The sequence below is a fragment of the Stegostoma tigrinum genome, chromosome 21 (genome assembly GCF_030684315.1).
Source record: "Stegostoma tigrinum isolate sSteTig4 chromosome 21, sSteTig4.hap1, whole genome shotgun sequence".
In the NCBI taxonomy this organism is placed as follows: domain Eukaryota; kingdom Metazoa; phylum Chordata; class Chondrichthyes; order Orectolobiformes; family Stegostomatidae; genus Stegostoma; species Stegostoma tigrinum.
Window position 1 is genome coordinate 12,093,612 of NC_081374.1, and position 54,281 is coordinate 12,147,892.

General features: G+C 42.6%; 2 protein-coding genes across 3 annotated transcripts; both read left to right on the top strand.

Annotated features, from left to right (window-relative positions):
• The first annotated feature begins 1,778 nt into the window (after nucleotides 1–1,778).
• Nucleotides 1,779–15,185, top strand: LOC125462728 (CMRF35-like molecule 2). Its single transcript, XM_048553008.2, has 5 exons — nucleotides 1,779–2,073; nucleotides 4,544–4,876; nucleotides 6,978–7,026; nucleotides 9,847–9,957; nucleotides 13,809–15,185. Exons 1-4 carry the CDS (start codon nucleotides 2,034–2,036, stop codon nucleotides 9,941–9,943), a joined length of 519 nt encoding a protein of 172 aa, XP_048408965.1. The 5' UTR covers nucleotides 1,779–2,033; the 3' UTR covers nucleotides 9,944–9,957; nucleotides 13,809–15,185.
• A 3,206-nt stretch (nucleotides 15,186–18,391) lies between these two features.
• On the top strand, nucleotides 18,392–39,576 carry LOC132210799 (CMRF35-like molecule 3). 2 transcript variants are annotated; one of them, XM_059653219.1, is made up of 5 exons: nucleotides 18,392–18,502; nucleotides 28,630–28,965; nucleotides 29,278–29,314; nucleotides 33,839–33,934; nucleotides 39,231–39,576. In XM_059653219.1, the coding sequence occupies exons 1-4, from the start codon at nucleotides 18,463–18,465 to the stop codon at nucleotides 33,918–33,920; spliced, it is 495 nt and encodes a 164-aa protein (XP_059509202.1). In that variant the 5' UTR covers nucleotides 18,392–18,462; the 3' UTR covers nucleotides 33,921–33,934; nucleotides 39,231–39,576. The 2 variants fall into 2 exon arrangements, with proteins under 2 accessions (XP_059509202.1, XP_059509203.1); XM_059653220.1 differs by lacking the exon at nucleotides 33,839–33,934 and having other exon boundaries at nucleotides 39,231–39,249.
• The last annotated feature ends 14,705 nt before the right edge of the window (nucleotides 39,577–54,281 follow it).

Sequence of the window (54,281 nt, forward strand, 5' to 3'; positions counted from 1 at the left end):
ACTGTGTTTATGTGGCAGAAACTCACGCAGACATGGGGAGAACGTGCAAACTCCACGCAGGCAGTCACCCGAGGTTTGAATTGTACCCGGGTGCCTGTTGCTCTGAGACAGCAGTGCTGACCACTGAGCCACTGTGCTGCCCGCTGCCACCATGCCACATTGTGTCACTGCTGGAAGCTTTGTGTTTGCCAGTCAGCATGCTGACAAATTGGCTTCTGCATGTGGAAATCGCTGCAGATTTTGGACCTGAGTGACCTGCGCAGCAGAAAAAGAAACCTCAGGGAAACATTGCTCCTCCCCACCCTCTGTCCCTATCTGACCAGGTGCCCATATCAGTTTGCCTGTTAGAGAGAGCAAACCTTTCTCAGCCCTCCTTCAGCTGAACAAATTACAGTCCAGTAGGAATGAAGACAATAAGTACGCATTCAGGACCTGAAATTGACAGCCATCCTTCCCATCCTGAGCGTACATTCTCAGAAGGCATCAAGGAATGGGTACTTCCAAGTTGCCAAAGTGCCTGATGATCAAGCAATCCCACTCCCTTCCCCATCACTCCTGAGGAAACAGATCCAAACTCTAACAATCTCATAAACTTCATTACTGCAACAGAACCAAGACAGAATAGACAAATGCTTTAAAAGTCACCCTTATTAGTGATGATTTGATGCATGAATGGAGAATTGAGAATGTCAACAGGAGCGATTTGCATTTGTATAGCACCTTCCACATACTACAAAGATCCCAGGTTATTTTTGATTGAAAAATATACTTTATTCATGACGAAATTGTACGTACGTACACAGGTACTGAAGCAATTCTGCACAGGCTTTACACCATCAAGAAAAACAAACTTTAGAATCTGACATTTGCTGCATCTGCAAAAGCCAAAGGTATTTCTTATTTATGCAGGACACAATTTACAAACGTTTGAGGCAACGAGAGGGTCTGACACCTGAACAAATCTTCATTGTATTTTGGCAGAAGAGACCTGAGACAGTCCCAAGATGATTCACAGAAGCATTATCAAGCCACATAAGGAGATATTAATGACAAGTCTGCTGATCATGAAATCAATCTCCAATTGAAACAATCTGCCATAAAGTCAAATAGACTGTTGCCAGCAATAGATTATTAAAATCGAATAGATGATTAAAGTTCATTTCCAAATTAGACTCTTCTGCAGTTGGGACAGAAAGGCAACAGATGGCAACAAATTCCTCACAGAATGATTTAGAAACCAAACAAAATGCACTGGAGTAGAAACTGGTTCATGTGATCTGCGTGAAGGATTTCACAATCCTTGCACCAGAGTACATGAGGCCAAACCCTGAGCAGATTTGGGTCTTGACGCTCATTTTAATAAGAGTGGAAAACTGCAGCAGCTAGTGCACATCTTTTGGTAATTCATTGGCAAAGGCTGTGAAAAACAATCATATTAGACTCAAAATATTAACTCTCATTCTGTCCACCAGATGCTGCCAGGCAAATGTGTTCAATAAATATCAGGCTGTGGGAACAGAGATGACCATCCTCCAGTAAGCCACAGGACAGTTGCATTGAAGAGAGTTGAGAAGATGGGGCAGCGATAGAGAGGTGTTACAGCCCCTTTCAAGACCCCTGCTCGTTTAAAAGTGCATTGTTTAATTTCATGTTTCATTCACAAGACAAGTGTTTTAAGTTAATGATGGGAGCAGCTGATTAGTACATTTGGCCGCCTCTTGGAAACAGGATATTGGCATTCCATTGATATTAATTTACTGCTTGTTTTGATTAAGCAGCCAAAAATCAGCGTTCCACTAATTAATTCCACTTTACCACACTTGCAAAAACAGTCAGAAAAAAAACCCACGTGTCAGACCAAAATAATTCATCTTGTCACCAGTTCCTCCTCATTCCTTAAAATATACTTCCTGTAAATTTAAACAGAAAGAAATTTCGAATCACAATTCTGCTTTCAGTCACATTCCTCAATAAAGCTGAGCAAAGTAATAACACAGGAACAATTCAATAATTTTCTTTGTGGCATTTAAAATATGGATTTCGCATTCCATCTCTTCATGATCTCCTTCTCAGGTAAGTGAAAAATTGCATTAAACTTCTCAGGGGGAACTTTAATTGTGTGCTGTAGTCTAAACTTTATAGAAACATGAATTGTTAGTGATATTTCTTCCGGAAATGTTGTCTAATTATGTTTGGAATCCTCACTATCCAATCAGCCCGTAGCAAGTCCAGTTTGCAGAACACCCATTAGTTCTGGCTCAGTTGAGGAACAGTCACCTTGGTATCCAAAACGTTAACTTCAGGAGACTTCAGCTCTGAATCCAAGGTTAACGCTCCGGTGTAGGACTGACGGCTGAGACACCTGTACCTCCATTCTCGAGAAGAGGTTTCATGTTGTTTACTTGAAGGAGATCAGAGGGATGATCTGGCCAATATTTCTTTCTATCACTTAAAAACAAGCCATTTAATTGTCAGCTGACAGTGTCCAAATTGGTCGAGGTATTTGTTTCTTACAACATGACAGTGTCTATACCTCCAGCATATTTTATAGGTTATAAAGCATTCTGAAGTCATTTAAGGTGCTATATAAATGCAGCCTTACCTTATCTTTTTATCATTAGCCCAACAGCTCTTGGCAGTCTCTTAGCATCCCAGGCAGTCTCATCTCCCCCTTTCAGCCCCAGAGGATGGTTTCAGGCTCTGTCACACAGTTCAACACGATGATCAAAGTGTATAAAATCAAGGGCTGACCATTGTCCTGTGAGCTCCTCTCTTCTGCAACAACTTCACTGGACCATTCTGTCCTCTTACCCACTCCTTATGTTTCAATATACTTTCAATTGCAATAATCTGATTTTAAAGAGTATTGAGGAGATGAAAGAGGTGTCACACTGTGTATTGTCCTCAGGTGATTTGATGTGCCTTGACCCACACGATAGATTATGAAGGTAACTTCTTTCATTTAGAGTGAAGCAAAGCAGACTAACATTGAGCATGTGCAGTAAAGAGGGATTTTTTAAAAAATCACACTCTTGTAAAAACCCAGATACAACCTGATTGAGTATGTTGTGTCAAACCAACTTTGAAACCATCAAAAGTTTTGCGGTTTTCTGGCAGAACTGATATGGTAGCAGACGAGAGCAGTAGTCCTTTAGATAACAGTAAGCCATATTCTTCAGACAGGATGAGTGCTCTGTCGTATCATTTTGATTTATGCTGCAGCTCCTTCTAACTCTTTTCTACAAATTGGAATGTTAGGGAAGTTTTTTTTTAACTTGTGGTCATCTGATTAGTACCTGATTAGCAGGATTAAGATTTCAGATTTTCTGGTGACGTCCTGAGTGGAAGCTTATTAGGGTCTGACTGATGTGGGCTATGGTCAAATCAGGTGTCATTTGCAGCATGAGCCACCTTAAAGTTCAGATCATCTCACTCCATGGACATCTGGGTGGCCAACAATTTGGTCTCAACAAAAGAAGAAGAAATCCATGGTGTTGTACAGTACAGGCCAATGTACCAAACCAAAATACATCTTATCAGATATTTGTAGGGACCTTTCTGATCAACATTTTATGTAACTCATTGAATGCGTGGTATGTAAGAATTTTGCCCCTTGTCACATTTTATGATTTTCTTTAAACATTAAGGACATGAGGCTGATCCCGTAAAAGTTGTGGTTTAGGATAGTTCTGAAGATCACGCTGAATTGATATTTCAAGCTGGCTATGGGTCAGTTCTACTCTTAATTTGTAAGGGCAACTCTTCGGACTTTGAATAGATGCACATGTGTCAAAGTGAGAAACAATTTCACAGAGATAACCAGGTGTAGAGCTGGATGAACACAGCAAGTCAGGCAGCATCAGAGGAGCAGGAAAGCTGACATTTTTGGTCTGGACCCTCCTTCAGAAATGTCTCGACCCGAAACATCAGCCTTTCTGCTCCTCTGATGCTGCTTACCCTGCTGTGTTCATCCAACTCTGCGCCTTGTTATCTCAGATTTTCCAGCATCGGCAGATCCTACTATCTCTGTAACAATTGCACAGAAGTTGATTTTTATGTGTTTTTCTAATGAATTTTCTTATCTGATCACTCTTATCTGCTCCTATGCTCTACGTTTCTATGTGCAGGGAATATTTTCCCTCATTTCACTCTGTAAAGGCTAATCCACATTGTGAAAAAAAATTACCATCCAGGAGAAATAGTTTCCCTTTACCAAATCCTTTTAAAATATTGACAAGTTGAAGGACCACAATGTCCCTATCTGCGCAATCCCAGCCTGTAATAAAGCCCCTGGGGCTGATAGTTCTAAGGGCAGCAAGGTTCCAATACAAAATGCTTTCTGCACAGCTTTGCAAGATGCACTGAGCACAGAAGAATGCCTGCACACCATTAGAATGATCAAAGTAGGAGATTAGATTGAAGAGTCTCAATGTACATTTTTAAACGTTAAATGTTCGAAATACACGCTCCATTGTTCATCTGTTGCAGTGACTTACTTCACTGAGTTTTAAAGCATATTGTGTCATAATTTCACACTGAACAGTTTCAGGTGCCATATTAACTGGACCAGCTGTCATAAATGGATCAGTGGGACAATCAATTACTATCAGGTGTAAATACAACAAATATTACAGAAATTATCCAAAGTACTGGTGCAAAGGTGACAACAGGGAAGACTGCGTAATTCTAATAGAAACCCAAGGCCCGAGGAAGACAAATCCTGGAGGAAGAATAACCATAACAGTTGACGATGACGCAGGAGAATTCTTTGTCACGATGGAACGCTTAACAAAAAATGACCAAGGCTTGTATTGGTGTGGAGTTGCAAGGTTTTTGTGGGACCTGTTACATCCTGTGGAACTTAATGTTGCTGAAGGTAGGATGTGAATAATTTCCAGTTTTCAGTGGGCAGTTGGAATCCTGAGTAGTCAGCAGCATAATGAAAGATAACATTGAGCTAAGTCCAATTGGACACCTCTATTCCCATGCAGGGTAGGATGGGAATCCCACGCAGCACAAAAACTGCTGTCTCACAGCAATCCAGTAGCTGATTGGCCATTAATTGGCTGAATCTGTGTTCCTAGCTTCTGATTGGCTGAATTTCTCTCAGGGAAAGCTTCCTGTCTCAGGGGCTTAGAAGTCCCATCTACAGGTTATAGAACATAGAACAGTACAGCACAGAACAGGCCCTTCAGCCCACAATGTTGTGCCGACCATTGATCCTCCTGTATGCGCCCTCAAATTTCTGTGACCATATGTATGTCCAGCAGTCCCTCAAATGACCCCAATGACCCTGCTTCCACAATCGCCGCTGGCAACGCACCCCATGCTCCCACAACCCCCTGTGCAAAAAACCCGCCCCCGACATCCCCTCCACACCATCCTCCAACCAGCCCAAAACCATGACCCCCCGTGGCAGCCCTTTCCGCCCCGGGAAACAGTCCCCGGCCACCAACTCCACCCACGCCTCTCACCATCCCGCACACCTCAACCAGGTCCCCCCTCCTTCCCCCCCCCCTCCTATGAAAAGAGACCGAGCCCAGTCAACCTCTCCCCACAAGACAAGCCCTCCAGCCCAGACAGCATCCTGGCAAACCCCCCCCGAACCCCCTCCAAAGCATCCACATCCCTCCCACAATAAGGCGACCAGAACTGGACGCAGCACCCCAAGTGCGGTCCAACCAAAGTCCTATAGAGCTGCAACAAGATCCCACAACTCCCAAACTCAATCCCCCCGCCAATGAAAGCCAAAACACCATATGCTCCCCCAACAACCCCGTCCACCTGGGTGGCCACCCCAAGGGATCCATGCATCCGCACACCAAGATCCCTCTGCTCCTCCACACCGCCAAGAATCCTATCCCCAATCTCGCACTCAGCCTTCAAATTCGACCCTCCAAAATGCATCACCCCACACCCATCCAGGTTGAACTCCACCTGCCACCCCTCAGCCCATCTCTGCATTTAAGTGCCCATTTAAGTGACTGCTGGACATGCACATGGACAGCAGTGAATCGAGGGTTTCTTACTTGGGCCAAGCCATCAGGCATAGGAGTGGGTGTTGGGTAATGGACTTTGAAAGATTATGCTAGGGTTGAGAGGTGAAATTGGAGCAGGGATTGGTGTCAGACTTAGAGAAGGAGCCCTCTGATAGGCACAGAGCACCAACAATGAGGCCATCCTCTCCACCTTGCAGCAGGTGGAGCAAGAAAATATGCCAGACTGAGCGTTTGACAAGACTCTACCCCAGTACAGGGTCAAATCCCAGCGGCTGCAGGATGGCACCCTTAAGGTTTGTTTTATATTCATTCATGGGATGAGAACGTCTCTAGCTGGGCCAGCATTTATTGGTCCCTAATTGTCCTGAGGGGAGTTAAGAGTCAACCACATTGCCGTGGGTCTGGAGTCACATGTCAGCTAGGCTAGGTAAAGGTGGTAGTATCCTTCCCTGAAGGACATTAATGAGTGAGATGGGTTTCTTCCTGAAAATCAGCAATATTTTAATGGTCATCCACTCTTAATTCCCAATATCTTTTATTGAATTCAAATTCCACCATCTGCCAGGGCAGGATTTTTACCCTGGTGTCCAGAACATTATCTGGGTCTCTGGGTTAATAGTCTAATATCTAAATAGCCTAATAGTCTAGCAATAATACCACTTGGCCACCAGTTCCCTGCAGGACATCAGTTGCCCACAACTCATGGGCATCGTTTGACTGAGCTGTGGGTCAGCAGGCTTCATAAAGATACAGGGAGCAGGGCAGCATAGGTGAGCAGCAGATGTTGGATTGATGTATCCTCTCACTTTTAAATATGTCAGCATTAAATTCAAGCCAAGATACCTCATATTCATATTAACTCTATCCCATCAAAGTTTCCTTCTTGTTTAGCTCCAAATCTCTGATAGCTTAGAGTGACATGTAAAACAATTTTATGGCAATATGATCTAATTTTAAAAATTACACCATTTTTAACAGGTACCAAGATACCTCTTGCAGGTTCGCCTTTAGAGGAGGAAATTCTGAGGTAAATCTCATACTTACCTGGTACTTTCTGAACATTTGTCTGCAGCTTTGTTATCATGCAAGAGGCAGGTGACATGGGCAATTTGTGAGCATTGTGCCATGGCTAAAATATATTCATAGCTAAAATATAAAATAATATATGCCAAAACATTAAAATATATTCTATGAGAATCATGGGGTGTCTATGGTCATTGCTTTGGAACCAAGAAGGCTGAATTGAGGCACAGAAAATTATGTGGGTCTTGAGCAGAGTCAATTGGACAGTCAAACTTTCTTTAGCAGAGTGATTGATAAGCAAGGGGCCATAGGGTACAGTATTTGGTAGAAGGTTAAAAGGGGAGATGGAGAATGCATGGTAAGGATTGGAAAGTCACTGCTCAAAGGCCGAGCTGAGCCAAAAACCCTCTCTGCTGTCTAAATAGTCAGAGATGGGAGATGGTTTGGGAGATGCATGCCAGGACTCTATTGGTAACTCATGCACAAATTGTTCAAGAATTTTACATTGGCAGACAGATTTTCACCTCCTGGGACCCTCCCTGAGCATTCCTGACGCTGAGCTCAAGGTGGAAACTTGGGCTGGATATATGAAGCCTGCCATTTTACTTTGGTTGAATGCCTGGCCAAACTGATCAGCAGTTAGTGACGCCCATCTGAGCATCACAACTGGACCCCCATAATCAGCTCCACCAAATGACTATAACCTCACTCCGTACCCAGCAACCCAACTACCCGCAGAGCTGACCAGCCCTCCAAAACTCTGAACCCCCTCAACTTTCACCTCAACCCATTACCCACTCACATGTCTCACAAACCAAATATACTCACAAATCCATTCAACCACTCAACCATTCATAAACTCATTCACTTACAGAAAGATTTTGACTTTTAAAAATTTAACTGAACAGGTCAGCTACTATTGTACAAGAAAGGGCCATGTGCTCCTGATTCCATCTCTTCTTGTACATTACAGTCTTCACTTTGGAGACTTCAATATCCCTTCAGAGTTACAACCGGGTTTTGAAGACACGGCTGATAAAACTATAAAACCTATAAAACTATAAAAGCGTCAGGCCACAGAGGCTTACTGGGTAGCGCCAATCTACTCAAAAACAACACTGACCAGATAGATCTGGATCATTGCATTAAATATACTAGAGTGTGCACTTGAGGTACTGCAATTCACAGAGCAACAAACCAGCAGAAGGAATTTGGGATTAGGCTGGAATATTCTTTCTTGGCTGGCAAAAGGATTCTGGGCTGAATGGACTCCTTCTGTCCCATTTCTGTCTGCTCCTAACTGTAAAAATGAACAAGGACCCATTGCAATAAAAACAGAAAATGCTGTTGAAACTCAGCAGTTCTGGCAGCATCTGTGGAGTGAGTAAAAGAGCTAACAATTTGAGTTCAATATGACTCCCCTTCAGAACTGCCACTAAGTTTTATTTCAGATTTCCAGCATCCACAGTACTTTGCTTTAACTTGAAAATCCTTTTGTAATATAAGAGATCTTCAATTGGCTATCTGGGAATGTGCAGGTCACTGACTGCACAAAAATGGGATCCCAGTGCTATGGAAGGGATTGTATTTTATACAGACATATTTGCGGTATTGAACTAGCAGCCAGCTTCAAATCTTTGCAGTTGGGAGGATCAGCAATATCAGTTGGTCACTTCATCCACTCAGATGCCTAATCAGCTCACAGATGCATTGTATCAATTACATATTCGTACTCCACTATCCTTTAGCTGTGCAAAATCATCAAATCAGGGCATTTGCAAAAATTTCCAGAGCACATAATGGATCTCTTGATTAGTTTTAGTTGAAGAGTTGCATGTGGATTCTCTTGAAATTCCCAATGTCTTGTCATAGCTTTGCTGGTAGTTGAGAAAAATCCCAACTGAAATGTTACAAGCAGCCAAGACAGTGGGAGATCAGCTTATCATGGAGTGCAATTTCACATCAGCATTTAGAATGATGGCGAGCAATGTAAATTTGACATGCCCAGCAGTCAGACGTTATCTGGTCTCGATGAAATGTTAATCCATTACATTTCTCAGAAAACTGACAGGTTCAAGTTCAATATTAGTTTCACAACCTCCACTGCCCCACTCACAACTCTAATCCTAATACTGGACAGGTATGAATGGCAGTGTTCCAGCCCATCCTGTGTGTTTCTTGCCCACAGACTAAGGGTAAAATTACCCCCACTGTATTTTCATTATAATTACATACTTCATTTAAAACCCACCAACTAACACCATTTATTTTTAGTATTGGTTGAGTACTTAAGTCAAAACATAAAAATACATTTTGTTAAGACCAAAAACCAAAACCCTGTATATAGCTGCATCTGTGGAGAAAACAGTTATTATCATCTCAGTTTATGCACCTATATCGGAAACATAGCTACTATTTTTGTTACTGCTGAGGGACATATTTCCTCAGTCTCTATCTCACTTTCAATTGTATCAAGTGTTTTTTTCAAGGTAAAAGTAGTCTGTTGAAGCTGACCCACGTGCAATGCTGTCATTGCATTATGATGATTATTGAAAAAGAAACAAAATTTGCTACTGTATTGCTCTTGGTACATGCAACTCGGGGAATCATGTCTTTCCAACTTGATACTTGCTGTTGCTCACTTTAATGGATAGAATGCTATGGGTCAAAGTGTGTAAAAATGCCAGGTGATCCAGGAGAACAGAAGCAGGAATGTTTGTGATTATCCACTGTATGTGTGGCCAAACAATTTATAAATCCAAGCTAACTCTGTGGGTTCTGAAACCTATTTTGATAGAAATAATTTTGACTTCTATCTATCTAGGCAAGATTCTCTGTACTATTTTATATGGAGCATTTTACGCTGGGCATTCTTTGCCATTCTCCTCATCTGGGCCATTTTAATCAAACTGAAAATATAGCTGACAAAATGTTGGTAAGTTGTTGACTTTAATAATTTCTATGTATCTTTGGTTAAACAAAAGATAATTGGAAGAATTCTCCATACACATTATAAGTATTTTGAAAGAGATAGCCATGAGAACATCATATTTCTGAAATCAGCATTCATCTTACTCAAAGAATATTATCAGAAAAGACATTTTATTGACCCAGTTTCCAAAGCTTAATCGTAGATACATTTATTTCATTAACCTCCTAAATGCAATGTGCTTTATTTTCAGAATATTAAATAGATGAATATTTTACAAAAGCAGAATGATAATTCCAGAACATACATTCCAAGATGTCCCAAAATACAATGGGGGAGTTCTTACGTTAATAGAAAGTATGCAGGCAGCTGGTTAAATGTCTAAAATTGTTGATGTATTATGAAAATGAGGGCAGCCCACAAACTTCTGAATTGACTTCAGCTCAATTTCCTCTGCACAGAAAACCCCCTGGGGATAGGGAGGGTGATAAGGTCTCATTCTACATGACTGCACTATTTACCCCCATAAACACCCCCCTTGCTAAGGAAACACTAACCTCGCTATGAGACAGTCCAGGGATATAGACACCTGGCAACACCAACACCATCAGCAAAGATTCCACGCTCAGATTACTGGATCTGTGCCTCACAAACCACTTCATCTTCAATGGTAGGGTATACGGACAAATCATCGGAATACCCATGGGATCACTGATATCAGGATTAATAGTGGAAGCGTAGTTCAAAGACTGGAATGGACAGCTCTTCCCACCGTCCAAACAAAACAATGGATCCGTTATACGGATGACACCTTTGTCATTATCGAACGCTCTAAACTGGAGGAAACTAATCTACTCATAAACAACATCGTCACCGACATAAAATTCATCCGGGAAGAGAAGAACAACAACACACTTACCTTCCTGAACATGATGCTCAACTATAAGGCCAACAGTGATCTCCCGAACTGCAAACACAGGAAGGTCACCCATATGGATCAGGTACTCAATGACAATAGCATTCATCCCAATACGCACAAACAGAGCTGCATCAAAACACTGTTCAAGCAAGCTGCAACACACTGTAGCACCCCGATGCTATGCAAAGCTGAGGAAGAACACCTAAACAGCACCTTTAGAAACATCGGTTACCCAAAAACCATCATCTGTCCATACCTACAAAACAGACCACAACAGGAAGACACAACACATCCAGAGACACTAGTCACCCTACTATACATTAACGACATATCTGAGATGACCACCAGATTACTCCGCCCTGAGGAATCATAGTATCCCACAAACTGACAGCTACACTTCAACAGCTACGGACAAGAATAACAAACCTAACAACCACAGCTAACAGAACCAAATTTATTTACAAGATACCACGCAAAGACTGTCAAAAACTCTACATAGGGCAGACCAGAAGGAAACCAGAGATTAAGATTCACGGACGCCAACTAGCTACCATGAGGCATGGCCAACTATCACTCATTTCAATACACATGGACAAAGAAGAGGAACACCAGTTCAAATGGGTCCTCGTAGACATCCTGGGACAAGCCATCCAAAGACACACATGAGAATTCCTGGATGCCTGGCACTCAAACCAGAATTCCATTAATAAACATGTAGAGCTGGACCCCATACACCAACCACAAAGAAACAAACACGGAAATGATGCCACCCACCCCAACAAATGGAGACACATAAATAACAAGCAGGACAGAACACAAACGCTTTACTGGAGGCGCACTGATGATGTCACCTGGTACAGTGACAAAACATCTGCCAACAATCTTACCAGCTGAGCGAGCAAGTTGCCATCCGCCGGGTGATAGCACTAATACACAAAGACCTCACTATCACTTTGTGATTTCTGAATGCCACTGCGTTTAGAAAGGTGTCCTGAGTTTTGTGAAACTTACCAAGGAAAGCAGGCTGTGATGACAGTGAAATTTGAGGGACTGAACATCTGATAGATTAGAAATTCTTAAAACGCTGAAATCTTACAACTATTTCCTTGCCCAAGTGAACACTTTTTATTCAAAGTCCCATTCTGGGAATGTGCTTGTACTGTAGAAGGGGGGCATGAAGGCAGCATGGACAAAGTGTGAAGAATCTGAGAGGTAGAGAGCCTTGAAGGGTTGGGTTGTAGGATTCTTTTATATATTTTATTGTTATGTTTGAAACTTCAGCACAGTGTCCACAGTGTCAGGACAAGCTGCAGGTCAGGATGTCCTATCTCCCTGTCCTCAATAGGTCATTAAACCACTTCCAGAAGGAGTGTTTCGCTTCTTCTGACAGCCTCAGTGACCTCCAACCAGCTCACTATTGCAGGCCTTTATCCAATGCCACTGGCAAAGTGCTCAATAACCTTAACATATCAAAGGGATGGACTAAAGTGGGAGGCCTTTCACAATCTCTCCACATTGCTCAACCATTGTCAACACTGGACACTGAAAAGAAAGTTTTATTTCTATAATCTGCCTTTGACCCAGTATAAAAAGAACAGAAACAAACAAAAACTGAAATTGCTGGAAGGAAGGAGAATGGGCTGAAATATTAACCCTGTTTCACTCTCCACATATGCTGTTCACATCTGCTGAGTTTCTCCAGCAATTTATGTTTTTGTTTGTTTCAGAATTCCGGCACTTACAATGCTTTATTTTACCTCAGAAGAGCAGAACCGAAATAAGATTGATTAATATGATTTTGAGAGAAGAAAAAGATTTGCATTCTCCAGCATGTTGATTCCGACAGCTCAGGGAAAGAAACAGCATTAAGTTTAAGGAGGGACCACTCTCTCCATGAGTCCCTTGTCCACTCCACACTCCCCACCAGCCCCACCACCCCCACCACTTTTCCCTGTAACTGCAGTAAGTGCTACACCTGCCCCTACACCTCCCCCCTCACCCTCATCCCAGGCCCCAAGAAAACCTTCCACATCAAGCAGATGTTCACCTGCACATCTGCTAATGTGGTATACTGTATCCGCTGATCCCGATGTGGCCCCTGAGCATCGCGGAAACCAAGCGGAAGCTTGGAGACCACTTTGTGGAACTCCTACACTCGGTTCGCAACAAATGACTGCACCTCCCAGTCATGAACCACTTCAACTTCCCTGCCCATTCCTCTGACAACATGTCTATCCTGGGCCTCGTGCAGTGCCACTATGATGCCACCCGAAGGTTGCAGGAACAGCACCTCATATTTCGCTTGGGAACCCTGCAGCCCAATGGTATCAATGTGGACTTCACAAGGTGCAAAATCTCCCCTCCCCCCACTGCATCCCAAAACCAGCCCAGCTCATCCCCGCCTCCCTAACCTGTCCTTCCTGCCACTTATCCACTCCTCCCACCTCAACCCCCATCCCCACCTCCTTGACCTGTCCGTCTTCCCTGGACTGACCTATCCCCTCCCTAACTCCTCACCTACACTCACCTTTCCTGGCCTCATCCCTGCCTCCTTTACCTGTCCATCTCTTCTTGACCTATCGGTTCCTTTATCCTTCTTCTACCCGCTTCCCCCTCTCTCCCTATTTATTTCAGAATCCCCTTCCCCTCCCCCATTTCTGAAGAAGGGTCCAGACCTGAACCATCAGCCTTCCTGCTCCTCTGATGCTGCTTGGCCTGCTGTGTTCATCCAGCTCTACATCTTGTTATCTCAGCATTAAGTTTGAATTGTGTTGCGTTCAAATTGACCTTTTCACTAAATGTATTTTCTTAATTCATATTTTCTCCTTTTAATTGATTGTGTTATAACTTTAATCTTTGCTAAGAACAAAATGACTTTGAATACAACGCTTGCTTTCTATGCAATGACATTTGAAATATCCTTTGATTTTGTTTCCAGGACAATAAGATCTGTGGCTTTAGCTGACCGTGTCGTCAGCGCCTTCAGTGCACTGTGGAATGTCCAGTCAATCAAACAGCAAAACCATCTCCATCATTCGCCATGTGTAGAGCATGGACTGACTGAGAAATATTATGTAATAATCCTGCAAAGTTCTTCAAAAGTCATTCATTCTCTTTAAGGAACAAGTGACCCAATGTAGGGTAAACACTGCAAATAGGTCCCTTGCCATATAATTTGAAACCACCAACGAGGTTAGGCTAACCCTCAGTGATAGAGGAGAGCTGAATAATTCCAATAAAGCCAGAAGATGGGATGTTGAAAAATATTTGATTTTATTCAATTTGAGGGGAATTTCTCTTTGCAGCTATTCAATGGCTGAGATTCATTTGAGTGATGCATATCTGCATCAGTGCCTGAGCCACAATTCCATGTTTCAATTTCTATTAATGGGTGGATGTGTGAGCTCTCACACTAACTGTGATTTTCAACTTATAAATTTAAATGGGGGCCACAATAGCTATTATTAGCTTGTACATAATAAAGTCTTTTGGATTAACAATAGATGTTTGCCAAAGCATCAGATCATTATTCCACAGTGTTGATAACTGAAATGCTTATTTTCCATTTAATACATTCGTACCTGCAATGTATAGTATGGACTGGAAATTTTTCTGGTGTTCTCTTAAGATTTTATCCCATTGTCCTGTCAAAGTTATGCCAAAAACTTGAGCGAACCACCATGGAATTCCATGAAATGTTTACCTGGCAACTTTTCTTTATTCATTCACAAGATGTGGGCATCGCTGGCTAAATCATAATTAATTGCCCGTCCCTAATTGCCTAGAGGCAGTTCAGAGCCAACCGCGTTGCTGTGATTCTGGATTCACATGTTGGTCAGACCAAGTAAGAATGGATAGTTTCCCCTCCGAAAGGACACGAGTGTACCAGATGGGCTTTTTTTCTGACAATTGATTCATGATTATTGTTAGACTCTTTACTCCATATTATTACTGAATTCAAATTCCTGTGATGGGGATCGAACCTGGGTCCCCAGAGCATTACCTGGATCTCTAGATTCAGTGTCTAGCAGTAATACTGCTCGGCCATTGCCTTCACTCTGAGTTTCTGAGTTTGTGCTTTCTTCAGAGAGCCTCAATAAGTGGGTGGGGTGGAGAGACTCCCAGGGAATTCAGGCATGATTCCCCATTCATTCTATATAATGGTAAGGAATTTGCCTGATTGCCCAAAATATATGCATGTGATGCACTCTCCAGGTAAGAGAGGTTCTCGGCCAAGAATTTGTTTCATAGCTTGAACTGATTTCTTATTTGTGCTTCATAATGACTGATGTTGCAGTTTCTAGCTCCTACCAATTATGGACAACCTTTCAATAAACTAGAATCTACTTACTACTGCTAATCTTTGTAAAGCATTCCCATTTTTCATCACCTTCCACTGCAACACATTCACAGTATTGAATATCACCCTTGCCATCAAGGTCACACAATTATCTGATCACTCAAAGAAATTCAATGTTACACCCTCCACAATTTCTGCCCAAACCAATCCATCCAGAGGTAGAACATAGAACATAGAACAGTACAGCACAGAACAGGCCCTTCAGCCCACAATGTTGTGCCGACCATTGATCCTCATGTATGCACCCTCAAATCTCTGTGACCATATGCATGTCCAGCAGTATCTTAAATGTCCCCAATGACCTTGCTTCCACAACTGCTGCTGGCAACGCATTCCATGCTCTCACAACTCTCTGTGTAAAGAACCCGCCTCTGACATCCCCTCTATACTTTCCTCCAACCAGCTTAAAACTATGACCCCTCGTGTTAGCCTTTTCTGCCCTGGGAAATAGTCTCTGGCTATCAACTCTATCCATGCCTCTCATTATCTTGTATACCTCAATTAGGTCTCCTCTCCTCCTCCTTTTCTCCAATGAAAAAAGTCCGAGCTCAGTCAACCTCTCTTCATAAGATAAGCCCTCCAGTCCAGGCAGCATCCTGGTAAACCTCCTCTGAACCCTCTCCAAAGCATCCACATCTTTCCTATAATAGGGCGACCAGAACTGGACGCAGTATTCCAAGTGCGGTCTAATCAAAGTTTTATAGAGCTGCAACAAGATCTCACGACTCTTAAACTCAATCCCCCTGTTAATGAAAGCCAAAACACCATATGCTTTCTTAACAACCCTGTCCACTTGGGTGCCCATTTTAAGGGATCTATGTATCTGCACACCAAGATCCCTCTGTTCCTCCACACTGCCAAGAATCCTATCCTTAATCCTGTACTCAGCTTTCAAATTCGACCTTCCAAAATGCATCACCTCGCATTTATCCAGGTTGAACTCCATCTGCCACCTCTCAGCCCATCTCTGCATCCTGTCAATGTCCCGCTGCAGCCTACAACAGCCCTCTATACTGTCAACGACACCTCCAACCTTTGTGTCGTCTGCAAACTTGCTGACCCATCCTTCAATCCCCTCATCCAAGTCATTAATAAAATGTTATTATATAAGATGTTATGACACACCTCTGGAGGAGGTAGGATTTGTATGCAGGTCCTGAACCAAGGTAGGGGCGCTACCACAGCACCATAACAATCCATAATGCAGTCTTTGTTAGAACAATTAATAGCCACGAACTGCACTTACTCACCACTTAAGCACAGCAGGTGGGATGGCTCCTGATGCTGGAGTTCCAATAGACCCCCGAGCAAACAATGCTCTTCGGCAATGCAGAGAGAGTAGAATCTTTGTAAGGAGAGAGTGAATACCTTCAATGAAGACAGGAGAAACTCAGCAGGTCTGGCAGCATCTGTCCAGAAACAGAGCCATTTTGCACTCAAAAGGTAAACTTTGTTTCTCTGTCCACAGACACTGCCAAACCTGCTGAGATTCTCCAGAAATTTTCTGTTTTAATTTCAGATCTCAACTTCTATCGTACTTTGCTTTCATTAAGATAGGGATGTTGCTCTACAGTTTCAAACTAATCCAATAAAAAACTGATCATGCTTGCCACGCTGTGCTTTATCCACTCTTCTGATTTTGGATAAAATGCACTATAAAATAATGTCATGGAAATGTGAGTCTCTCACTCCTTCACCCCCTGATATACCATAAATAATGTCTAGATAAGAATTGATTTTATAGTTTATGTGGCATCAAAAACTGCCTGCAATCTGAATCCAAAGATGTGCAGGTTATGTGGATTGGCCATGTTAAAACGTCCATTGTGTCCAGGGATGTGCAGGTTAATTGGATTAATCATGGGAAATACAGTTATACAGATAGGGCAGGGGGGTGGGTCTGGGTGGAATGCTCTTCAAAGTGTCAATGTGAGCTTGATGGGCCAAATGATCTGTTTCCACATTGTAGGGAATCTATGATTCTAGGAATCTCAGTGACTCAGTATCAATGCATCCTGAAACACTATTAGTTTCAAGGCATGGACCAGAATTGTGGGCATAGTTTGCCAAATTCATTTCAGGCAGGCTACTGTCAATCAGATGTGAATCAAGCGCGCGGTCCTGGCAGAAAATTAGGCTATTATATTGCTGCAATGTTATATTAGCACTTTCAGCTATTCCCTGTACTCTTTTTACATCTCATAAAGTTACATTTGCATCACTTGAATCGCAATTAAAGAAGAAAGAAAAATGTCATCTACCAAGTATAGAAAAGAAAGTTGAACAGTTCTGCAACACCTTTCAACCCGTCTGCCATTCTAAAGCATTATACAGCCAATAAAATCCTTATTTCTTGAAATAGAGTCACATAAATGACATAACATAGGAAACACAATAGTCAATTTACGTCTAATAGGAATCCCATAGCAACAATGTACCAAGAGGAGAAAATCTCTTTTCTTTTTGCATTCATTAAACGATAACTATTGTCAAAGACACCAAGGATAATTCTCCTGACCTTTTTTGAAGTACTACAACAGGATCTTTTATATCTATCTCAGAGGAAGACCGGGCCGCTGTTTCATCTAATGGACAGCATCTCTGACAGTGCAGCACTCCCATAGTACTATATGGATATCACCCATGATTGTTTTGTTCAAATCCTGAAGAGAGACAAACAGAGCCTTCTGACTTAGTGAGAAAATGCAACAATTGAGCCACAGCTGACACAGCATGGAAGCTGTCTGGAGGGTCCGTGTGGACTCAACAGGTCAGGGGTCTGCTTCTACACTGTGGGGATTCGACAAAAATATGAAAAGCAAATGAAGCACATCAAAAAGCACATCTTACGTAATGCAGAATTCAAAGATTTAGCAGATATCGTGGGGGTTGTATGATTTTAAAAGTTCTCAACAGTCATTCTGTCACTAGCAATTAAACAGTTGATCCAATTTTTCAAGCAACACTAAGAAGGAAAATAATTAGACTTTCCTGCAGCACCACAGTGTTATACAATGAACATGGGGCTAGTGATTCTGCTTTCAAACCAGACATTTTGTAAGATCTCGGGATGTTATAACTGAAAAGTGTTCTTTTTGTCCTCATATGTGGTAATTTCAGCCTCACAAGTGTTAAAGGGAAGGAAATGACTGGTCAGACACTGCATTTCAGAAGGAGGGGCACTGAAGTAAAGATTTGAGTGTGGAACGTGGAGCTGTAGAACATTAAAACAATGAGTTTCTCCTTTCTCTTGTCCATTGTTTTCCTATCAGGTAAGAAAGCAGTGTTGTTTAGATTTTTGGGAGGTTTGGAAAGGTGTACTTAAGTCATTCTGACAGGAACTGTGATCGGCTGAAAGCTGTGTGACGATGAGACAGCTGCTAAGAAATGTATTTTGCTTTTCAGGAGGGCACTGTTTTCAAAATCATCAGTGATTGTCTTTAGAGAAAATGATTAACACATCCCTTATTTTATGTATGAACAATACAATGAATCTTGTTTTCACAAACTCAAATCTCCTGCTTTATTACTTATTTTGTTTTGGTTGGTGTGAAATTAGAATTTTAAACCAGGTGAATTTTCTGATCAGAGATAATGGGAACTGCAGATGCTGGAGAATTCCAAGATAATAAAATGTGAGGCTGGATGAACACAGCAGGCCAAGCAGCATCTCAGGAGCACAAAAGCTGACGTTTCGGGCCTAGACCCTTCATCAGAGAGGGGGATGGGGAGAGGGAACTGGAATAAATAGGGAGAGAGGGGGAGGCGGACCGAAGATGGAGAGTAAAGAAGATAGGTGGAGAGAGTGTAGGTGGGGAGGTAGGGAGGGGATAGGTCAGTCCAGGGAAGACGGACAGGTCAAGGAGGTGGGATGAGGTTAGTAGGTAGCTGGGGGTGCGGCTTGGGGTAGGAGGAAGGGATGGGTGAGAGGAAGAACAGGTTAGGGAGGCAGAGACAGGTTGGACTGGTTTTGGGATGCAGTGGGTGGGGGGGAAGAGCTGGGCTGGTTGTGTGGTGCAGTGGGGGGAGGGGACGAACTGGGCTGGTTTAGGGATGCAGTAGGAGAAGGGGAGATTTTGAAACTGGTGAAGTCCACGTTGATACCATATGGCTGCAGGGTTCCCAGGCGGAATATGAGTTGCTGTTCCTGCAACCTTCGGGTGGCATCATTGTGGCACTGCAGGAGGCCCATGATGGACATGTCCTCTAGAGAATGGGAGGGGGAGTGGAAATGGTTTGCGACTGGGAGGTGCAGTTGTTTTTTGCGAACTGAGCGGAGGTGTTCTGCAAAGCGGTCCCCAAGCCTCCGCTTGGTTTCCCCAATGTAGAGGAAGCCGCACCGGGTACAGTGGATGCTTGGCCTGCTGTGTTCATCCAGCCTCACATTTTATTATCTTGGAATTTTCTGATCAGTCAGATTAGTTTACTGACTGCACTGAATTTGTAACAATGCAATTTACCACAGGGTAGAATTACTGCTGTTCAAAGCTCTTTACATTGACCGACTTGAACAATTGATCATAGAGTTTTAATTCAGAGATAAGACAGAGAAAAATCAATGAATTTTGGGTTAGAACTGATGTAGCTTAAGCGTGATCATCAAATGTGATTCTCCTTAATGCTGAGTTCCTTCTGACTTTCACAAATACCAATGCAGAAAAACAAGAAAGTTTTCTTTGATCATCCTGCTATATTTCAAAATGATGGTTAATCATGAAAATATTTCCTGGATGTTTTAAATAAACTTGTCTGTAAATTATGGCCACAGAATGAGATATGTGGAAAAAGTTCTGTGTTTGAGGAGTGATATGAAACCTTCTCTGTAAATTCAGTGAAGCAGCTTTGTACTCATCATGACTGAACATCATGTTGACTTAGTTTGCACATTGAAGGTCAAAATCTTACAAATAGTTGATTGCAGCAGTTGCAGGTTCTTCCATTTTATATGTCCTTTTTACTGATTTATTTGACCTTTCAAATATCAAATTTTTCTTCCAACTACTTATAAGCCACATTTGCTTATGTTCAGTGCCAAAGAGATACGTTAAGTATCAATAGCAAACAGAGGACTCCACTTTGGCTCCATTTCCAACTTCTTTATTCTCCACTGCCACACACCCACAATCTAACCCTTCTCAGTTTCAAGGCTTTGGCCAAAAATAAAATTGTTACTTAAAGGAAAAGCCCACCAGATATTCTGCACTGATATCTTTCCCCACCACCCGTATAAAATAGCCAAGAAATCAGCCATCAGAAAATACAAAATGCGACAGTAGCCTTAAGGAATGGTGCACAGATGCATTACGTCATCACAACCATTTTCGCTGGTAACTTCATCTCAATGCAAGTGAGATCAATGTAAGTGGCTTGATGGCTGAAGGATGACTCACCCATAGCTGTGTTGCAACACGGAAAGTCTGTAGCCAAACTTGGAATTCAAAGCTGTTGGAAAAAACCTTCTGCATCTGTAATTATCTAAAAAAAAGAGAACAGAATCCATCCAGAGATAATGGGAACTGCAGATGCTGGAGAATTCCAAGATAATAAAATGTGAGGCTGGATGAACACAGCAGGCCAAGCAGCATCTCAGGAGCACAAAAGCTGACGTTTCGGGCCTAGACCCTTCATCAGAAAGGGGGATGGGGAGAGGGAGCTGGAATAAATAGGGAGAGAGGGGGAGGCGGACCGAAGATGGAGAGTAAAGAAGATAGGTGGAGAGAGTGTAGGTGGGGAGGTAGGGAGGGGATAGGTCAGTCCAGGGAAGACGGACAAGTCAAGGAGGTGGGATGAGGTTAGTAGGTAGCTGGGGGTGCGGCTTGGGGTGGGAGGAAGGGATGGGTGAGAGGAAGAACAGGTTAGGGAGGCAGAGACAGGTTGGACTGGTTTTGGGATGCAGTGGGTGGGGGGGAAGAGCTGGGCTGGTTGTGTGGTGCAGTGGGGGGAGGGGACGAACTGGGCTGGTTTAGGGATGCGGTAGGGGAAGGGGAGATTTTGAAACTGGTGAAGTCCACATTGATACCATTAGGCTGCAGCGTTCCCAGGCGGAATATGAGTTGCTGTTCCTGCAACCTTCGGGTGGCATCATTGTGGCACTGCAGGAGGCCCATGATGGACATGTCATCTAGAGAATGGGAGGGGGAGTGGAAATGGTTTGCGACTGGGAGGTGCAGTTGTTTGTTGCGAACTGAGCGGAGGTGTTCTGCAAAGCGGTTCCCAAGCCTCCGCTTGGTTTCCCCAATGTAGAGGAAGCCGCACCGGGTACAGTGGATGCAGTATACCACATTGGCAGATGTGCAGGTGAACCTCTGCTTAATGTGGAACGCCAACCTTCAGTTCACCTGGGCAATCTCCAGCACATCCCTCACCTTCCTGGACCTCTCAGTCTCCATCTCAGGCAACCAGCTTGTAACTGATGTCCATTTCAAGCCCGCCGACTCCCACAGCTACCTAGAATACACCTCCTCCCACCCACCCTCCTGCAAAAATTCCATCCCCTATTCCCAATTCCTCCGCCTCCGCCGCATCTGCTCCCACGATAAGACATTCCACTCCCGCACATCCCAGATGTCCAAGTTCTTTAAGGACCGCAACTTTCCCCCCACAGTGATCGAGAACGCCCTTGACCGCGTCTCCCGTATTTCCCGCAACACATCCCTCACACCCCGCCCCCGCCACAACCGCCCCAAGAGGATCCCCCTCGTTCTCACACACCACCCTACCAACCACCGGATACAACGCATTATCCTCCGACACTTCCGCCATTTACATTCCGACCCCACCACCCAAGACATTTTTCCATCCCCTCCCCTGTCAGCTTTCCGGAGAGACCACTTTGTCCGTGACTCCCTTGTTCGCTCCACACTGCCCTCGAACCGCACCACACCCGGCACCTTCCCCTGCAACCGCAGGAAATGCTACACCTGTCCCCACACCTCCTCCCTCACCCCCATCCCAGGCCCCAAGATGACATTCCACATTAAGCAGAGGTTCACCTGCACATCTGCCAATGTGGTATACTGCATCCACTGTACCCGGTGCGGCTTCCTCTACATTGGGGAAACCAAGCGGAGGCTTGGGGACCGCTTTGCAGAACACCTCCGCTCAGTTCGCAAAAAACAACTGCACCTCCCAGTCGCAAACCATTTCCACTCCCCCTCCCATTCTTTAGATGGCATGTCCATCATGGGCCTCCTGCAGTGCCACAATGATGCCACCCGAAGGTTGCAGGAACAGCAACTCATATTCCGCCTGGGAACGCTGCAGCCATATGGTATCAATGTGGACTTCACCAGTTTCAAAATCTCCCCTTCCCCTACCGCATCCCTAAACCAGCCCAGTTCGTCCCCTCCCCCCACTGCACCACACAACCAGCCCAGCTCTTCCCCCCCACCCACTGCATCCCAAAACCAGTCCAACCTGTCTCTGCCTCCCTAACCTGTTCTTCCTCTCACCCATCCCTTCCTCCTACCCCAAGCCGCACCCCCATCTACCTACTAACCTCATCCCACCTCCTTGACCTGTCAGTCTTCCCTGGACTGACCTATCCCCTCCCTACCTCCCCACCTACACTCTCTCCACCTATCTTCTTTACTCTCCATCTTCGGTCCGCCTCCCCCTCTCTCCCTATTTATTCCAGTTCCCTCTCCCCATCCCCCTCTCTGATGAAGGGTCTAGGCCCGAAAAGTCAGCTTTTGTGCTCCTGAGATGCTGCTTGGCCTGCTGTGTTCATCCAGCCTCACATTTTATTATCACAGAATCCATCCACCCTACATTAAGCATAATGGATTCTTTTGTCAAAGTAGCACAGTCGATAAAAGTTTTATAAATATTGAATACATAAATTCTTTGAGCTGTGCCGATAGCTTAATGCTGATCGAAAGGGATGGGGCAAAAACTCTGGGATGTCATTGCAACAACAGCCCCCCTTCCTCCAGTACAGAAATAAGGGCCACTTGTTATAGTTCTTTCTTGAACAAAGTACAGCTTAGCTCTTTTGTTAGACTTGTTACCTCTTTTGTTACTTGTTTCGATTTGTTGTTATCAGTTTTCTCAGATTTTAGAACAGATTATCAGTTAATTTTATTTGAAGAGTATTAAATTTTTAAAATTCCAATTTTCCCTATTTTTAAAACACACAATTCACACCAATCAACATTTAAGAAGAGCAATCATATCATGAAGAAATAGATACACTCATGGCTAAACTAACATTTGGAAGCTCATTCTGGCCAAGCAATGTTATTCCAAACGTGATAATTCAATCATAAAGATTCTGAAATTAAACATTTACCTAGGACTCTACCCTCAAACTACATTATTGGCTTGTACAGTATTTTATGGAAATATGCTATGTCATTTGACTTGATATTTCTTCTTCAATTGGCTTTTTTCAAACAATTGCAAAAAAGTTTTTTTTTAACCAAGCTAAGAAACAAATTGTAAATCAGAATATCTTTCTTTTAAGGAACTGAGGGTCCTTTCTGTGACCATACAAGTTTCAAACTGATAATATCACTACATATTCACAAGATGTAAACTGAATTCACACTATCCCAAGATTTTGAGTTCCTTAATTTGCACAAAACAACATAGAGCATCCAATAAACAAAAATGAACACAATCCAGGCCACAAAGTGTAAACATTCAGTTCAGGAATCACAGCGCAAAAAGGTGGTCTCTCTTTCTGATGAAGGGTCTAGGCCCGAAACATCAGCTTTTGTGCTCCTGAGATGCTGCTTGCCCTGCTGTGTTCATCTAACTCCAGACTTTGTTATCTCGGATTCTCCAGCATCTGCAGTTCCCATTATCTCCGGTCTGTCTCTCTCTCTCTCTCCTACAACTGTTGAACACTTTTTTTAACTTTATTTCAAAATCAGGTTTTAACTTTCTGCTTTACTCGGAGTGACAGTGAGATGTATAACTAGTTTTAGAACCAATCTTTCATGTTCCAAAGCCAGCAGCTACAGCACACAGCCACAATAAGGGAGCCTACCTCCATACCTCTCAGCCGTGATAAATATCTGCTGGCCAAAGAACTTCTGTTTTAATTCAGTGATAATGGGAATTGCAGATGCTGGCGAATCCAAGATAACAAAGTGTGGAGCTGGATGAACACAGCAGGCCAAGCAGCATCTCAGGAGCACAAAAGCTGACATTTCGGGCCTAGACCCTTCATCAGAGAGCTCTAGGTTCTAGGAGGGTCTAGGCCCGAAACATCAGCTTTTGTACTCCTGAGATGCTGCTTGGCCTGCTGTGTTCATCCAGTTCCACACTTTGTTATTCTGTTTTAATTATTCAGTTTGGTTCAGGGGTTGCTAATTCAGGCCCAACCAGCATTCTGTTGGTCATCTTTTATTTCTCTCTCAAATGAATCTTTTAATATTTTTAAATTAAAGCAGTCCTGTCCAAATATGTATGACACTCAGCCAGATTGCCACAATGCACTACAATCCACATGTGATTGCATCATTGTATAGTATAGGTCTTGGTGACACCATTAATATCTCACAGAATCGCGAGCTTAACTACGATTTGTGTGAAGGCTTTAGAAGATGGTTTGATGTTGTATGTGGCCATGTTACAAGTGACTATCTTGCCATGCGTGTAAGGGCACCTGAATACTGAGCACTTGGTAGCAGTTAGTGTAGGAGGAAACATTTTGGGCATTGCATGTTTTCTCCATTCTTGTGACACTATTGTAAAGAAAAGCTTGTCACTGAAGCTTTTTGTCCAGCTTGCAGCATGACAAACATAAGTCTGAGGGTGCTAATAACTCCACGAAAAAACCAATTTAAAATGATCGCCACGAGTGACATTTACACTTACTAGAAAGAATATCACTTTATGCACAAAGATCCACTTTCTACAACCAAAAGGACTATGTTGCACCTTTTTTGAATTACCCAGGAACTTGGAAAGTCTGTAATTCTCAGTTTCCTTCTCGATGCTGCCCCCTCAAGCAATCAGCTCAACTTGCCAACCAATCTCCTGCAGTCTAAATTGTTGTGGTTGCTTAAGTAGTTCATTGAACATGGAGTCCCAGGTAGACAGGATAGTGAAGAAGACATTTAGTATGCTTGCTTTTATTGCTCAGTGCAGTGACTATAGGAGCTCAAAGGTTGTGTTGCAGCCATTCAGGACATTGCTTTTGGAGTACAGCATTCAATTCTGGCCTCCCTGTGGTCAGAAAAGAGTTGTGAAATTGGAAAGTGTGCAGAAAAGATAAAAAGAATGTTGTCAGGGTTGGAGGGTTTGAGCTATAGCGGAAGGCTGAATATGCTGGAGTTATTTTCCCTGGAGCATCAGAGGCTGAGGGATGACCTTATAGAAGTTCATAAAGTCATAAGTTGCATAGATTGGCTGAATAGTCAAGGTCTTTCCTTGGGCATTGCTAGAGGCCAGGGTAGAGGCGTTCAAAACTGGAGATCATAGGTCTAAGGTGAGAGGGGAGAGATTTAACAGGGACATAAGGGGCAACCTTTTCACACAAAGGGTGGTTAGTTGAAGTCAAAGTATTGGAGGAAGTGCACAAAATCTCCAAAGAAACCCTTCCATGATCCTTCAAACAGCATGTGAATGAGCCTGCAGGCACACATTGGAGAAGCTCAGAACCCATTGAATCAGAGTGGAAGCAAGTCTTTGGTGCCAGCAAACTGCTGTAGAAAAGGGTAATATTCTGATCTCTAGTGTTTTTGAAAGCCCTACAGTTTGCACTTTCTTGTACAAACCCTGTCCTATGATGCCTAAACAGACTTCACGTCATACCTTGCTTTTGCATCAAATCTTCAAACAGCAGCAACTAACAGAGGAAGTTTGTTTCAAAGATGGATATAGATGTGGTACTTAGCCACACAAACAGCTTCACTTTATATTTCTACTGCTCAATAACAGGAAATCCAATGATGACTCAGGCAGAACAAACTGGTCTGCCAACACAGTACTATTGAATTCCTGAGATACCAGGGTGTAGAGCTGGATGAACACAGCAGGCCAAGCAGCATCAGAGGAGCAGGAAGGCTGATGTTTCGGGCCTAGACCCTTCTTCAGAATTCATAGGGTGTAGGCCCGAAATATCAGCTTTCCTGCTCCTCTGATGCTACTTGGCCTGCTGTGCTCTACACCTTGTTATCACAGATTCTCCAGCATCTGCAGTTCGTCCTCTCTCTGAAACTATTGAATTCTTGTTGGTTAACTTTGCACTAGACTGCACACCGGAGCAAAGTGTTCTGAGTGCAATTGTTTCCAACTCCATCTGTCCCAGCTCTGAGTCTCTTCCTTCCCCACAATCAACTCACTAATTCTAGAGCTGTCTCTGCTCCCTCTCTTCCACCAAATTCTACATTCGCTCCATCAGTTCCATTCCTTTCAGTTAACCTCAGTTCTACTCCTGTATTTGTCTGAAGTCTCCAGTGCTGCTGTAGCACACCTTCTTACCTGAAAGAAAAGCAATGTGACAGCCATGGATGTTACATGGCTGGGTGACTGCTAACACAACAATGGGAACATTTATTTCTCAGACTGGAGTAAGGTATATGATGGGAATCCCCACTGGTCACCAACAGGAACACTGCTTTTCTTGATGAATTTTAATGATTCAGACAGGGAGGTACAAGGTACAGGTTCAATATTTACAGATGAAATAAGGCTTGTAAACATTGTGAGCCATGATTAAATAGTTAAAAAAAACCTTCAGGAAATCATATACATTATGGTGGAATGGGTAGAGAGGTACATTTTGCAAAATAAAACTGAAAACTGTAAAGTGAAGTGATTTGTTTAAATAGGAAGAATGATGAGAGGCAATGTAAATTAAAGGCTATGACCTAAAGATGGCAGAAACCTGGTTTTCTAAGAGCACAAATTGTTGTCTGTGTCAGGGAAGTTTGGGGAAGTGGTCAATGGAGTGTACAACTTTATAAATAAATGCATAGAGTATTGCGTATAAGATGCTACATACACTGGTTCAGTCTCAACTGGAACATCATGTCCAATTCTGGGCATCTTACTTTGGGAAGGGTATGATGGCATCAGAGATGGTGCTGAAAAGATTAACAAGGATGGTTCCCAGGATGAGTGTTTATAGGATGTGTTGGAGAAGCAAGTGATGTTTTCTATCGAGAAGTGAAAGTTGAAAAGAGATTATTTAGAGATGATTCTGAATGGATTAAGTTGGTGCCTCCATTAGGGTCTACACAATCTGATAACGTTATACTTTCTTGGGTAGAGAATGGAAAAGTCATGCTTGAGATCCCAATGCAGTCAGACTAGATTCCAGATTCCTGATGCTTATTGAAATTATTCCCAACTAGTTGAAGTAACTTATAGCCACTGCTATCATGCATTAAACTGAATCTTATTGTTAGCACAAGCACCTCTTCTTGTTCAGACTCCCTACTGCATCATCCTCCACCACTGGTTACCAAATAGGCTCTCAGACCCAGTTTAGAAATAAGAAATTGGGGCTGCACTCATCCATTTCCTGGGAGTGAACACAGCATGTCTGACAGCATCTGTAGACAGGGAAAAAGAACTAACCTTTTGAATCCAATATGACTCCTCTTCAGATCCCACTAGATACTGAGAAGCTTTATACATTGTTGAGAAATAAAAAGCATTAATTTAAGGAAAATGGCAAAAGAACTGAAGGCGACGATGTAAAATTACTTTACACAGCAAATGATTAGAAATTGGAATGGGCTAGCTACAAGAATAACTGAGGTGGGTTCCCAATCCAATGGGAACTGGATCATCGACTGAAAATAAAACAAATTATGGGGCTATGAGGCAAGTGCTTCTATGTTATTTCATAATTGGAAACTGAGGTAAAGAGCTGAGGCCCATGCCTGAAGAAATCACCGCAGAAAAATATCCAAAACTACACCATAGATTTCTCCAATAGGCGTTGTAAAGATAACATGAAACTGTAGTTGAGATTCAGGTTTACCTCCAACAGCAGCACCTCTACCAAGCCAGTTTGCCCTGTATCAAGGTGCAAATCACTCAAACCCAGCTCTGGGGCATGTCATTTATATACAGGTCACCAGATTTCCAAAGCAACTGTTCCAATTGGAATTCTGCCGTGGCACGATACTTACAGAAGCATTTCTGATGATATCAAACAGAAGCATGACTCATAGGAATCCATGGCATGGGGAAATGGAGATGACTTGTTTCTGAGCGAACAAAAAGAATAATGAGGCAAATGAGTTACAGGAAGGACAATGAGGAAGGCAGTCAGCAAGAATGAAGGAGAGGAAAGTCAAAAAAAAAACTAAAGAAGGTCGCAGAAAAATAGTGTGGAACACAAAAGAGAACGGAGTATCAATGTTAATGCCCTTATGTTTCTTTCAAGTGTAAAATATTATGTTTTAAAGTTTACTGTGTTTTTTTTTATTTACAGCTACACACGCTTCAATTAGTGGACCAGAAGAAAAAACTGCACAAATGGGAGGATCAGTCGAAATCAAATGCAGATATGACACATATTTTAGAGATTATCAGAAATACTGGTGCAAAGGCTACTACAGGAAACACTGTACTGTTTTAGTACAAACTAATGGCCCTGAAAGGAAAAGTCATGACAACAGAATAAAAATTACAGCTGATAATGCAAAAGGACAACTTACAGTACATATGAACCAGATAACAGCAAACGATAAGGGATGGTACTGGTGTGGAATAAATAGACCTCATATTAAGGATCCAATGTCTCCCGTACAACTTAAAGTTTATGAAAGTAAGGCATAAATATATGTTTATTTGCTGCATTTTCAGTGATATTTTCGTGTTCAATGCAGGTTCACATAATTTGATGTGTATATATATTTGTTACGTGTTTGCAAAATCTCTGGGATCCTGCTTTCTCAGTAAAGTATTAGAATTATAATTTTGTTAAGAGTCAAACAGGGCAACATTATAAAAACCATGTACTGCATTTTGATTGTTCTAATCAAAATTTCATGCATTGTACCTTGTACATGTACCTTGACACAGTTAACATGAGGCTAATGAATGATCAAATAATATTTCCATACATCATTTTGAACAGGTCGAAAGGGTTATACTAAGGACAAGGAAAGACTAAGGTAAATGACCAATTTATTTGAGCAATGCACATTGCAGATGGTACAAACAAAAATCACCTCTGTACAGAAAGCACAGTCAATGCTCAGTCCTGAAATTTTAGCTCTATTTTCTGTCCATAGATGCTGCCAGAGCAACTGAGTTTCTCCAGCAATTTCTGTTTTTCATTGTTTCAGACCTCCAGCATCCACAGTTCTTTAGTATGTTGTAGATGGTGCAACCTGCTGCCAGTATGTGCCAGTGGTGGAGGGATCATTTTGGGTTGTGAATGGGGTGCCAACATGCAAGCTGTTTTCTCCCAGATGTGTCGAGATACCGATGTGTTATATATGTGAGCTCCACCAATCTAGGCAAATGAATGAAATACCATCATACACCTGATTTGTGCCTTGTACAGTTTAGATTCTGATCAATGGTAACACCCAGGCTGGTGATAAGATTTGATGATACACAGATAAAAGAGGTCCCATTTCCCATTGTTTTATTTCTATACTACTGGAATAAGGACAGGTATCAGGGAGTCATAGAGATCTAAAGCTCGGAAAAGGGTACTTCAGCCCATCAAGTCCGCACTTGTCAAAAACAAACACAACTATTTCAGCCCCATTTTTCCGCACTTGGCCCATAGTCTTTCATGCCTTAGCATTGCAAGTGCACATCTAAATATTTCTTAAATGTTATGAGGGTTTCTCCCTATACCACCCTCACAGGCAGGGAGTTCCAGATTCCACCACCGTCTGGGTGAAAAGGTTTTCCTCATATCCCCTGTAAACCTCCTGCCCCTTCTCTTAAATCTATGCCCCCTGGTCACTGATCCCTCCACCAGGGAGAAAGGTTGCTTCCTCTGTTCAATGTCTCTGATCCATGTAATTTTATACATCTCAATCATGAACCCCTCTGCCTTCTCTACTAAAAGGAAAACAATCCTTATATGTTCAATCTCTCTTCATAACTGAAATTCTCCAGCCCATGCAGCATCCTGTAAAATCTCCTTTGCACCATCTCCAATGCAATCACATTCCCCCTATCATGTGGATTCTGGAACGGCACACAATACTGTAGCTGTGACCTAACCAACATTTTATCCAATTCCAGCATACCCTCCCTGCTCTTAAACTCTGTGCCTCGGTTAATAAAGAGAAGTATCGTATAAGGCTTTTTAGCCACTTTATCCACCTCTCCAGAACCTTAAAGAACTGATGTATGTGCACACCAAGGTCCCTCTGATCCTTGGTGCTTCCCAGGGTCCTACTGTTCAACATGTATTCTCTTGCCGTATTTGTTCTGCCCAAGTGCATCACCTCATAATTACATGGATTGAATTCCATTTGCCCCTTATCAATCCATCCATATCTTCCATTAATCTAAGACTCTTCCCCTCACTACTTACTACTCCCCCAATTTCATATCATCTCTGAATTCACTGATCAATTATCTTGCATTAATGCCTAAATCATTTATATAAATCACAAGCAGCAAGGTTCCCAACACTGATATCTGCTGGTCACAAGCATCCAGTTACAAAAACATTACTCGACCATCACCCTCTGCTTCCTGCTACTCAGTCCATTCTGAGGCCAAAAAGCCAAATTTCCTCAAATCTTGTGAGCTCTGATTTCGTTATCAATCTTCTTTGTACAACCTTATCAAAAATATTGTTGAAATTCAAATGGACTATATCAAATGCAATGCCTTTATCTACTGTACAGTATCCTATTTTCACTCATGAGATTCTTATTTGTCTGCCTGCCAGAGCTCCAATGACTGCTTTCCCAAAATGAGGAATGTTGATCCTGTAGAATGACGGTCACTCTAGCGTCAGCACCAACATAGTATTGTGTTTGAAACTTCGGGAGTCAGATTCACGGGGGTTTATTCGACTTCAGCATGGAACCCTTGTTTTCACATGTGAATGAGATTCCTGACCTAGGTTCAATTCCACTCTCGGGTGACTGTCTGTGTGGAGTTTGCACATCCTCCTCATCTCTGCATGGGTCTCCTCCTGTGGTTTCCTCCCACAGTCCAAAGATGTGCAGGCTAGGTGGATTGGCTAAATTTCCCATAGCATTTGGGGATGTGGTCTGTGTGTGGACTTGTTGGGTCGAAGGATCTGTTTCCACACTGTAGGGATTCTATGATAGTGTAGAAGAGGAAGCTACACTGATTGATTTTGCAATCCACTTGCTCTGCATATTTCCAAAGTTTGTTCAGGGCACCTGCTCACCAATTTGGTTTCTGGCATTAATTTGCCCACAAAAATGCATTCACTTTGCAAATGCCTTTAATTGCAATTACACTTAGTACCTTTAAGGTTGACCTTAGACCAAGAAATGGTGATCCCGGGTCTGAATTTCAAAACAGTACTATCCTTCCACTACAAGAATAACCAAATAATTAATGGATCCAAGTTAACTTTGAGGCTTTAGAAAACTATTTAGATTAAATAGTAAGTGGAAACTCAGTGTGGGGGAGAGTTCACTGGATAAAGACAGAGACTGAGTGAGTATATTTGGAAATTTATTTCAAAGTAGAAACTCAACAGGTAAATGTTTTGCAAGTTCAGCCTTAGAGTAGGAGTCAGAATCTGACCTGGCACTAACTTGGTACTAATAGACATTAAGTAAGTTAAAATAGCCTAAAAGCCCTCACCTGAAAAGGTGTTCTGAAAGGGTGTTAATTATTGTAGCAGGAAGCTATACTCAAGTGTGACAGGGCAATATAACTTCACTAAATAAAGACTGAAAGTGCCGCGGATGCTGTAAGTCAGAAACAAAAACAAAAGTTGCTGGAAAAGTTCAGCAGGTCTGGCAGCATCTGTGAAGACAAACCAGACTTGGGTCAGGTGGCATTAACTCTGATTTCTGTTCACAGATGCTACCAGACCTGCTGAGCTTTTCAAGCAAATTTTGCTTTTGTTTCTAGACAAGTGCTCAGTCAGTAAGGATTCTTTTTATAAGGGAAATGCCGCCTGAGTGAGACCGAGCAACTGATTGTATTTGGAATTTGGTTCAAAGTGGGAATTCGAGTGCCTAGGGGAAATGATGCTCTAAGTAAGGTTTACTGCAAAAAGTGAAGTGCGCTGCAGAGGGGAGATTGGTTAAGGGCAAGAAATGTTTTTCTTCTGTGTTCTCTTTTAGTTTTGAGCATTTGTTTTAAATTTTAGATGGCTAAAGAGGCAATTAAATCAGTAAATAGTATTATTGGAAATTGTAAGCTTCGTCAGTATTGTAAGTTTTTTTTATCAACATGGTAAGTTTACTGGTAATGTTAAAATGTATAAAGAAGTGTAGGCTAAATTATAATGAATAAATTAGCCCTTATAAATTAACAAACACGCATTTGAGATGGCAGGGTAGGTGATGTGCTGCGATTGCAGAATGTGGGATCATCTGGATGTCAGTACGATCCAAAGCAAAGTACCAATAGTAACTGTTGCAACTGTAGGAACTTCGGCTCAGAATGATTGAGCCAGAGGCTGAGCTGTGACCACTGTGTCACTTCAGGGAAGGAAAAAAGCACCAAGACACTTATTCCAAGGAGTCGTCACACACCCTAGGAGTGTGTCTTCTGATTTGGTGAGCAAACAGGGGCATGTGGGCATGGCAGCAAATGGGGTAGATAAGGGCTGCAGGATAGTTGAGCTAACTGTCCACTGCACAATGGAACAGGGTACCACTCAAGAGGGGAGAATAAGAAAAAAATTAACTGTAGAGTGCAGTAACATGAAGGGGCCAACATTATGCTTTGTAGCAAAGAGCATAAGAACATATAAACAGAGAAAATAGAAGCAGGATTAGGCCATTTGGCCCATTAAATATGCTCCACCATTCAATACGATCATGACTGATTGTCCAATTCAGTCCACTGCACTCATTTTGCCCCATATCCTTGATCCCTTTAGCCCGAAGAATCTTATCTACCTCTTTCTTGAAAACATTCAATGTTTCTTAACCTCTTTCTGTAACAGAGAATTCCACAGGCTCGCCATTCTCTGGGTGAAGACATAGCTTCACATCTCAGTCCTAAATAGTCCACCTCATATCCTTAGACCTTAGTTCTGGACTCCCCAATCACTGGAAACGTTTTTTCTGTGTTTACCCTGTAATGTCCTGTTAGAATTTTATACGTGTCTATGAGATACTCCATAGTCTTCTAAACTCCAATGGATCTAGTCCTAACTGATGCAGCCTCTCTTCATACGTCAATCCTGCCACAAGTCCAGATGGTTGTTGTCAACCCAGTGCCAAAGTTCGGAATAGATCCACCCAGCTTTAGTGGAGCATGCAGTGGGAATGGGAGGATCCAATGTGTGTGATCCATGTCAGTACCAATGACGTAGGTAGAATCAGGAAAGGGGTTTTGATGAGGGAGTATGAGAAGTTAAGTCCTGAAGTAAATTCCAGCAATTCAAAGCAGTAACAATCTCCAGCTTACTGCCTGAGCTACATGTAAAGTGCCAAACAGTCCATGTCAGCTCCTAATATGTATGTTTGCATTCAACCATTTCATTTTTCATCTACATATAGGCAAAATAGATGGGATATTTTACGCTGGGCTCTCTTTGTCATTCTGCTCCTTTGGGCCATTTTAATCAAAGTGAAGATATAGGTGAAGAAAAGCTGGTGAGTGTCTGATCCCTCCATTTAACTATAAACATCTAGTTGGAATTCTACTTGTTGTAAATATTTTGAATGCATAATAGAAGCATAAAGACAGTGGCCCACTGTATCAGCACAGTGGCTCAGTGATTAGCAATGCTGCCTCACAGCACTAAAGACCTGCATTCGATTCCAGTCTCAGCTAGTGTGGTGTTTACACATTCTCCTCTCATCTGTGTGAGTTTCCTTCATGTGCGCCAGTTTCCTCCCACAGTCCAAAGACGTGCAGTGTAGGTGAATTGGCCCTGGGAAATGCAGGGATAGAGTAGGGGAGGTGGGTCTGGATGTGGTGCTCTTTGGAAGGTCACTATTGACAAATGGCCTGCTTCCAAACTGTAGTGATTCTGTTTCTGAAGTAGACATTTTATACTGCAACCTACTGGAAATATTCTGTGGAGTCAGTCAAACAGTTTTCAAAACTCTTAATGAATAGGTAGTTAGCATTTGCTAAATTGACTTTTGTAAAAGGGGAACGTATCAGTGTATTTTATATTGTGTTTATTAAATTTATTGTTTTTTTATATTTTATGAATGAAGGATCGTTAGTGCTGAACAAACATTTCATCAAAATATTAACATTACTGGCTCTTGATGGGCTCTCATTTTTTTTGTCAGTTGCTTTGAATCCATTGCCTTTCGTTAATAAACTTCCTGCTACTGGAACAAATTTCTCCTTGATTTCTCCATCAAAAAATACTTCAAGATTAGAATCACTTTCGTGGAATCTCAGCTTAACCTTCAGTGCTTAAGTAGGCAGTTGAAATGTATCTATCCTTTGCACATAACTGACATCTTTCATACCTCTACCCATTTTCCATCCCAAGCTGAATCACTAAACACAACACTGCGTTAAAATTCTTCCGTCCACCTGTCTGCCCATTTCATGAGTGATGATGGGAACTGCAGATGCTGGAGAATCCAAGATAATAAAATGTGAGGCTGGATGAACACAGCAGGCCAAGCAGCATCTCAGGAGCACAAAAGCAGACGTTTCGGGCCTAGACCCTTCATCAGAGAGGGGGATGGGGTGAGGGTTCTGGAATAAATAGGGAGAGAGGGGGAGGCGGACCAAAGATGGAGAGAAAAGAAGATAGGTGGAGACGAGAGTATAGGTGGGGAGGTAGGGAGGGAATAGGTCAGTCCAGGGAAGACGGACAGGTCAAGGAGGTGGGATGAGGTTAGTAGGTAGGAGATGGAGGTACGGTTTGGGGTGGGAGGAAGGGATGGGTGAGAGCAAGAACAGGTTAGGGAGGCAGAGACAGGCTGGACAGGTTTTGCCCATTTCATGAGTCCAGTTTCCGGTAAGGTTCGTTTCTATCCCCCTCATTGTTTAATACACTATTGAGCTTCATATACTGTAATACAGCATAGAAGAGGGTCTTCAGCCTCAGATCCGTACTGATCTATCAACTCTAATCTCAATTCCCATCTCTTGGCCCATCACCTTGAATCTTATGACATTTCAAATGCTCATCCATGCACTTCACAAACTTTGAAATTTGGCAAGTACAGATCATTAACATGCGCCAAAACGACAATGTCCTAGTGTTCTCCTCTAAGAAACACTGCTGTATCCTTCCCTTCAGTCTGAAACTTAATTAATACAAGAAACGTCATTTTAGGCTTGAAATTTGAACTCTGTTTCTCTCTCCCTGAATTCTGCCAGACCTATTGAGTTTCTCCACATTCTCTGAGTTTGTTTCAGATTTCTGGCAACTGCAGTATTTTTATTTTTATTGAAGAACATTGATTGTTCTGTCCCATAGCCGACTCAAATCTGTACAGCTCCTTTGTTGACCCTTTTATCGTATGAGTTTAAGATTTGCTAGCAGGTCTGTTACATTAGACTGTAACAAACATCTTTTGGAGGTTTATACACATAACACCAAATGGATAACTCTCCTTAATTCCTGTGTTACTTTTATCAAAACTGAATTAAACAAACATAATTGCCCTTTATTCAACCTATACTGACTTTTGTTTATTACCTTATACTTTCCTAAGTGTCAATTACTTTGGTTTCACATTTTTCAGTGAAGTTCTGTAACCTCCAGTGTCACAAGTTTGATGGTGGGGATAGTTAATTATGTGGGAGGTTGGTATGTGGAATTTCATAGAATCATCAAATCCCTACAGTGTTGGAATAGGCCATTCGGATCATCAAGTCCACACAAATCCACTGACAAGCATTCCACCCAGACCCACCTCACTACCCATGGCTTTTCCCAATGCTAATCCACCTAGCCTGCACACCCCTAGATGCTATAGGAAATTTAGCATGGCCAACCCACCTAACCTGTACATCTTTGGAGTGTGGGAAGAAACTGGAGCACCTGGAGGAAACCCACATAGTCACTGGGAAAATGTGCAAATTCAAGTTAGACTGCCGCCTGAGGCTGGAATCAAACTGGGGTCCCTGGCACTATGAGACAGCAGGGCTAACCATTGAGCCACTGTGCCACCCCCATCAACTTCATCACCTTACCACCTCTAACTAGATTGAGGTTGTGACAGGAAGACCCTTCTGCCAGCACCAAAAACCCCCGCCATCTCCACAAAGTACTGCCATCATTTCTAAGTATCTACCCACCACTGACATTGGAATAACAAGGTGTAGAGCTGGATGAAAACAGCAGGCCAAGCAGCATCAGAGGAGCAGAAAGGCTGACGTTTCAGGCCTAGACCCTGCTTTAGAAATTCAGTTTTCTGAAGAAGGTCCTAGGCCCGAAAAGTCAGCTTTCCTGCTTCTCTGATGCTGCTTGGCTTGCTGTTTCATCCAGCTCTACACCTTGTATCTCAGATTCTCCAGCATCTGCATTTCCTACTATCACTGACATTGGACTGACTGAATTACAGTTGCAATTACCTGTCATCTCTGAGCAGGGATATAGCACTTTAACCTCTTCAAGTTCTCTAGCACTACTTTGATCAAAGAAGCTTTGGAAAACTGACCCAGAGCCACTAATTGTTTCACCGGTACTTCAGCCAACAATCAAGGACACATCCTATCCAGATTGGATGGCCTCACTTTTTTGAGCTTTGCCAACCTTTTAAATGCTCCTCTTTATCTGTTTTATCTTAACCAATATCTTCACCACTTGCTCCTTTATGAATTAGTAAGATCCTCTTCTTTTATAAAGACAGATGCAAAGCATTCAATTACACAGAATTATAGAGTCATACAGCATGGTAACAGATCATGTGGTCCAACTTGTTCATGCCAACCAAGTTTCCAAACCAAACTAGTCCCACATGTCTGTGTTTGATCCATATCCATCCAAGGTGCAGTGGCTCAGTGGTTAACACTGCTGCAATGCAGCACCAAGGACTTGGGTTTGATTCCAGCCTCAGGTGACTGTCTATGTGAAGTTTGCACATTATTCCTGCGTCTCTGGTTTCCTCCCACAGACCAAAGAATGTGCAGGTTAGGTGGAATGGCCATGCTAAATTGTCCCGTAGTGTCCAGGGATGTGTAGGTTTGGTGGATTAGCCATGGGAAATGTGGGGATATGGTAGGGGGATGGGGTCTGGATGGGAAGATCTTCAGAGGATCGGTGTGGACTTCATGGGTCAAATGACCTGATTCCACACCATAGGGATTTTATCAAATCTTTCCTGTTCAGGTCCCTATCCAAATGTCCTTTAAATGTTGCAAATGGTTCTGCGTCTATTTCTCCTTTTGTCAATTTGTTCCACATACAAGCCTCTCTCTATATGAAAATAAGTTTGCCCCTGAAATCCTTTTTAAATCTTTCTCCATTCTCCTTAAAATATACCATCTAGTTTTGAACTGCCACCCCTGGGGAAAAGACCTCGGCTATTTGCCTTATCTGTGCCCCTCATGATTTTATAAACCTCTATTAGGTCACCCCTCAGTCTCCTACACTCCATCGATAAAAGTCCCATTTTGTCCAACCTTTCCTTATAACTCAAAACCTTCAACAACATCCTCCTTCACTCCATAATTAGGTCTCCGTCATCCCTAACCTTATTTTGACTTCCTTTTCACTATCAATAGAACATAATTAGTCCTTAGAATCTATCCTCTTCTCAGACACTCTCCGTGGCCCTCTTATTTTCCTTTCAATTCTCTGTTGTACTAAAGGATGGCGTTTTCCATATTCACACAGGACTATAGGGTGGCTGGCTTGTTAGAGTGAGGTGAATGCATCACCACACCTCAGGTGAGTTGAAAGGTTCAGGAGGAGAAGCCTTCATGCTAACCTCAGCCAGTGCAGAAGTTTAACTCATGCTGTTGATATCAACATGCATCACAAACCAGATATCCAGCCAATTGAGCTAACTGGCCAATGGGCTCACAGTCCAATTACAGTATTTTATCATCTCCTGTACGATGAGTTTGGAATTGGGGAGGACATTAAAACAGGTGGATAGCGGTCACTACCATCCCATCTAAATCCCAGTTGGGTTTGTGCCAGGATGTCACCCCATCACCAATGGAGACCACTTTCTGATGCCACTCATATTAGTAGTGGTTGGGCCTATTACCACAGGGAGAGACATAAACCTTTGTAGGTTGCTTCAGTCTCCCAGAGGCGGCTCCTCATCCAAAAGCTGTCGGTGCCTAATTGAGTTGGCCAAAGAAGAGGGCATGCATACAACGTAATCAAAAATTGTGAAAATGGAATTCTGAATACTGGTACCAATTTTGTCCCTTCTCATTACCTGGCACTGAAAAAGCTGATCATCTCAACACCACGCTGCAACAATGCATCTTCGTCCATTTCCAGCAGACCGTGACCTGCGGAAGATTAATTAGCCTGATGCTGAGACAAGGAGGAGAGGGTGCCTTTAATCCTGACATTTTGGCCCCTCACAATGGAGACGCCCCCCAAAAAAAAGTTCCAATTAGAGCTCCATTTAAAATGAATCAATTTTCTGAACACAGTTTTTTTCCTTTTAATTGGCTAGATATGAAGTAACAGGGAGTTGGTTAGCTCAATTGGCTGGATTGATACTTCATGATGCAGAGTGATGCCAACAGAGTGGGTTCAATTCCTGAATTGTCCAGGGTTACCGCAAAGGTCCTGCTTTCCCAGCCTTGCCCCTTTCCCAAGGCTTGGTGACCCTCAATTTAAACTTGTCCCCAGTCACATCGCTGTAATGGGAGAGCAGCCCAATGCTCCTCTGGGACTTTGGCTGCAGTTACTATAAAGCAACGATTGCAAAACACTAATTGATTCTGAATTTGAACTTTGCATTCCAGATTGTGATAAAGGAATGACTTTTGGTTTTCCAGGTGAATCAAATCTGTAACGTTACATGACTGCCTAATGGTTCATTGGCACCTTCAATATATTGCAGTGCGACGAGTCAGCCAAACAGCAAGATTTCCCTCATCAAGCCCCGATGCAGCATATAAATGACGTGCAACTGTTGAGATATTATGCAATAGTCCTGCTATATTTTATTTCAAAGCAGCTCATTTTCTTTAAGGATTTCAATAGGCTAATGCAGGGTAAATACTATCAAGTTTTATATTCTTACATAAAGCCAAATTTATCTATTGTATAACGTTTTTCTTGCACTGTAACTGGGGGAGCCAGGGGCAAGTATTGCAATATTAAGTCCCCACAGTGTATGAATTATGATTCGTGGTTGAGGAGTAGGCATTTGCAGTAATGTTGAAAATCAAGAATCTGAAAAACCTTAAATAAACTCAACAATAAGGGAAGATTTCTCCATGCTGATTTTCAAAGGGTGACATTCACAGGAGCAATGCAATACTGAAGCAATGACTTCAGTAAGGGTCCTCCTTTACACTCATTGCTGAATGGATGCATTGTTTTACATTGTGATGTGGAGGCACCAGTATTGTGTCATGTGATTTCTGACCTAGTTTCACAATATCTTTAAATACTAGACTCGAAGCCAGAGCCATAAAGTATTTTTGCACGTGAGGATACATTTTATATTTTCTTTCATTTGGGCGACCATTAGAAAGTGACAAGCAGCAGAGCTAACTAATGAGACCTTTTCCAGCTGCCTTGCTAAAGAAGCAAAACTTAAGAAAGACAGAGAAGAGGGAGATTTTCGGACTGAACTCTCCAAAACTGGCCTTATTTTTGCCTCCCATGACACACATCCTGAGCTGGCCTTGGCGGAATACATTTGAAAATGAGTGTTGGAGCATGATAATGTTCAGTCTGGTATATCTTATCCCCCCCACTCTGTTTATGGTGGGAGTGTGAGAAGGAGTGTGAGTATGAGAGGGTGTATATCTGACTCACTCAGTCTCAGGTTCATACATTTTCTGTCTCTCCACCTCTCACTCCCTCACACATTTCCTCATACTCCTCTCTCACTCTGTCTCAGCCACTCACAAACATAGACACATACTCTCTCACCCAGTCATAGAGGTTTACAGCATGGAAACAGGCCCTTCAGCCCAACGCCACCCAGTCTTCATAGTTGATCTAATCCCATCTGCCTGCATTTGGCCCTTCTCCCTCCATGTCAAACCTATTTATGTACTTGTCCAAATGATTTTTAAATAACAAAATTGTACTCACCTCGACCATTACTTCTGACAGCTGGTTCTAGACACTCAACACCCTCTGTGTTAAAAAAGTCTGCCCCTCTGGGCCCTTTTGGATCTCTTCCCTCTCATCTTTAATCTACATCCTCTCGTTTCATACTCCCCTACCATGGGGAAAAGCTGCCGACCATCTGCTCTATCTATGCCTCTCATGATTTTAGAGACATCTATAAGATCACCCCTTAGTCTCCTACTTTCCAGGGAAGAAGTCCCAGCCTATCCAGCTTTTCCTTATAACTCAAACCTTCCAGTCCAAGTGACACCATAGTAAATCCTTTCTGCACTCTGAATAGTTTAATAATATCCTTTCCATAGTAAAGCGACCAGAACTGTATGCAATGCTCCAAGTGTGGCCTCACCAACATCTTACACAGCTGCAACAAGACATCCCAGCTCCTATTCTCAATGCTCTGACCAACAAAAATGACATGCTGAAGTTTTTTTTCACCACCCTGTCTATCTGTAACTCCACTTTCAGGGAGTTATGATCCAGTATCCTAGATCTTTTTGTTTTATAACACTCCATACCAATGACTGTGTGAGCCCTGCCCTAGTGTGACCTAACAAAATGCAAAAAAAATTCAACTTCATCTGCCATTCATCAGCCCACTGGCCCAGTTGATCAAGATCTCACAGCATTCCCAGATAACCTTCGCTGCCCCTACCTTACACACTCTCCTACTCCCTCATCTACCTACATGCTCTCTCCCATTGCATCACACATACACGCATACACACTCTCATTCTCCACATTGCAGAATCACACTGTCTCACTCTCTGACACACACACACACTCTCTCTCACATATACACTCACTCACATCCTCTCACACTCGCACCCTGTCACAATTGCACCCTCCCACACTCACATGCTCTTGCATTTAGTGACCAACTGTCTCACTCACCACTCTCTCCTCCCTGACATTTATTCACCCAGACACTCTCTCACACCCACTCCCTCATAATCATTCACACCCAATCTAATTCACACCACTCTGACTCACTTACACACTCTGAAATAACTCCACAAAGGCCAGTATCCCACCACCAGGTCACTGTTTATTTACACATGAATAGAACTTGGCACTGATCCAGCTTCCTCAGAGCCAGCCCTGACACTCCTGTTTATATCTAACAGCAATGCTCCCTGATCGGTCTAGATTAGTAGCCCCAATTAGGGAACTCATATTCTATGAGATCCCCCGGCTGACCTCATTACAATCACTACATCCCTTCCCCTTTCTGACTGGGTCATAGGCCTGCTCTTTTTCTTACAGTCTCTCCTGGGCTGTTTACACAATGGGTCTGGTTCCTCCAACTCAGCCTCAGATACGGAAAATGTGTACCGGACCGTAGCCTGCCTCTTGCACCCGGACCATATCAGAAGAAGTTCATCCTCTTCTCAGGCGGAAAAGGCATCGAGGCTGTGGCATCCGCCATGTCCCTCTCAGTGCCTTTCACTACAACCAGGGGTAACTGGGCCAATTGCTTCTCAGACTAGAACCAATGTCGTGCCCTTAATCTGTAAATGTTCCCCAGTACAGGTTCTCAATCTAGCTGAGGTTTTATATAGACTTAAGGGTTGGACTCCAGAGTACATTTCATTAGAAATGGTTCTACAATCACTGATACAGCCGTGCCGGTATCAACCTCCATTAGAACCGGGAGATCACTTACCCAGACATTTATTTTGATTGGACATGATTTGGATGTCACAAAGCAATTTAACTTTTCTGAGCCAGATTTAGGTGAGCTTTCCAAGGGTGGGCACTCTCTTGGATACCAGCCTATGCGTATACTCTTACACAATTCAGGCCTAGCAGGACTGGTTTACTGCCTCGAGTCCTCATAGTGGCAGTAATTACAATAGCTTGCCGGCCCAGATCCAAAGGAAATGTTAACCATTTGGCCAAGGCTTGACTTTGGTTTGGGGTTTTGCTGTGGGGTGATCCAGAGTCGCCCTGTTCAGGATATGTCCTGGGTGAGGCTACAGAATTGCCTTCACTTGAGTGATGTTCCCCAAGCTCAGTCAGACTGGCAAGGGTGTCCTCTTCCATCGGTATAAGCTGTTACTCATAAGCTCCTCTTGCCACATTTTCCAATGATGAAGCCAGTTGTAGTCGTGCTTGAAGTCCAGTTGGGCTTCAACTGCTGGGCACTTTGGCATGGTTACATTATTAATCCTACATATCAAACAATCCCTCAGCAGCTCATTAAGGGTTAAACCAAAGTCATATGCCTCAGCCAGTCATCTTAACCTCATCAAAAATCCTGACATAGATTCCCATAGTTCTCGAATTGCCAACTAAAACCAACATTAACTCAGAATTAAAGCAGACTAGGGGTTGTAATATTCTATAACCAAATCTGTCCGCTTTTGTAAGGTATTACTGTCTAGTTGTGCCTCGGAAAAGTTAGGCTCCTAATAACTGATAAAACTCCAGGCCCACAAGCTTCCAGGAGAATTACTCATTATTTCTCATCTGCCCTAATGTCATTTGCTTGGAGAAAATAATGTATTCTTTCAACATAATAGGCCCAGTCTTTGATGGCAGGATCGAACAAGTCAAGCTTCTTAAATAATGGCATGATGCCAGAAATACTAACCCCAAATCAAAAATGACTGGTGTAGGCAAATTCCTTCATAAATGTTTTATCTTCCTTTGTCACCACTGAAGTAACTCCATAGAGGCAGGTATCCCACCACCCTTTATTTACAAGTGGAGAGTCCTTGACACTGACCCAACTTCTTTAGAGCCAGCTCTCAGAGTGAACAGAACTTTTGACACTGATGTTTATATGTGCCAGCTAGGGCTCCCTGACTGGACCAGATTGACAGCCCCAAACTCATGTTCTACAATATCCACCCAACTGATCTTGTTCAAATCACTGCACGATAATAAAGTGTGAAGCTGGATGAACACAGCAGGCCAAGCAGCATCTCAGGAGCACAAAAGCTGACGTTTCAGGCCTAGACCCTTCATCAGAGAGGGGGATGGGGTGAGGGTTCTGGAATAAATAGGGAGAGAGGGGGAGGCGGACCGAAGATGGAGAGAAAAGAAGATAGGTGGAGAGTATTACAAGAGAGTTACAGTGGGAGAGAGATTCCCTGAGGTTGGTCCGGAGGGAGGAGGGTAACTTCTTCACATTAGGCATCCCTGGAAGAGGCTTTGCAGTGAGGTTAAAATTGTATCAGTGATAATGGGAACTGCTTGGCCTGCTGTGTTCATCCAGCTTCACACTTTATTATCTTGGGTTCTCCAGCATCTGCAGTTCCCATTATCACTGATACAATCACTGCACACTCCATTACTCACCCACATTCTCTCTCTAATTCACACTCACACTCTCTGACTTGCTCAATCACTCACACTCTTTCACTCATCTACACTTACACTCTCACTCACCCACACTTATAATCTCTCGTTCACGCACCCACACTTACACTCGCTCATTCATCCACATTTATAATCTCTCATTCACTCACCCACACTTCCACTATCTCAGTCACCCACACTTACAGTCTCTGACTCACTCACACTTACACTCTCTCACTCACCAACACACAGTCTCATTCACCCACACACACTCTCTCAGTCACCCACACTTACACTCTCTCACTCACTCACACCCACACTTACACTCTCTCACTCACCTGCACACACCCTCTCATCTACCTCCACACATCCACTCACTCACTCTCAGAGACCGTCTCCTCATTGTTGCACCTCCTCTCACTCATTCTCATACATTCTCTACTCACTGTCACGCACCCTCTCACTCACTCTCACATACTCTCTCACTCTTTCCTCACTCTCACACTCTTTCACTCACTCACAGATGCGCACACAAGCCCTCAGATTCTCAATCATTCTCTCTCTCTCTCTCTCTCTCTCTCTCTCACTCACTCACTCACACACTCACTCACTCACACAAACTCTTTCTCAAACTCTCACTCATGCTCTCTCTTTCACTCACACACTTTCTCACTCACGGCTTGAGAAACATGCTCCACCATCTTGACTTCCGTCTCTCTGGGACTGGCACATGTACACGAAGGAGAGAGTCTTGTTTCTCCCAGGCCTACTCATAGCCTTGTAACCCAAGCTGCTCATTACCATGAAGATTCAACTTCAACCTGCCCACTGTCATATAAACTGCTTGCTAAAACTGATTACTGACTCTTCGCCTCCTCTCTTCATCAGCTAAACAGCTCTCTGTCCCCTATATTCTCCTCCAGTACAACCTAAACACCAAAGACTACTGTTCCTTGTGTTCAGGTGACTGGGTCAACTAAGGCAGGGACATGTAAATTCCTTGCTACACCCAGCCTATGAGTAGCAAAGGTAGGAGAGAAACAGACTCTAATTGGAGGGGCAACTCCTTCCAGAATTTTCTCCGTGTATTTGGGACACAAGTCATGGGTCAGATAGGTCATGTTGTAGCCCATAGGCCACCAGTTGGACAAGTCTGGTCTAAGCCAAAGCCTCAATACTGATAGATATGATAACCTATTGCATAATCAAGAATCATATGTAAATAACCAACAGTTTGACAAAGCATCAGCCCATAGTGTTGACAGCTGAATTGCATTTTGTCGTTCAATATTGTGACAAAATATGCCTTTAAGAGCGATTTGTTCTGTCTTGTTTCTCTTGAAGTGGGGTATTGAAAACCTGGTACTGAGCTGTCTGTTCCATGGAAAGCAGAATTAAAAGCTTCAAGTATTTCTTTTAAAATTAGACAGGAAAAGCATGAGACAGTAGAGTCAGGGACACACAAACTCAGGGTTTTTAGTTTTGCTTTCAGTTGTTGAAGTTGGAGTTGAAGCTGCTAGATACTGCCCTCTCTTTCTGCTACTACAAAAAACATAAGTGATCTCTCTGCTGCTAGATTCATTCTATTGGTGTTCCTTCCCCTGGACTGGAGGAGATTCCAAGCTAGGGTAATCTGTTTCACTGAATTTGCCTTTGCCAAAAGTGTGTCTATGGGAAGCTGCTATATTGGAGCAGTTAACGCATTGCAGTTAAATAATACATTATTTTGTTAACCATTTCAAGAGAGTTAAAGTGGTGTCTTTTTTTGCTTGTGTTTTAACTGATCTAAGAATAAAATGTGTTTGCTTAAAGCCTAGTGGTTTGACTGATTAAATTACATTTAGAATGCAGCACCTTATACTTGCCTAAAAATGAGATAAAAGTTAGGGTTTAGGCTATCTCCTTGATAGTTTTGAGGGGGTTTGTTCTGGTCCATAACAAATTGGGGCTCTTGTCAGGGTCAAAGTCTCAAATTCCAGGTTGGCTTTGTGATTATTGGACTCAAAGACAGTGAATGATGAGAGTTGATGTTCCCTTTTCAGGTGTTGTATTTGGTAGGTTTAAATGGGATGTGTCTTGCTTAATAATAGCTTTTTTTGGTGACTAAGAATTTCTTAGGTGTGGAAGAAGTCAGTTTGCAGAAGCTGAGTAAGGCAAGACTTTCTAAATTAGGGAGCAATCTGGAGTTAGGATTGCATTTCTCTATGAGAGAAGGGGAGGTGATTGCAGTGATAGCTCACTGTTTACAATCACCTGAAATGCGACTGGGATCATTAGAAATAGCAAAAATTCAATTGCAAATAGAACAGCTTGAATATGACAAGGAAATGAAAAGGTTTGGGTTGTGATTGAAAGCTGAAATAAAGGGAGAAAGAGAGAAATTTTGAACCTCAGAAGTTGGGACTGAAAAGCATAAGTCAACATTAAATGGCAAAGATGAAGGTGCAAGGTGGGATTAGTGAAAACCCCTCTGCAGCAGGTTTACAACATCCTTAGTGAAGAGGACATTGGTGATGAGAAAGCCCATTGCAACCAAGGGTTAGGTGGGGATTTGTTTAATTATGCCCAAGCATTACCAAGGTTCAACAAGAAGGATACTGAAGCCACTTTTCATTTTGTTTGAGGAAGTGGCTAAGCAAATGAATTATCCACCAAACATGTGGGTATTGCTGATTCAACCAAATTTGGTATCTGGAGCTCACTGTGTGGTAACAATGTCACAAATCCACAGGCTGAAGCAGGAGGAGCAATCAAAGAATAAAGATAAGGAAGTTGAAGTTCAATTATTAGTAAATATGATCAAGTGGTTGAGAAAAAAGAAGAACAGGCAGAGTACAAAGTGAATACTTTTAGTTGAGAGAATTTAGCTGAATTACAACAGAAAGGGGAAAATCTATAGCAGTTGTATCAAAAAGAAAACACAGAAGAAGAATCTGAGTGTATCACAGAATGTTGCTGTCTTAAAATGAGGTCTTGATGATGAAATGGAGACCATCCCAGATTCAGATGGATGCAAAATGGGCTAAAGTTCAAGAAGTTAGATTACAAGTGAGTTTTAGAAAGGAGGTGTTGCAGTAGCACATGAATTACCAGTAGGAGGTCATTTGAGAGTAAGGAAAACTGAAGCCAAAATACAAAAGCAATTTTATTGGCCTGGACTGCATAAGGAAGTGGTTGAATTTTGCTGAACATTTCATACATGACAGATAATAGGAAAACCTCAAACAGTGATAAAACCTGCACCCTCATAAGGAACCTTTTACATTACCAACTCTGATGAAGAGTCATTGAGACTCAAAATGTTAGCTTACTCTCTCTCTCCATGGATGGTACCTGACTGGCTGTGGTCTCCAGCATTTGTTGTTTTCAGCACAGATTCCAGTATCTGCTGTAACTTGTTCCTAACCTTTTATAAGAGTTTTGTTTGATTGCATCGGTCTGTCACTAAAATAAAAAGTGACACTCAGTTTTGTTGACCATAACGGATACACCTGCTAGCTTTCTGTAGGCCATTATATTACATAATATCACTGCCAAAAGAATTGCAGAAGAATTACTCAAATGTTTCACTAGATATGCACTACCCATAGACGTAGGGGTGCACAGTGCCTCAGAGGTTAGCACTGCTGCCTCACAGCTCCAGGGACCCAGGTTTGATTCCACCCTTGGGTGACTGTCTGTGTGGAGATTGCACATTCTCTTTGTGTCTGTGTGAGTTTCCTCCAAGTGCTCTGGTTTCCTCCCACAGCCCAAAAGATGTGCGGGCTAGGTGAATTGGCCATGCTTAAATTGCCTATATTGTTCCGGGATGTGTTTAGGATAGGTGGCCTATACGGGAATGGGTCTGGGTGGGGTGCCCTGAGGGCCAGCGTGGACTTGTTGGGCTGAAGGGTTGTTTCCACAATGTAGGGATTCTATTCTTTACAGTCATATCAAGGATCACATTTTACGTCAAAGTCATGGATAGCTTAGGAATAAAACAATTCAAATTCACTGTGTACCATCCAGAACCACAGGGAGCGTTAGAACGGTCACATCAAACTTTGAAGACCATGTTGAGGGCCCGTAGTCAAGACTATCCAAAGGATTGGGATAAAGAAATTTCATTTGTACTTTTTGCAACTAGGAATGCATCTAATGAATCAACTAAATTTAGCCCATTTAAATTAGATTTTGGGCATGAGGTGAAAGGAAAATTGAAATTAATTAAGGAAAACTTAATTAATAATAAGAGAGGGAGTAAAGTCCCTTAGAGATCAAAAAGTTTGTCTTTGTGTTGAACTTTAGGAGATGGGAGAAATATGAAATGAACATTTCATATCAGTTTTTACTGTGGAGAAAGAAATGGAGCATAGAGAACTCAGGGAAATAAATATTGATGTTTTAAAAACAGTTCACATTACAAAAGAGGAGGTGCTAAAGGTCTGAAAAAATATGAAGGTGGATAAATCTTCTGGACCTGAACTATTGTGTACCAGGATACTGTCAGAAGTTAGAAAGAAATTGTGAGGCCCTTTGTAGAAGTATTTGTATCATCTATAATGACGAGTGGGGTGCCAAATGTCTGGAAAGTGGCTAATATTGTGCTTTTGTTTAAGAAGTGATGTTAGGAGAAGTTTGAGAACTATAGGCATGTGAGTCTGACTTTGATGATGGGTAGGTTGTTGGAGGGATTCTGAAAAATAGGACTTGTATGTATTTAGAACATAGAACATAGAACAGTACAGCACAGAACAGGCCCTTCAGCCCACAATGTTGTGCCGACCATTGATCCTCATGGATGCACCCTCAAATCTCTGTGACCATATACATGTCCAGCAGTCTCTTAAATGACCCCAATGACCTTGCTTCCACAACTGCTGCTGGCAATGCATTCCATGCTCTCACAACTCTCTGCGTAAAGAACCTGCCTCTGACATCCCCTCTATACTTTCCTCCAACCAGCTTAAAACTATGACCCCTCGTGCTAGCCATTTCTGCCCTGGGAAATAGTCTCTGGCTATCAACTCTATCTATGCCTCTCATTATCTTGTATACCTCAATTAGGTCCCCTCTCCTCCTCCTTTTCTCCAATGAAAAGAGACCGAGCTCAGTCAACCTCTCTTCATAAGATAAGCCCTCCAGTCCAGGCAGCATCCTCGTAAACCTCCTCTGAACCCTCTCCAAAGCATCCACATCTTTCCTATAATAGGGCGCCCAGAACTGGACGCAGTATTCCAAGTGCGGTCTAACCAAAGTTTTATAGAGCTGCAACAAGATCTCACGACTCTTAAACTCAATCCCCCTGTTAATGAAAGCCAAAACACCATATGCTTTCTTAACAACCCTGTCCACTTGGGTGGCCATTTTAAGGGATCTATGTATCTGCACACCAAAAAGAGGCAAAAAATGATTAGAGATAGTCAGCATGGTTTTGTGCTATGTGTCTCATGAAATTGATTAAATTTTTTGAGGGAGTAACCAAGAAGATGGATGAGAGCAGATTAGTAGACATCCCTTCCTCGGACTTTAGTGAAGACAAAGTTCCACGTGATAGATTAATTAGTAATGTTAGATCGCATTAGTAATGTTAGATCGTGATTCAGGGTGAGTTTGCCAAATGAAAAGAAAATTGGCTTAACAGTAGGAGACAGAGAGTAAAGGTGGATGGCTGTTTTTCAGACTGGAGGCCTGTTACCAGGGATGTTCCACAGGGATCAGTGCTGGGTTCTGAGATAGTAGGAACTGCCGATGCTGGAGAATCTGAGATGACAAGGTGTAAAGCTGATGAACACAGCAGGCCAAGCAGCATCAGAGGAGCAGGAAAGCTGACATTTCGAGCCGAGGCCCTTCTTCACCGCTGGGTTCACATTTGTTTGTCATTTATATAAATTATTTGGATGACAACATAGAAGGCATGGTTACTAAATTTGTGAATGACTCCAAAATTGGTGGTATAATGGACAGTGAAGAAAGTTCTGTAAGATTACAAAGAGATCTTGATCAGTCGGGACAGTGGGCTAAGGAGTGGCAAATGGAGTTCATGGATAATTGGATAAATGCAAAGCATTGCATTTTGGTAAAACAAACAAAGGCATGACTTATACAATTAAAAGTAGAGCCTTGGGTAGTTTTGTAGGTCAGAGAGAATTAGAGGTTCAGGTACACAATTCTTTGAAGTTTGTGTCCAATGTGGAATGGTTAAGAAGGTGTTTAGCACACTCGCCTTCCTTGATCAGACCTTTGAGTATAAAAGTTGGAAACTCATGTGCAAGTGTTGGTGAGGCATCTTCTGGAGTACTGAGTCCAGTTCTGGCTTCCCTGTTAAAGGAACGAAATTATCAAGCTGGAGAGGGTACGGAAAAGATTTACCAGGATGTTGCTGGGAATGGAAGGTTTGAGTTATAAGGAGAGGTTGGATAGGTTGGGACTTTTTCTGCTGGAAAATAAGAGATTGAGGGGTGACCTTGTAGAGGTTTATAAAATCATAACGAGTTTAGATAAGGTGATTGGTAGGTGTCTTTTCCCTAACATAGGGATTTCAAGACTTTTAAAGTAAGAGGAGAAAGAGTTAAAAAAGAATGTCTGTGGAATGAACTTCCAGAGGAAGTGGTGGATGCTGGTACAGTTACAACATTTAAAAACATTTAGATAAGTGCATGAATAAGAAAGATTTAGAGGGATATGAGACACCACTGGCAGGTGGGAGAATGTTAGTTTGGGATTATGGTGGGTATCAATTGTTTGGAAAGAAATGTCTATTTCCATGCTGTATGACTCTTACATTATGAAAAGTTGGTGAGTTAGAGTTCAGAGACACACATTTGGACTATATGCCAAATTTTAGGGGGTGATTAAATAGACTAGGTGAGTTGGCTAGACAGCATTTAAAAATAGCCCAGCATGTGATGAAACAGAAAACGTACAGTAAATTTCTAGTAGAGGTAAATCATTACTTCCAGTGGTAAGTGAACCTTCAAAGACAAGGTTTAGTGAGCCTTATCAAATCGAAAGGAAATTGAGTGAGGTGAATTATTTGATTAGAACGCCAGATGAAACAATAACTCACAGAATGTATCATGTGAATATGCTTAAACAGTACTTTAATAGGGAAGGAAAACAAAAGGTGAATGGGCTATTTGTTGCAACACAGAGTGACGAGCCAATTTCAGATTATTCTAAATTGGATATTCCTCAAACTAAAATAGACAGTTGAGGAAGTTCTCAAAAGTGGGATAAAGTTACCTTCCAGAGAAAATCAAAATAACCTGAAAGAGTGACTGCCATAACATGGAGAGATAGGTGGGAATAAGCTGGGAAGTACCAAACTGATTGCACATGATGTAGACATAGAAAATGTTGCTCCAATTAAGCAACTTCCTTATAGACATAACCCTCTAAAATTGGCACAGGTTCAAAAAGCATGATCGGAGGTGACATAATCAAAATGTGTCGCAGCAAAAGGAGCTCATCCATGGCGCCAAAACCAGATGGTACCTCTTGATGGTGTGTGAACAACCGCAAAACCAACGCAGTCACAACATCCGATTTGTATTCGACTCCAACTGTATTGAAGACTGTATTGAGAAGTTAGGTCAAGCAACTTTTATTTTTATAATTGACTTACTCAGGGTTTACTGGAAGGGGCAGTTATGCAAAAGAGTGGAATTTCAGCTTTTATGACAGCAGATAGACTTCACCAGTTTAAAGTCATGCCGTTTGTTTTGGAGTGTGTGCCAGCCACAGTTCAAAGGCTAACCATTAAAGTCATTCCAGGATTACCAAATGTGTGTTGTACAAAGACAGCCCAGAGATTTTCAGTCACATCTGGAAGGAACATTAGGAGCATCCAGCAGAATTATTTGAGAAATTCAAAAGGCGGGTTTGGTGATAAATTTGACTAAGAGTGAATTTGTAAAAGCCCAAGTTACATTCTGAAGCCATGTTATTCGACATGGATAGGTGGCCCCACAAGATGTGAAAACTAAGGGGAGTTTCTCACACCATCAGCGGAGAGGGAAATACTATGATTCCTGGAACTGAGTGGTTTTTATCAAAACTTCATACTGAATTTTGGCAGCGCGGTTGCTCTACTGACTGGCCTGTTGAAGAAGTGCAGAAAATTTCAGTGGCTAGAGAAGTGTCAGAAGGCAATTTGACAGCCTGAAAGCTGTGATGACCACTGCCCCAGTATTAGTAACACCTAATCATGCAAAACCATTTGAAGTGTCTATTGATATGAGGGATGGGGATGTCAATGCTGTCCTCTTAAAATTAAACTACGAGATGATAGAACGACCTAGTAATTGATTGGTTTGATTTATCGTCATGTGTACCCAAGTACAGTGAAAAGCTTTGTTTGCGAGCAGTACAGGCAGATCACTGTAGGCAAGGACATACAGATCATAAGATGAAAAAAGATTGCACAGAATAAGGCATACAGGCTACACAGTGCGCTAGGAAAGATCACATTAACAAGATCAACATTATTTGAAGCTAGACAGTCCATTCATCAGTCTAATAACAGCAGGGAAGAAACTGTTCTTAAACCTGTAGGTGCGTGTGTTCAAGCTTCGGTATAGTCTGCCTGACAAGAGGTTATAGGACAGCATTACTGGGGTGGGATGGGTCTTTGATGATGTTGGCAGTCTTTCTGTGACAATCAGATGTGTAAATAGAGGCCATGGATTGGAGGTTGGTTCTGTGATGGTCTGGGCTGGGCACATAACCTTCTGCAGTTACTTCCAGTCCTGGGCAGAGCAGTTGCCAAACCTGACCGTTATGCACCCGGACAGTATACTTTCTGTGATGCACCTGTAAAAGTTAGGGAGGGACCACAAATGCTGAATTTCCTGAGACACCTGAGGGGAAAAAAAGGCATTGTTGTGCCTTCTTGCCTGTTGCATCTACATGGGAAGTCCAGGACAGGTTATCAGTTATCGTCACTCCTAGGAATGTGATACTGTCAACTCTTTCAACCTCCGATCCTTGATGTAGAAGGGGGCATTTCTCCTCCTTTCTTTCTGAAGTCAATGATCAGTTCTTTGTTTTTTGCCAAAATTGAGAAACAGGTTGTTATCATTGCACCACGATACCAAGCCCTCTGTCTCCTTTCTTTATTCTGACTCATTGTTGCTTACTATCCATAATATCACAGTGGTGTCATCAGAAAACTTGTAGATGGCATTTGTTTGGAATTTGGCTACACAGTCATGGGTGTACAGCGAGTACAGTAGGGGGCTGAGAAAGCATTCCAGTGTTGAGGGTTATCTTGGAGGAAGTGCAGTTGCCTATCTTCAGTGATTACAGTCTTTGGGTCAGGAATGTGAGGATCTAGTTGGACAGGCCAGAGCCAAAACCCAGGTCTCAGAGCTTTGAGATCAGCCTGGAGGTGATAATGGTGTTGAAGGCAGAGCAGTAGTCAATGAGCAGGAGTGTGACATAGGCGTCATTGCTGTGCAGATGTTTCAGGGATGAGTGCAGGGCTTGGGAAATGGCATCGACTGTGGGCCTGTTATGTCAGTAGGCAAACTTCCGGGGATCAAGGCAGGCTGGGAGGCTTGAGTTGATCTGAGCCATGACCAGCCTCTCGAAACACTTCATGATTATTGAGGTCAGAACCACTGGGTGCTAGTCATTAAGGCACATTACATGCGCTCTCTTAGGTACCGGGATGGTGGTGATCTTCTTGAAGCAGGGGAGGACTTCTGTTTGCAGGAGGAAAAGGCTGAAGATGTCAGTGAATACCTGGGCCATACAGGATCTAAGCGCATGAATGCAGACTCTGTCCTAACCCTTTGCTTTCCTTGGGTTTAATCTCAGAAGGACTGATGTAATATCTGCAGCTGTGATGGAGGGAACGTCTGTGTCCAGGCCTGTCGGGGTGGGAGACGTTGTGCCACTAGTAATCTGCTTGAACTGGCCATGGAAAGCTTTGAGCACGTCAAAGAGGGATGTGTCTTTGTACACTATATTGCTGTGCTTCATTTTTTATCCCATTTTGTTGTGTAGGCTTGCCACAGGTGGCGGGGATCCTTATGGGTTTGGGTTACTAACTTGGCCTCTTGGCATCCCTGATGGCTTTGCAGACATCATGTTCAGACTTTCTGTATAGGCCTGGGTCATCCGACTTGAATGCTACATGCCTGGCTTTCAGTAGGGAGTGGATTCCCTGGTTCATCCAAGGTTTCCGGCTGGGGGCTACTCACATTGATTTCATCAGTACACAGTCGTCCACGCCTCTGCTAATGAAGTCCGTGATAGTGGTGGTGTATTTGTCCAGGTTTTCTGCTGAGTATAAGAATACAGTCCAATCTGCTGATTCCAAGCTGTCCTGAAATGCTCTTCTGCTGCCTCGGGCCCGGCATTATATTGTGTTTTTTAAAGGATTTTCTGCTTCAGCTTCTGCTTCGAGGCTGGGAGGAGGAACAGAGGACTGTGACCTGACTTTCCGAAAT

Bases quoted from the DNA above. Each gene is read 5' to 3' on its own strand.
- LOC125462728 (XM_048553008.2), top strand. From the start codon at position 2,034: ATGGATTTCGCATTCCATCTCTTCATGATCTCCTTCTCAG. The intron at 4,877-6,977 runs GTAGGATGTGAA...CATTTTTAACAG, and splicing joins GGAACTTAATGTTGCTGAAG to GTACCAAGATACCTCTTGCA. The intron at 7,027-9,846 runs GTAAATCTCATA...CTATCTATCTAG, and splicing joins TTAGAGGAGGAAATTCTGAG to GCAAGATTCTCTGTACTATT.
- LOC132210799 (XM_059653219.1), top strand. From the start codon at position 18,463: ATGAGTTTCTCCTTTCTCTTGTCCATTGTTTTCCTATCAG. The intron at 28,966-29,277 runs GTAAGGCATAAA...CATTTTGAACAG, and splicing joins ACAACTTAAAGTTTATGAAA to GTCGAAAGGGTTATACTAAG. The intron at 29,315-33,838 runs GTAAATGACCAA...ATCTACATATAG, and splicing joins AAGGACAAGGAAAGACTAAG to GCAAAATAGATGGGATATTT.